Here is a 62,778-nt window from a genome sequence, read left to right on the forward strand (position 1 = left end):
AATCAACTAGTTTGTAAATAATTTCATAATATAAAGATATTCGCACTTAAAACATGGTATTCTTATACTTTGGGTGGTCGAACAGAGGTTAAACTGTATCGGGTCAACTGTGCGACTACGTGGATTTTCTCCAGGTACTCCCGGCTCCCACCAACAGTTAGACCTCTGCGAGCCAACAAGATTGATTAATATAAGTTGGTAAAACTTGTTTAAAATTCCAATTATGTTCATACATTTGAACTGAATTATAAGAGGTAAAATGTCAACATTTGTGTTATGACAAGTATACAAGTAATGGTGTTGTATACCTTGATCTTTGTTACACTGTAAAAATACCAGGAAAATTATGCAAAAAGAAAATAATTGCCTTTCTTAGTCAATATAACATACCGTATAAAAATCTCAGAGCCCCGAGGGCTGCAGGATCAGTCGGTCGACACATCAAACTAACAAATGATTTCCAGGACGTAAGTTCGCTGAAGAAACATCAAAACAATTACCTTTATCTTTGTTGTTTTTGTGCTGTCGTATAATGTTTCGTATCATAATTGCTGATCACTTGATTTGTCGATCGTTTCGTTGACGAATAGTATTTGGCATTGTAAGCTGTTTTCGTAATATGCATTACTTAGTTAACAATTAATTGAACGGATCGGAATAACATTAGCTTGTTTTGTTAGGAATATATACGTAGTATGAAGCTTTCCCTGTGGTTAATAAAACAGTTAATGCACTCGGTGTTCATGGCTTTTGCAATTAGTTCTCCTACTAATCACACCATGTCTGGATAGACAGGTACTTGTCCCAACACAGGTAACACATGTCACGATGAAGTGTTATTAATAGCTGTCAAACACACAGGGGTCTGAGAGTTCTTTTGACCTATCCTAGTTCGTGTAGCACTTTTTCAGTTTTTTTAGGTAGTAAATTTAACAGTCGGTATAATGATACCCATCAGTATTCAATCTGTATATAATGAAATATGAGGGCTGTCAGTTTTACCGAATGCTGATTAATTTATTACCTAAGACGTCAGAAAAGGTGTTATATAATCCACTTTATATACCAACAGTGTAACAATTGTTCATGTCCCTGTGCTATACACACTAGGATAGGTCCAAATGCACCTAGGTTGTAACATTCATTTGGTCCCTGTGCTAGGCACACTAGAATATTCAAAATACGCCTAGGTTGTAACAAATTGTCAGGTCCCTGTGCTATACAGACTAAGATGGTCCAGATACACCTAGGTTGTAACATGAATTTGGTCCCTGTGCTCGACACACTAGGATAGTCCAAATGCACCTAGGTTGTAACCTGCATTTTGTCCCTGTGCTAGGCACACTATTATAGTCCAAATACACCTAGCTTGTAACAGATTGTGAGGTCCCTGTGCTACACACACTATGCAAGTCAAAATACACCTAGTTTGTAACAGAATATCAGATCCATGTGCGATATACACTAGGATAGTCATATTACGACATAAAATGGTTACTGCATGCGGCACTAACCGACTGCCAGTACTGTAGTTATATTAAGCAACTACACAATGATATCTTCAAGATTGTGCTTTATGCTATACCTTTCGCCATACATTTTTCTTTTTTCATCAACAATTCGGGGTGCTGTCGACTTTTGATTACGGAACACCTAAACAAATGCAAAGAAAGTGTCTTAACTGACATAAAAAAAATATGATAATTGACTACATTAGTAAGTGGAAAAATCATTAAAACAGGCCTAATATGGAAGGTCCTACGTTTCACCATATATTCCTGGTATTGGCATAATTTCAATTTATAACGTTGGTACCAATAATACTTAATGATAATAACAATAAGGAGCGCATCCTGCAATTAATTTTATTTTATTTTGAGATTTTTTTTCAGAAGCACGGCATATTCTTCATACTATTCATATGTATATTGAGAATTATATATTTAGACAAATGTTTGTTTAATGTATCTTGTAACCATAGTATTAATAGATCAATTGAAGTTAAATGTAATTTGTAACCATAGTCACAATAGGCCAATTAAAGTTAAATGGATTTTGTAACCATAGTAACAAAAGGCCAATTAAAGCTAAATGTATCTTGTTATAATGGTAACAATAGGCCAATGACAAATAACAGTTGAATGTAGTTTGTTACCATGGTAACAATAGGCCGATTATAATTAAATGTATATTGTTACCATGGTAACCATCTACCAGCAGCGGCTATATGTTACAATGAAAACTTTAGACAAGTAGAAATTATATTTATCTTGTTACCATGGTTACATTGGATTCTGGTAGTTAAATTCATATTGTCATTATAGTTACATTAGACCAAGAGACGATTTTACATCAATATTCCTATAGTGATTTTATAGTAAAGATACAAAAACAATCTTCAGGAAATACAGAGATATGAATTATCTTAACAGAAATACACAATCTACACCGTTGGGGATCATTTACATGTTATGTTCATTTTATTGATATCGAAAAGGGTTAAAGAAATGGGTTCCTTTGGGAACTATAACTTTTCATTGCGTTACATGGAATCTTTATTGTCTGCGAGACATATGTATAAACTTGTCATTTCAAGGTGTGTTATCGATAATAAAACTTTAATATCAGGCCATCTATGTCCTAGACATAGGATTACAACGCATAACAGTTTTTACGACAGCCCTATATTTATAACAATCATTATTGTTATCCGGATAAAATTGCTTTTTTATCTATTATTTAAGAAATTCTTCTGAGATGAGGAAGCTATTATTATTTTTACCATAGGGTCAAAAAATCTCGTGTACAGGAGTTGCCCTTTGAATTTTCAATTATGCTAAAAAATTTCCGATCACTAAGGTTTGATGCCCTATAACGAAACGTAATATTGAGCAATGCCCATCTCTTTTATGTCCTTAATACATACTTAATAAGATATCCTATTTAATATTTTTGACAATATATATCACATCCTTAATGTCATATTCGTATTTTTCGAAGTTTTTCTTTTGAAATTTCATTAAATATCTATGTTAGAGAAAAAGAATATATTTATTTTGGGGGGTGTTAAAAACGAATAGTATGTACATTGAATATGTTAAATGCCAGAGCTGATCATATGCCGAAGAAAATCCTTGAACACCACCGGAAAATAGATTATTTTACTTACATCAGCACGGTGAGAAACTAACGTTGCCAGTCAAGTAATCATCGTTTCCGGTTTGTCAATGCTATGTCCGTCGAATAATGCATCGTGTTAGTGCTGCGATTAAATCGAACCGATACAAAACCAAGTTTCAAAGCATCAAGTTTGCATTTACATAATGAAGGTATTGCTTTATCAGTATATACATGTAGATAAAAGACACGCTTTCAACCTGGCCTAAGTTTATTTAATGATCGCCCTAGTGGGGAAGACTGGGTTATGTCCCCTGGTCGAGACAAAACACATTCTATAAACATAGTAGCTACTATTCCTTAATGCTCAGTATATTGGCAGTTGGTCGACTATGCGCTCTATGTCAGTATAATGTGACCGGATGAGGTGACATGCTGGTTTTCTTCTGCAGTATGATTCAGTGAGATAGCACTATAAAGGCGATAGCTATTGCAAAGAGGCAAGCAAGAACACCCCCATACACTCACCACACACACGCATTTCGCAGACAGGGGAGGCTGTTCTTAAATGACCTTTGCTGTTGATAGGACATTAAACATCACTCCTACCCAAGAATGAATGTTAGGTGATTCATGAACGTAGATTTTTAATGAGGTGTTAATAGATTTTTCTAAATTAGATAATGTAGAAAAAGCATAATCATGCCTTTAAAACAAATATGTTGTGCGCGTCTAATTCAAACAGAGATCCTAAACCTGGTCATTTTATTTTAAATGCATCTGGCAAATATCATTACCTGAAAAACAAATGATGTATCTGGTAAATGCTGTGTGATTTCCATATTTTACAGAAATAAATATCATCTCACAGTATATTGACCTATAACAATATATAGCAACAAAGATTGGGTATTTTATTTGGAATGCAGAACTGTGCCTCAAATGTACGAGAGGGAAGTGGGGCAATATTGAATAGAATTGCTCTACCTGCGACCAATGATATTGGAATATATATAAAGAACCGCCACTTACAAATATACAATGTAAACGAAATCATTCTAAAATATCTTTATTTTGTTCAATTGAAATTGCGTTGTCTGTGTGCTATGCTGCGTCCAAGATGATAAAAAGTGGGAAAATGTTTAATTACTTCTGATCATCTTTGACACAGCTTTGTACTTTGTATTGAAATGATACCTGATTATACCGTTATTAATGCAGAAAATGCATCGCCAGCATATCGCTGGATATTTCATGGGATAATGCCACAACAAAAAACAAAAAACACAGGTATCCTTCTTCTAAATGTCTTTATCTTTCTGTCAATCTACTTCGTTTCCCTATGATTCCAGACACAATTAACATCTTGGTCGTACCATTGTTCATGACGTATCCGGGTTAACGACATATGTCATACATGCATGTACATATACAAATACGAATATGTGGACAATTTTGCTTAGTTATACTGCTTTGAGTAACTGCCTTAAAGAACGCAGTTTATGTTGCAATGTTACATTCATAAGCCAGAATAATTGAAATTATTTAAAAGTGATATACACCTGCATGTCTTTTGTAAAATCCTTTGGGATTGCAGTGTGGTAAGCTTTGCTGTTGGATGTTTGGAAAAGTCAATATCTTTGCCGTTATCTCACATATCAGATTATGCGGTTACTGACCTCCTCCCCTCTATGGCCTCATTTACCCCTTTGGCATATATCGACCACAGAAGTACACGTGGTAAAACTCGTTCTAGAGAATATTCATTAACATACATCCCTTTAAGGCATTTTATATGGCGTATGCTCGTGTGCGATGTCTCATTATTTTTCATCAAAATAAAGATTTGAGGGGGAAGATCGTCCAGTATAAATCATAATAAGAACCATTGATACGGTTATTGGTAAACCAGTAAAAGTATTGCTGTGAAACACTGCACGGCACAGTCGTCAAGATTTTAAATTTGTACAAAGAAAAATGCATATGATTCATATATGAAGCCGGAGCAGAAATGTTAGAAGCATTTTAGATTAGACTCATACGAGTTTGTATACATTGAACAAGTTACATCATCTAATTATGTTAGAACAGTCACTTAATTTTGCGCAATTTGATTGCCTTTTGACTTAATTTTAATTTATTTTTTTCGTGCTTTCAATCCTAGTCCTTAAATTTGTAAGATGGACAAATGCCTAATATACGACACAGTCGATTTTATGAGAAAGACTATGAAAGAGAGAAGCAACTAAACAGTATACAATAAACGAGCATAATAGTATATATTGCTGTATTTCAAATCAAACACCCTACATGTAACGGATTCTGCTATCATCAAACGTTTGGAGCGATGATGTCCAAATAACCAACTGATATTAATAAACAAGGTGTGGAATTCTGCAAAAAAAAAAAAAAAAGCTTTTTAAAAATGGCTTTGTAAGTGTTTTCATTTTTTTTTCTAAGATCTTAACTTAATATGACATTTTATATGTAAACCGCACGAGCGAAAAAAATCACTTATTCTGACAGTCGTGTTGATTGCTATGTCAATTTCCTCTGTCATTTGTCATCCTCACCACACGTGACTTTACAAACTGAAAGAATTTAACCAATCAAAACATTTGCTGTTCGTTAACATAACAGCAAGTCCTCGAAAATGTATAAAAGTGTCTCCGTGAAAATGTCTAAAATGGTCTCCGTGTAATGTACTCAGTGAATGGCTCCCCACCGGCGATACTTCGAATTGCTGCCATCGATATGATCAGTCTGTAAAATAAAAAAAAAGTCAGTAATAAAAAGGTTACACACTTCATTCTTTTACCACTTTCCAATTTTTTGAGATTTTCCTTTAATCTTTTAAATATATCACAAATGAATATTAAGTATCACCGAACATTCTTTCGAATTCCGTCTTTATATTTGGTACGTCACGTTTGCTACGTTCACCAATGTCCTTTCTGTGTTTTTTGGTGCTAATAGAATATTTGTATACTTTGGGTGCATTTTTATACATTTTGAGACAAATATTTTCAAATATATGGGTATTTTTAATCACAAAGGAAGTAATTTAAAAAAAAATTAAAAATCATACCCGTGCTTCATAACGGTGTATTTCTGTCTAAAAAAGGTAAAGAACCCTTTGATACTCCACTTCGGACGAGATTTCCTCCCAGTTGAATCTTTCTTCTGTCTTTCTAACATATATTTGAAGCCATATATCTCCTTTTCGCTGAATTCTTTCAGTAATTTCCCCTCAGGATCTGTTCAATAAAATAAATCGATAAACAATGTGATGCTCTTGAAAAGATCAGAAATCAATTAAATTCAAATAAAACCTGTTTTAAGCACAATCAACAAGTAAAAATTGAGGCAGAGGTTTGAAATATTAAATACATGTTATCTATAAACTTAAAAATATAATCCTTTTTGAATTAATATCAGCTAATTGGATCCACTTTCCATGGGCAATATATTCAATTTAGTATTTTTTTTATATATATTTCTGACGCGTCTGGCATTTATACAACACAGATAGTTTCTTGGATTTCAATTTGATTTGAATATGGTTCAATGTAATGCAATCGCGACATACATTTTCAGGGAATGAGAAAGATTTAAATCACATGGGTTCATTTATCGATTTTGGCTGATGGAGAAAACAAATACTACAATAGAGTGATAAATGTCAATATTGAAAACAATTAAACTTAATGAAATAGAGGCAACTAACCTTTACCATTTCTCTTCTCCTCCAATGCTACTTTATATTTGTGGAACATGGTATCATTCGACATAAACTGTCTGGAGAGTACATAATAGGAGTGTGTCCTTGAAACCGTGTGTACCTTATACTCTTCCCCATGCATCAACTAGAACACAATATAACTGTTTATGGAATTGTAATAGTCTTGTTGTATATCAGGTATATACGGAATGAAGACATGCAAACACTTTAAATAATTCGTGACGACTGATATTATGTCAGGGACGAAACCTTCAAGATTCACAAATGTACACTCGTCAAACAAAACAGCCATACAAGTTGTACGTTTAACTTTTTGTAGCTAAAAATAAGTCACAGCAGTTATTAAGCTATCAGCAGCGATACGGAATATAAACGACGGTTGACGAGGTACAAGTAGTCTGTAGGGAAATGGCGATGCCACTTCTTCCATGAACATTTTCAGGTTGAGAGGTATGAATGTAAATAGATTCGGTTCAGTATAGACAGAAGTGGGTTTTAAGCAAAGCATAATTACATCTTCTGTTGTGATAAGTCAGAGGTAACAGTTACCTTCGCACTTTCCCCTGCAACCAGAGTGACATTTGTATCTCCAACGTTTTCCAGTACTACTGTACCCTTCAGCACTTCAAGTGTACTGTTAGCTTGTACATCATTTACGGTGAAAGATATATGATATCCTGAAAAAGCGAAATACCGTTCAGGTGCTTTAACATGTATTACATTAATATACAACTGTATTGAGCACGTAGGACAATAATAACCTAACACATGGAAGAGGTTGAATAACTCATTAACACTATCTCGTTGATTAGTTCCCTTCCTATGAATCCTTATCATAACGTGTTGTAACAGAAACGTTTTAAAACATGTTACAAAACTGTCTTCGTTTCCATTAGTTACCTCTGAAATCTTATTTATGTAGCATAGTATATAATATGTTATATCCTTAAAATCACAAAATTAAAATTAAAATTTGGGATTAAGAAGACGCTTCCATCTTGGAACACTTGGTCCTAGTTTTCTCTTACTTTATTGTCCCGACGTAAATTGCAGATACTGATAACCTGCCTTTCACACCTTTTTATTTGTTTACCTCTTCTGTGGTTCAAAACATTTTTAATCATGATAATTCTAATTTGTTAAACTTGGATACACGAATGACTTTGTCTCGTGACCTATCCAAGCATATAACCCACTAACGTCCTGTCTTTAAAACAAATATGATTTCATCCGGTTGGCGGTAGTTAATTTCTCTTTGATGTAAGATAGCCAATAGGTGGCATAACCGGTATTTGCACGTGGAAATTGGCTAAGGTATAACTTGTACTTATATCTCAGGTAATCGCTAGCGCACGTGAATTTCTTGTTTTTTTGTGGGGTTTTTTTTTTTTTTTTATTTGGTTTTGTTTTTTGCTTTTGTTTTTTTTGTTTTTTGTTTTTTTTTTATTTGGTTTTGTTTTTTGTTTTTGTTTTTTTTGTGTTTTTGTTGTTTTTTTTTAATGAGATGATTTGGTTGGCCTGGTGAGGAATTTGTATGATGTGTGTGTCTGTACCCTAAAGGATTATGTAGAAGAGAGGATTAGTTATTTAGTTCGTACGCCCACGAATGAAAATGCCTCATCATACGCTTCATGCTTTTATCCTGTCTTCGGAAACATTATAGTTAATTGCATGACGTAAACGTACCATTTCATATATATACATACATCCTGCGGTATCGAATGAGGTTCACATTCGTTTAGAGTTAATGTCAAACACTGCTTACCAGGAAAGTCGGCTCTGTAGGATTTTGCTGTGGTGTCATTTTTGTCTTTCTGAATACGATACTTCAATTCTCTCATTTCCCAAAATCCCTCGGTTGGTGGCATCCACCAATCTGTGTCTGCAAATATACTCCATTTTGCTGTCATAAGATCTTTGTTAGGGTCAACCAATCTGCAGAAGAAAAATAAACATGATACATCTTTATAACTGGGTTTCGCGACCACCTGAGATATTGTTTGTTTTGGTTAGCATATTCATTAAGACAATTAATCCAAAAAAATGGTTTGTATTTAGTGTTTGCCACCTCAGAGACGTCTATCGATAAGTAAACAGATTAAGTACCACATGGGCATGTGTTTTGGTGTATTTGTTATGTAAGGGTTCATTTTGTTATAAAATAACTACCAAGACAATGTATATTGGCAAATGATCTTCTATTATCATATATATTGCAAATAGAGTATATACATTTCCTCTATATAAAGTAGAACAGCAGACACTTAATAATGAATTTAACTGCATCATAGATGTATATCTTTAATCATAACATTCAAATTAAATTATCTTTAATTGTACATTATCTACCAAAAAACATGTTTATGTGTACCTCTGGGGAAACCTCCGATTTAACGACAGCCAGATATCGTAGTTAATTGCAAAATTCTCATGTCCTTGTGCCTCCAGCCTCCTTGCTACACATTGAGTAAACTGGGTAAGCATGACAGGTGTGTACGCCCATCTATTGCCGAAAGCCAGTCTGGACATCTGAAAATGATTTTATTTTTTTTAATTGCTGTGATACGTTTTATTTCCTTTAGTATATCAATCCTCTAAGTCACAACAAATGAATATCAATTATTTTGATAAGATTCAGAACTGCCATACGTCCATGCACTTTCTGAGGTGTAAACGATTCAACAATATCAAAGATAACGAGAAGTTTTATCTCGTTATCATTTGTTTCGTACATATGTATTTACATTTCCTTGAATACCTCATTTGGATACAATATAAAGTGGATTGCTATCGTGGTTATAGCTTAGCCATTATTCTGATCTGACTTTCATTTTTGTATTAGATTGTTCTTATGTTGCCATCAAGAAAAATACAAAATGATTCTTGAAATGGGAAAAAAATTAAAAGGATATGTTTTTTGCAAGACACATGTAAACATCACATTGTTAATTTTCAATTTTCACTGCAATGAGAAATAGTTAATACTAGTGAAAGAAAAACAATGAAATCACAATTAATATCATTGCAACACGCACTTAGATCATATTGGCATTGTTAGCTTTTAACAATTCAAAAGTTTAATGTGATCACTTTTAAACAAAACCAAATCTTCAAAATCTTATTATTTTTCAGATATGCACTTACTAGAGCATCCGAAATACATTAGCACTGAAGATTTCCACCTAACACTCTAATACGACAAATACTAAATTCTTCAACTTCAATTCTCAAAACATTAACCTCACATATGCACTTCTATCAATGTATCATGAGATTAAAATTTGCAAGCTAATGTTGTTTTACTATCATACAAGATACTTAAGGGGTTACGTTCATTTCTGCGCACGAAGGCAGATACGAAGCGATTCGACTGTCAGGAAAACCCACCAGGCTATTTGGTACACTTTTTAGTTTCTGTTGAAGAATTACAGAGAAAACAAAGCTTAAAACCAGACAATAAATCGAAATGGCCACCTGGAGACTCGCTTGACAGTGGCTTCCGTCTTGCCAAGACATATTCCAGATGAGCAGAGAGCATAATCTAACGAAACCTCTGAGGATAGGCATTTTCTAGAGATGCTTGGATTTTATTTATTTTGTTTGACGTCCTATTAACAGCCAGGGTCATTTGAGGACGATTTTGGTTTTGGCGGTGGAGGAAAGCCGGAGTACCCGGAGAAAAACCATCGACCCAAGGTCAGTTCCAGGCAACTGCCCCACCTGGGTTTCGAACTCGCAACCCAGAGGTGAAGTGCAAGTGATAAAATGTCAGGACACCTGAACCACTCGGCCACAGCGACCCCTTCTCTAGAAAAGCTAAAGGGAATGTTATCCTTTGAGTACCGAGAATGACGTCATTATGATAACGGTGCAATTTGCTTACCTCGTTCGTCATGTCGACCTTCTCCCCTGTCTCCAAATCTTTTACATAGATTCCCACGTCCGCTAAATGTTTTTCTATCATCATATTCCAGGTAAAACCGTAAAGCTCTCCACCCCATGTAACGAGCCCCTAGTGACATGAATATATAAATTAAAAGTTTTGTATGAGATGAAAGATTGTTTGCTTTTAAGGATTAACTGGAAGCGGTTATCACCACCTTGCTCTGGTTGTACATGCCTCTTGGCTTCATCTTTGTTTGAAAACTCTTCTAGATCTGACATTCGTTTGGAGATCTTTTTCTTAGAAGATATATTTTGTTTAATATTTCGTAACCTTGGTAACACCTTGCAAAAAAGTCATCTTAAGCAAAATCATCGCAGAGTAGAAAATACACATTAATAAAGGGATACAATACCGTTGAATGAACATCCAGGCTATACATACATCTTCTTTTCGAAAAACTATGACGTTACAGTTCTTGAAGCAAATGAAACAATATAATATCCAGTAAAACCAATACAAAACATGTCTTGGACATAATTATATAACAATATATATTACGTAACATTATGCCAATCAAGGATATGTCAATGTTCGATTGTAAGAACACTACTTGCCTTGAACATTACAGTGGAGAAAGGAAGGACAATTTGTTCTGTCGTATACAAGAGAACAAACAACGAGCACAGTATATGATAGGTCCTAGGGCCCGTCGTGGTATCCGTGTTCTTATTTCTGCTCACGTGCTTTAATTTCTCTCCGTTTTCCTATAAAAGTAAATACGTGTAAGTTTTTTCTGTATAGCAATAATCTTTATTTTACTACATTTGCGAAACAACTTGAATCCCTCGCGTTGGCCTGGATGGAAGCCCGCAAAATGTCTTACTGTGGGGGGAACTGGCGCACCCTGGAAAAACCAATGTCAACGTGTACTGTAAACGTGGAAATGTACGCGAGGGGGAAATTTACACGGGGTGCTTTTGATCGCGAAAATTTCCCCAACGAGTATTAAATTGATATCAATTTGCCTTATTTCGAACTGCTAAGGTGGATCAATCGGTAAAATCATCCCAACCCGTATAGTTTATATATCGAAATCGCGAATTTAACCTCCGCGAAAATAGCCACTTTTACAGTAAGTGATCCCATATACCTTTTTACGTCCTATCGGGAATCGTGCCCCAGCCGCCAGATGGAAGGCGAGCATTCTACTCTGAGTCATTTGACTACCTATAGATTCAATTCGACAAACAAACTGGCTTATTCTCTAAACAAATATCAGTTTTGGCTTAAATAATTAGATTACCAATTAAATATGAACAAATGAAACTCATTCTTGTAGTAATACTTGTTTCGCGTTAGAGGTAAAAGGTTTAGATAAGACAATATCCCTACCTTGTGTGTTGCCTCGTTTGTCTGGCTGAAATCGTCACTATAGAGACAATGAGGATTACGTTTTAGGATCAATGGTGTTGGGGTTTTCCAAAATAAGATCCGGCTCTCGATTTTCCGAGGCCAGTCCGGGTAGCAAAATATCGTAACGGTGGCTATTCCAATATACGGAAACATCCCTGAAAAATAATCCGACGTGCACGTCAGTTAAACATAACATCAGTATATTGAAAAAACATATCTTCCTGTAAGAGAATGGCTTATTTCTTAAAATTTGGAGGGAAACCAATTAATCTTTATATGCTTACTACATTCGGTATATTTTTGATAATTTCAATTTGTAATGATAAACCTTTAATTTATTTAAGCCTTTTAGAAACTTTTTCATATAAATAGCTGTTATTGATTGATGGAGTGTAAAAAGTTATGATGATGCAATGATCAATGTGTAGGGGAAGATCTGACATATCTTTATTATCACATAATCGACCTGTTATCCAGTGAATTCAACGGTACATTTACATAATTGTGGCACTCGTGCACGTGGGATATACCCTGAAGCGTTTACCATTGGCTGCGCCATTCAAAAATCGAGTGTGACGACTTAGAATGGACAATGACGTCACATCATGAATATTGAAATGATGATTAAAATGGCTGCCTGCTATTGATTTTTACTCTCCACAATTTGACATTAAAACCTATCAAAACGTAACTTTTCTTTGTTTTTATGTTAAAAAGTTTCTTACGTTCCATTTTATGTCAAATTAGATTTACAAAAACCCATCTCAAACTTTAATTTTTTACCCAAGGCTAGCAAAAGCAGAACAAAATAACACTTGTTTCATAAATTCGCATATGAAATGTTAAATCATATATGATAAATATGTATTTGGGTGTGATTTATTGATACAATTGTTTGTATGTCAGATAAACGAGATATCAAAATGAATTTGAAGGAAAAATTTAAGTGGCTGCCTACGCTAAAGGTATTTTTAAATCAAATGTAAACATACCTATGGAGAAGATTTGTGAATTCATGGCATGGAATGACAAAGCCATCAGTATACCAATTTTCCTCGATTTATCAAAAAACAGAATAAAACCCAGGGTAAGGTCGAGAAAGAATCCAAATCTGTGCACGATGTACAAGTCGATGACGTCATTACTCAAAAAAGGCCTGAAATCAATAAGATAAAATAAATGTAGAGAATAACGATATCTGCATTATGACTAAAAGTTAATAAAACTTCGGCAAAATATCTACATAATACAGATAACTTAACATCTTCAAAATCAGAAATAAACAACATCGTAATTACTTAAAACAGGCTTGAAACCTATAGAAAAAAAAACAGAAAATAGAAGTAGAGATTAAAGAAATGCTAACAAAGTTATTATTCGAGTTAAAATTTGATAAAATTATGGCACAATACCTACAAAATATAGAATACATAATTATTCAATATCATAAAATAAAGAGGAATAACATTATGATCATAGATACTTTTCTTTAAAAATGCACAGAAGAATAATGACCAGATGTGCCAGAGGGGGAGCGTCTTGTGCCTCAAAATCGATAAAATGATGAACAAAAAATATTTTTTTTGGAGATTTTTGAAAAGTTTTAGAGAATATTGAACATTGCAAGCATTCCAAAAGGTCTGCTGCTTCGTTAGCGACAGACATCTTAGGAAAGCTGCGCACTCTAGTTCAAATACCTAGCAATGATCAGGTTATTGTTACATGTATATTAACATACGTATTGTGTCTTATATTTTCCTTTATTGACGTAAGTGATAAATTGTTAAATTCCAATTCGGCGGAATATTTTATTGAAATATTACCTGAAGATATCAAATACCCAGTTTGTAGAGAGCTCCTTTTCGGAATGACCGTAAAGCCATTCTGCATCAAGCTTCTTTATACCAGCGAAAAAGTACAACAAGAATACCTATATAACAAGAAAAATATTTAATTCTTGTTCTGCGATGAAGTAAAATTGATTTCATTGTCTTGAGATTTGACATTATTACAGGTCGTAGGAAATAATCCTAGCTGTCTATGACTGATATTTCTACCAGATTTTTTGTTTTAATTCTAAGTTTACTAAAACCACGACGGATGTCTAGAATATGATCCGACAAACAAAATGACATATCGGGTTACTGGGTATCTTAAGTAGGTAGCGAGTACTGCTGATTTCCATTAGAATGTATTCTGACAACTTTTCCTTTCAATTCAGTAGTAAGGGGAGGTAATTTTGAAAACGAAAACAAAAATCCTATATACCAATATCAAATTTAGCCTTGTTATATGGCGTCATAGGTAACTAAACATCATCCGTTACTATAACTCTATTAATTGGTATCTATGACGTCAGAAATTTTCAATAGTATCATGATGAAGAACCAAATCCTATCCCAACCTAAACTTAGCAACACAAACACTATTCTAGCTTATAAATAGTGACATGACATCCAAGATTTATTTTTCGGTAAAATATAAGTTTTGATATATCATATTTTCCCTCTTTATATGTTGTACCACAGAATCAACATACACTGGACCCAATTATCGTCTATGTTCACTAATAATTCCATTAAATACAGAAATTTTCTTCTCGATACATTAATGTCAAGAAACCGACATTATCAAACTGGTTCTAAATAAGGACCCTGCGTGTATAGTCGAAATAGTTACTCAAAACTTACAATGACATTAAACAAGCACTCCAGGATAAACCTTTATCATTACAATCGAAAATAACTTGGAACCAACCTGAAACCTGAAGAGGGTATAATTCCACAATGGTATTTCCTGGTTTCGCAGCTTTGGCCAAAGTAAGCTGTCGATAGAACTGTCAAAAGAGGACAAAATCATTCCATTATGACAGTATAATACACACTTTCTGAAACAAAACCATTATTAGCGAGCATTTATATAACATACTGTATGATTGAATTATTTTCAAGATGATACTCTCATAGACAATTTGGGCGGCATACTGTAGATAACTTAGATTTCGCGAGTATTTTACTTCGTGATTTTATCTGCAGATTTCAGACATATTCGCGAATAAATCTTTTCGGGAACGCTGATCTAGAAAAGACTTTTAATTCGAGGTTGATGAGCTTATGGTGTCACGGACTCTGTAGGACTATTATATCAATAACCGATAGCTTTGCTACCATCCAAAGGTTTTATTTTCGTACAAATTACAAAGGGTTTAAATTCGCGGTTTACTCTTTTCGCGTACTAACGTGAAGATAAATCCCACGCGAATTTAGTGATTTACATTGATTTCGCGAAATAACGGAATACGTAGCACTTGTACATAAAAGGCATTATAGCGGAGATTTATTTTCATGGTTGTCATGACCAGCAGCATCGCGAGAATAAATTTCGCATCAAATACTTGACGTTTCACAGTATATCATAAAACGTGTATCCATTTAAGCTGATGATAGTGATGTAAATTCATGCATATTTACCGTATTCTGCCCTTTCAATTGCTTCAAAACAGTTTTGTTTTTAAATTTCTAAATGATATCAGAAAAATCTATTAGATTATATACAGGGACATATATACATGTATAAGTAACTATTATTTATGTTAGTACTTACAAGTATCTATTCCCGTCTGTGAAAAGTAGGAGAAAGGACAGAAGCCCGAAAAGGTAATTATGATTGTTCCATTTCTGCATATCTAACAGGTGGACATACCAAAATATAGCATTGAAGATCACAAGACACCATCGGTACATAAAACCAAAGGATATTCCGATAGTTGCTGTAAACAAATAAACAGATAATGTAACATAAAACCAAAAGATATCCCGATAGAAAAAAAAAATAAAAAAATAAATAAAACTTCACTTTAAATAATGATTTTCGCCTACAGATTGCTAATGTAATCGGAATTTTTGACGGAATTGGCCAATGATAAAGAAGACAGAAACTGTTAAATAGATAAATTATGTTGCATAAACCAAGATATGTTCCGAAAGAAACCAAAAAGAATAAAAGTAATACTAGAACATAAAACCAAGAAATGTTCCGATGAAGTAGCTGAATTAAAGGAACACAAAACGGTTCTTATTATTGATCTCATTGATAAATGCGACGTTTACTAGTGAAATCTTAATATCACGTCCATAACTCTCTTGCTATGATGTCAGCAATTGTTCAAACTGTTTTGCAAAGTATAACATTAAATATAATTAAATTGGAATCTGCGTTTGGAAACAAAAATAAATTGATTGTATGATATAACCATACCGTATCTTTAACATAATTACATCCTTTCGCAACATTTGGTACAAGCGCGTGCCTGAACAACATCAACATTGTTGATAAAGAATTAGTTCCTATGAGGCTTAGAACCTTGACAAGCTCTGTCCCTGTTCCTGTGAAGCTTAGAACATCGACAAGCTCTGTCCTTGTTCCTATGAGGCTTAGAACCTCGACAAGCTCTGTCCCTGTTCCTATGAGGCTTAGAACCTTGACAAGCTCTGTCCCTGTTCCTATGAGGCTTAGAACCTCGACAAGCTCTGTCCCTGTGCCTATGAGGCTTAGAACCTCGACAAGATCTGTCCCTGTTCCTATGAGGCTTAGAACCTTGACAAGCTCTGTCCCTGTTCCTATGAGGCTTAGAACCTTGACAAGCTCTGTCCCTGTTCCTATGAGGCTTAGAACCTCGACAAGCTCTGCCCCTGTTCCTATGAGGCTTAGAATCTTGACAAGCTCTGTCCCTGTTCCTATGAGGCTTAGAACCTTGACAAGCTCTGTCCCTGTTCCTATGAGGCTTAGAACCTTGACAAGCTCTGTCCCTGTTACTATGAGGCTTAAAACCTCGATAAGCTCTGTCCCTGTTACTATGAGGCTTAGAACCTCGACAAGCTCTGCCCCTGTTCCTATGAGGCTTAGAATCTTGACAAGCTCTGCCCCTGTTCATATGAGGCTTAGAACTTTGACAAGCTCTGCCCCTGTTCCTATGAGGCTTAAAACCTTGACAAGCTCTGCCCCTGTTCCTATGAGGCTTAGAACCTTGACAAGCTCTGTCCCTGTTCCTATGAGGCTTAGAACATCGACAAGCTCCGTCACTGTTCCTATGAGGCTTAGAACCTTGACAAGCTCTGTTCCTGTGAATCTTAGAACATCGACAAGCTCTGTCCTTGTTCCTATGAGGCTTAGAACCTCGACAAGCTCTGTCCCTGTTCCTATGAGGCTTAAAACCTCGACAAGCTCTGTCCCTGTGCCTATCAGGCTTAAAACCTCGACAAGATCTGTCCCTGTTCCTATGAGGCTTAGAACCTTGACAAGCTATGTCCCTGTTCCTATGAGGCTTAGAACCTCGACAAGCTCTGTCCCTGTGCCTATGAGGCTTAGAACCTCGACAAGATCTGTCCCTGTTCCTATGAGGCTTAGAACCTTGACAAGCTCTGTCCCTGTTCCTATGAGGCTTAGAACCTTGACAAGCTCTGTCCCTGTTCCTATGAGGCTTAGAACCTCGACAAGCTCTGCCCCTGTTCCTATGAGGCTTAGAATCTTGACAAGCTCTGTCCCTGTTCCTATGAGGCTTAGAACCTTGACAAGCTCTGTCCCTGTTCCTATGAGGCTTAGAACCTTGACAAGCTCTGTCCCTGTTACTATGAGGCTTAAAACCTCGATAAGCTCTGTCCCTGTTACTATGAGGCTTAGAACCTCGACAAGCTCTGCCCCTGTTCCTATGAGGCTTAGAATCTTGACAAGCTCTGCCCCTGTTCATATGAGGCTTAGAACTTTGACAAGCTCTGCCCCTGTTCCTATGAGGCTTAAAACCTTGACAAGCTCTGCCCCTGTTCCTATGAGGCTTAGAACCTTGACAAGCTCTGTCCCTGTTCCTATGAGGCTTAGAACATCGACAAGCTCCGTCACTGTTCCTATGAGGCTTAGAACCTTGACAAGCTCTGTTCCTGTGAATCTTAGAACATCGACAAGCTCTGTCCTTGTTCCTATGAGGCTTAGAACCTCGACAAGCTCTGTCCCTGTTCCTATGAGGCTTAAAACCTCGACAAGCTCTGTCCCTGTGCCTATGAGGCTTAAAACCTCGACAAGATCTGTCCCTGTTCCTATGAGGCTTAGAACCTTGACAAGCTCTGTCCCTGTTCCTATGAGGCTTAGAACCTTGACAAGCTCTGTCCCTGTTCCTATGAGGCTTAGAACCTTGACAAGCTCTGTCCCTGTTCCTATGAGGCTTAGAACCTTGACAAGCTCTGTCCCTGTTCCTATGAGGCTTAGAACCTCGACAAGCTCTGTCCCTGTTCCTATGAGGCTTAGAACCTCGACAAGCTCTGTCCCTGTTCCTATGAGGCTTAGAACCTCGACAAGCTCTGTCCCTGTGCCTATGAGGCTTAAAACCTCGACAAGATCTGTCCCTGTTCCTATGAGGCTTAGAACCTTGACAAGCTCTGTCCCTGTTCCTATGAGGCTTAGAACCTTGACAAGCTCTGTCCCTGTTCCTATGAGGCTTAGAACCTTGACAAGCTCTGTCCCTGTTCCTATGAGGCTTAGAACCTTGACAAGCTCTGTCCCTGTTCCTATGAGGCTTAGAACCTCGACAAGCTCTGTCCCTGTTCCTATGAGGCTTAGAACCTCGACAAGCTCTGTCCCTGTTCCTATGAGGCTTAGAACCTTGACAAGCTCTGTCCCTGTTCCTATGAGGCTTAGAACCTTGACAAGCTCTGTCCCTGTTCCTATGAGGCTTAGAACCTTGACAAGCTCTGTCCCTGTTAATATGAGGCTTAGAACCTTGACAAGCTCTGTCCCTGTCTTATGAGGCTTAGAACATCGACAAGCTCTGTCCCTGTTCCTATGAGGCTTAGAATCTTGACCTGCTCTGTCCCTGTTCCTATGAGGCTTAGAACCTCGACAAGCTCTGTCCCTGTTCCTATGAGGTTTAGAACCTTGACAAGCTCTGTCCCTGTTCCTATGAGGCTTAGAACCTTGACAAGCTCTGTCCCTGTTCCTATGAGGCTTAGAACCTCGACAAGCTCTGCCCCTGTTCCTTTGAGGCTTAGAACCTTGACAAGATCTGTCCCTGTTCCTATGAGGCTTAGAACCTCGACAAGCTCTGTCCCTGTTCCTATGAGGCTTAGAACATTGCCAAGATCTGTCCCTGTGCCTATGAGGCTTAGAACCTCGACAAGCTCTGTCCCTGTTCCTATGGTGCTTATAACCCATCAAGCTCTGTCACAGTATCTGTGAAGTCTAGAAAATCGACAAACTCTGTTCCGATATACCTAAGGAGCCTACAACCTTGACAAGATTTGCCCCATGTGCCTATAGGTCATGGAACCTCGACAAGCCTAGTCCCGGGGCCTGTGGCCAGTGGAATCTTCCAAAACTCTGTTTCAGCTCATGCGAAGGACAGCAGCACTTTAATAATCTCTGGCTCTCGGTTCAGACGTCTTTCTTTCATGTATACTCAAGTATACTTATCTGAGAAAAAGTTCTCAGATGTGATAAATGTGTCACCTGGAGTGGAAGGACATCTAAACCTTAAATCTGGATGTTTTGTTTTATTCCAAATACTACCAACACCTACTTACTTATCAGCATGATGAAGTAAATCAAATACATCCAATCCAGTGGTAACGGCTTCAGAAAATATAAAACGGGAAATGTACATCTTTCGTATCTCCGGAACGAGGATGTCCCAAGTCCTTTCTTCTCAAGGGTGTCAATCATCAATAGAATTCCTGTAGGAACAATGAATCGTCATTGTAGAGTTTTGCCAGTATCAACAGTAATCCTATCCATGGCAATGGGTATCTAACATGAGGATTCAGTCATGCAAAATACGATAGATAGCTCAAATACTTTGAAAAGTATATGTCATAAAACTCTTTAATGCTATTTAAGGGTTAACTGTAATTTTTTTTTTTTACGTTATTTAAGAAATAATTAACGATGATTCGTGTATTGTTGCAGGATATACAACGAGGACGAGGATATTTTGCATTTAAATTAATAACGAAGGCCGCAGGCCTGAGTTATTAATTAAAATTGCAAAATATCCGAGTCCGAGTTGTATATCCTGCAACAATACAAGAGTCAAAGTTGGTTATTTCTATTCTACCATGTACTGTTTAGTTCTGAGATCGACCTCTTTCTAATAGAAAAAAAGCAAAGAAACCCCGAGAAAACCTTGTGATTTATTTCTGGAGTATTGCATTATTTGTTGATGAAATATACAGGCAATACAGTACTACGATCAAGAACATCTATCATATGGCATTGATTTTGAAATAAAAAAAATTTAAAAAACTAAAAGGGGGGGGGGGGGCGGCCTCCGTAGGATTCGAACTCGCATCGTGATAAAAAATTATTGAAAGACTAACCCATTAGCCCACTCGGCTATAGTAACCTTTTATGAAACGGGTGAATTTTAGATATATAAAATTGTAACAGCCGTGACTCACTACCGTGTATTATTGGCACGAGCGTGTGTTATTGGAAAATAATACATGGTTTTAAACCAATCAAAACTGGCGTTACATAGCAAACATGGTAGAATGAGCAATAACACAAAAAACTGGGGTGAACTCTGAATAGAGTACACCCCAATAACGTAAAAAAAAATTACATACGCACTCGCCACACGCATGCATGTCGCACGCACGACAGGCCGTCCTTAAATGACCTTAGTTATTGATAGGGCGCTAAACAACATTAAGGTGCTTCAGGACACTTGTGCCGAGAAAGATTTGAGAAATAACCAAACGGTTTGTAATCAAAGATAAACCCCTCCACTAATGTTTTGAGTTGGCATATTTGATACGGGATTGTTACAGAAATATTTAAAACACATATTTCAATGTAAAATCATTTGAATTTGATTATATAATCAGAAACTATAGAATTCAGTTACAATAATATCAGTGTAATAGTGTTTATCCAGGCTCGTTTTTGTTCAAATGATCAAAATAGCGTTATATTGATAATTTTCATGATAAAAACGACTATTTATATTCATGTAAAACCATATTAACTGTCTGATTTGAGCTATTTCACAATATTTTTTTTTTTTTTTTTTTTACATTACACACAAAAAAGCGTGTAAGTTAACCAGACATAGGTAACCGTGTGGCTAATCGGTGTAGACTTAGTCCAGGTGTGTCTCGACCCAGACGACCCGGTTACCTGTGCACGTGCGTTGCCATTAAGACCAAACGTTCGTCGAATAGTCAACTTTTCTCAAATTTTAATTCTCAAAATTTCACTGTACTATGTAAGGAACAAAAAGGTGTTGTATAGCTTGAAGTCTGTAACAATGTAAAAATACTACGAAAAGCTTGAAAATTAAGTAAAACGAAAAGTGTATTTTTTCCAACCAATATGACCTACCGTATAAAAATCGCAGAACCCCGAGGGCAGCAGGGTCGGTCGGCCGAGACATCAAACTAACAAATGATTTCCAGGACGTAAGTTCGCTGAAGGAAAATCCAAACAAATCTCTCTGTCCATCTTGTTTCTCCGTTAAAGTGGAAGTTTTCGTATCTGCATTCTCGATAGTTGGATTTTTATGAGAATTCTTCGATTCTCGATCTTTTCGTTGACGAATAGTATTTTGCATTGTGAGCTGTTTTCGGAATGTTTAAACTATTACACTTCAAAATAAATGAAACATTTGGTTATGATAATAATTTAAATGTACCGAAATAACGTTAGCGAATCATGTTGAGAATGTACACGTACTGTTAAATTTTGCCCACGGTAGATACAACATCTCATGTACTCGGTATTCATGGCTTATGTGGTTACTGGACCTATCAATCACATCATGTCTGTATACGTAGGTACGTGTCCCAACACAGGTAACACACGTGGCGAATACCTGATAATATCTATCCAACACACAGGGGCCTGGAAATTTGTTACATGTGTCTTTTGACATATTCTAGTGTTTATAGCACAGGGGTCCGATAATCTATTACAGCCTAGGTGCATTTGGACCTATCCCAGTGTGTATAGCACAGGGGCGTAAGAATATGTTACAGTCTAAGTATGTTTGGATATAACCTAGCGTGTATAGCCACAGGGACATGATAATTTAATACAGTCTATGTGTATTTAAGCGGATATATCGAACTTTATATAGCACAGGGGCCTGATAATTTAATACAGTCTATGTGTATTAGCGGGCGTATCCTACTATATATAGCATAGGGACCTGATAATTTAATACAGGTACTATGTGTATTAGCGGATATATCCTACTATATATAGCACAGGGGTCTGATAATATATTACAGCCTATGTGTATTAGCGGATATATCCTACTATATATAGCACAGGGACCTGATAATTTAATACAGTCTATATGTATTTAGCGGGCGTATCCTATTGTATATATTACCTTTTCAGACATTTTAAGGGATGGTTAAATATTTGGTATAAACGACGCCAACAGCATTCATTCTATATAATGAAAACCGTGGGATGTTATTTTTATAGAATGTTTAATCTATCTACACCCTAAAATGTCTTAAAATGTGCTATACACACTGATTATCACGTCCCTGTGCTATACACACTAGGGTAGGTCCAAATACACCTAAACTACAACATATTCGCATGTCCCTGTGCAATACACATTAGGATTTGCCAACTAAATACACCTACACTGAATACAATTACCGTGTCCCTGTGCTATAAACACCTAGGGTAGGTCCAAACGCACCTAAACTGCAACAGATTATCGTGTCCCTGTGCTATACACACTAGGGTAGGTCCAAACGCACCTAAACTGCAACAGATTATCATGTCCCTGTGCTATTCACACTAGGATAGGTCCACTTACACTCATCTTCGCTAACCAAGGCTTCTGATTATGTTACACTCCACGAACATGGATTGTAACGTCATGTGAAACCCTGACTAGCGAATATAATTTACACCTAGACTGTAAGAAATATTATAAGGTCCCTGTGATCAAGTGTGTTTATGATATGGCCGATTTTTATATTCACGACTGGTCGAATAAAATTAGAGAGAAAAACTGACGGACGAATTAGTGACGAAAAACATTATTGACCATAAACTCTTATAAAATATGAAATCATATTTGAACAATATCATGTACGAATAAAGGCAAATATACGTTTTCATCTGGAAGTCTGGCATGGAATATTATTTGCTTGGTGTGGGTTTTTTTCTATTCACTTGGATATTTTCAAATCTTTCGAGCGCCAAGGGCGGACGTATAAGCCATAATATTAATCGGATTTGTCATCTATTAACGTTCATCTTCAGACTGCGGATAACAGAAATAATACAATTTAAAACGCTAGGAAAAATGTCAAGTCTATATTGATTAAAAGATCTGAATCAGCTTGGTTTTTGACAACTGACATTTTCCCTATTAACCCTTTCACTTTCATAGAAAAAGCCTGGATTTTACGATTAGCTATAATTTAAACCACACTTCCCAGAACCCTCAAGAGAGTACTAATTCGCCATCATTGAGGAGGTATTACTCCTTGTCTGTCTATAAGAAATAGGGATCTTGCCTTTTTTTTTTTATCCTAGACAACTTTGAGTAAAGCAAGGAAAAATCCATTATTCATTTAACATGTGTAGAAACGAGGCCTCTCATACATGCATTTATATATACAGTGCAACTTCCGAAAACCGAACCTTCTAAAAACCGAACACCTCTGAATACCGAACGAATTGACATTGTACGGAATTGGTCCTTCTTTGTTATAGCATTGAAAAACTTCCAAATACCGATCCCTCTGAATTCCGAACACCGGACTGATTTTGTGTCTGGTTCCTGTTAAAATATAGCAAAAATTACTTCTGAAAACCGGCCTTACCTGAGCGATTATGACACGAGGTCAGGCCAGTCAACCGTGAAACAACAACTGTAACGGGTATTGTGTGAAGCCTTATTGTCTCGGGACCTAATAAGTAGGTGATTTATCCAATATATATCCCAAGGGGGCATTATGACGGATGGCCTAGTGCATAATCAACACGATAATTATGAAACAATGCCACACTTCATTGAAGCGCGTCGGTTCGTTTATCTTCTCAATGCAAGTAGAGCTAGAAGCCCGAGTTTCGCATTTAATTTAAATGAGGCCCAAAGGGGGTTGTTTTCGTAAATGAAGCCTGTGATGTTTTTTTAGACAACAGCGATGTCGGAAATACGACCAGTATCATCTGATCAATTGTAATTGATATTGAAACAAAACATCTTCACACCCTTTAATATTAGTCGATATGTAAAATATTCCGTACTGGACTATCGGCCCCATCCACATGACGGAAGCTTCACCGGATGTAACAAAATGTAGGTCGATCGTAAAGTGTAGTTGTACATGTGAAAATACTGTTTAAAACTATAGTTATAGTCATTTGCCTTTCTTATATATTCTGCAATAGATACATTGATTAACTTTCATAATATGCATATTATTCAGACAAACCAAATATTGTCTACGTGATACCGGCTCGGTTTGTAATCGGGTGCATTCTAATAAAACATCGTCCGACCAATTATATCCGGAATTCGACCGGTCATTTTCGATCAACTTCTCCAAACCGAACCCTCTGTAAACCGAACAAATAGTCATGTCCCATGCATGTTCGGTTTATAGAGGTTCCACTGTATGTACAAAAATCATAAATATTTTCATCTTTTCTTCAAAAACAGTTGTACTTGTATCAACTTGATTTGGAAATATTTTAAATTAAATGAAAATGTCTTCAAAATGTCAAATCAGTTTTCTTATGCTGCATGAGATAGTTGAAATGTCTTTCAATATTTACATAGTTTGCTTTCTAGAGTTTTTCGAGTTTTATCACTAAAATTATACAAAAAAAAAATAATGTCTGCTTTAAGATATTTTCCTAACAATACTTATTATAATCCGTTGAATCATGGAATTATTTAAGCGTGCGGAATGTGAAAAATATTTTCTGATATACAACTCTCTCTCTCTTCTTCTCATTGAATTTCTATATTTAATTAGTTAATGATTGGACCAGGTGTTCGAGAAGGGTGAGCGTCTCCTGTTTCATCATGCATGGTTCATAATCACTTCATATTGATAGCTTTTATTAAAGGAATGCATACCGGAGATATGTCTTAACTGTCTAAATATGGCAAAGACGTACATATATGTATATACGGTATACATGTATGTCTTCCTGGGAACGAGTCCCGGAAGAAAAATTTCAGTGCAGTTTTTTTTTTTTTTTTTTTTTCTTAATGTTTCAAAATCAAAAATCAAAATATGGCAATATTAACAGATGACCAAGTATGCGTATTGAAATGAATTTTGAATATATATCACAAACACAGGCACTCGCCTCGTCTGTCCGTGCACCTAATATAATATTAGGTGAATTAACAGAAGAGGCGAGAGCCTGTGGTTACAAGCAAATAGTTGCATCGTCAATTGGGAAATGTTGTTCATCAATTCTTTTTTTCCCATACAGAACTTAAACGGTGTTGGTTTGGTTTATTTTTTTAATGTCCTTTTAACAGTCAATGTTATTTAAGGACGTGCCAGGTTTTGGAGGTGGAGGAAAGCCGGAGTACCCGCAGAAAAACCACCGGTATACGGTCAGTACCAGGCAACTGTCCCATGTGGGTTTCAATTCGAACTCCAAACCAGAAGTGGAGAGCTGTTGAGAAAGTGTCAGGATAGCTTAACCACCTCAGGGACTTGAGAATTAGTTACAGTCTACATGTATTCGGACCTCCCCTAGTGTGTATCACAGGGACTTGAGACTTAGTTACAGTCTACGTGTATTTGGACCTCCCCTAGTGTGTATAGCACATTATCAGACGTTATGGGGTAGGTGGGTTGGGGTTGGGGTTGGGGGGGGGGGGGGGGGGGGGGGGGGGGGCTTGATTAAAATTCGGTAAAAATGTCACCCCGGTGTTCATTATACACAGTATATAGACTAATTACTGAATTTAAATCTAGCCCCCCTCCCCCCCCCCCCCCCCCCCCCCCCCCCAAAAAAAAAAAAAAACGTCTGAAAATGTGCTATACACACTAGGGGAGGTACAAATACATGTAGACTGTAACTACTAATTCTCAGGTCCCTGTGTTAACCACGTGATATCGGCCGCTGCAGCTATCATACTTTCAAGTTAATATGAAATCACTATTTGATATAAGCACAGACACTCGCCTCGTCTGTCAATAAACACTAGATAGTCTATTGGAATTTAGATATATTAACAGATATGGTAAGTGCACATGTCCTCTAGCGGACACGTGATCGAAATGAGGGGGAATACAAGGGCCAGGGGCACACATCAAAGTAGTGTATTGGGTACTGAAACGACAGGGAATGTCTGACAATACACCTGTTGTTCCTAGATCACCATCTTGGACAAAAATGGGTCTTAACTCGCAAAAACGTGAAAAAATCCACGGTACCCTGCATGCCTTACTTCCAAATGAGAACGTCAGAGTTGAAATTCTGTAATAAAAACAAAGAGTTATCTCCCTTCCATCACAAAAGTTATAATACTCCCACTAACACTTCATGGTATTTCGGATGTAAAACACATATTTTTATATTTCATTTATAAATTATTGCAATATCGAACATCAGGCCCAAAATTACATAGCAACAATGAGGACAGGGACACTTTAATTCTCAAATTCCTGTTACAGGTAAATAGTATGACAGAAATGGAAAACTTATTTTAGATTTTACGAATCTAAAGTCACCATGCACTGACGTGTCCTTTTATATTGGTGGTGGTTATTTATGACATTGCTTTGCATATTCCGAAGATTTCTTTTTTTCTTTTTTTGAAAAGCTGATAGAATATCAGAAACATTCAGACTAAGTTTTGCAAGAATTAAGATCTAAAGCATATAATACTGTAATAAGTAATTTATATATTCTTTGTCTGGGAAAACTTGTTACAACTGTGGTGAACTTGGACATTTATCTTATGATTGAAAGAAGGGTGTGGAAAATAAGGATCAGGAAAACTAGGGCGGGTTGAGCTTGAGCCCGACAGTTCAGCCCAAGAGTCAGATAGCAAAGAAGGGCCTATTATCAGATTGAATGCAGTTCAACCAAGTTTGTACTTAGAATCCACTATAGAAGGGGTCTAGACTAACTTTTTGTTAGATTCTGGGTCGTCGGTTACTATTATACACATAGATATGTATAACCAGATGCCCAAGGGGACAAGACCTCAGTTGCGAAGTGGTAACATACAACTGACAACTGCTTCAGGTCAAAATTTACATGTAGTGGGGAAAGCAGATTTTATCTTCAGGATAGGGAGATTGTCTTTTGAGAATGAGGCTATAGTGGCCCAGTTGGAAGGTTTGACAGGGATTATAGGGGTAGATTTCCTGACCAAAAATAAGGGGGAAATAAATTTTGGAGATAATACCCTCAAACTAGGTGGCCAAATAGTGAAGGTTAGCCCAATTAAGAACTCTAAATGTGCAAACGTTAGGGTTACTGAGACAGTTGTTATACCTGAAAATACAGAATGTTACTTCCCTGGATATGTAGATGGGGACATTGATGGTGAGATAGGTATAGTTGAACCATTGCAGATAGTGGACAATAAAGGCTTACTTATGGCTAAGACTCTTGTTTCTAAGGCAGGTAGAAATGTTACCCTATCAGTCTTGAACTTGACTTCTCAGGCAGTTAAGATACATCAGAACACCCATGTAGGAAAGATAGAAACAGTAAATCAGGTATATAGTGTAGATGATTCTGAAACACCAGAGATATCAGATAACACATTACCTAAGCACTTACAACCATTGTTAGATGGGGTCTCTAGTGAATTGACACCTACTGAAAAGGGTAAGGTTAAGTCCCTGTTGACAGAATATAAGGATATATTTTCTGGTCCAGATGGCAAACTTGGTCACACAGATGTTGTAGAGCACAGAATAGATACTGGACAGACACCTCCTATAAAAATCCCAGCACGTCGGATAGCTCCAAAACAAAAGGGTGTAGTGGAGAAGGAGTTAACATCTATGTTAGATAATGGGGTTATAGAACCTAGTAATAGTCCATGGGCAGATCCAATAGTTTTGGTCAAGAAAAAAGATGGGACGATACGCTTCTGTATCGATTATCGGAAGCTAAATGCAGTAACACAAAAAGATGCTTTTCCCCTACCTCACATAGATGATGCTCTAGATACTCTAACAGGTGCTAAGTGGTTTTCCACATTGGACTTAGCTAGCGGTTACTGGCAATGTGGGATGGATAGTCGGGACAAACTAAAAACAGCATTTTCCACACACCAGGGTCTTTACCACTTCAATGTAATGCCGTTTGGGTTCTGTAACGCCCCAGCTACCTTTTGTAGGATGATGCACTTAGTACTTGGGGGTCTCCTATGGTCAAAATGTTTGTGCTATTTAGACGACGTCATAGTGTTCGGGGATTCTTTCACCAATGCATTAACAAACCTAGAGTCAGTGTTTCAGTGTTTAAGGGAAGCTGGCGTTAGTACTGACCCAGAAAAGATTAAGGCTGTCTTGGAATGGCCCCGTCCAACGGACATATCTGGTGTCAGAGGCTTCCTCGGTCTAGCTGGATACTATCGTAGGTTCATTCCGGATTTTGCTAGTGTTTCCAAACCTCTTACCAATTTGACAAGAAAAGACAAAAGGTTTCGGTGGAACGAACACTGCGAGCAGTCATTCATTAAGCTGAAAGAGCTGTTAACAACTGCGCCAGTTTTGTCTTACCCAGCCTCAGACGGAAAGTTTGTGTTAGACACTGATGCTAGTAATACAGGGATGGGGGCTGTGCTCTCACAAATACAAGATGGGGATGAACATGTTATCGCCTATGCTAGTAAGACACTGTGTAGATCCCAACAGAACTATTGCACAACACATAGGGAATTGTTAGCAGTAGTAACTTTTCTCACTCACTTTAAGCACTTTTTGTGGGGAAGGAATTTCCTGATTAGGACAGATCACTCATCTTTGGTGTGGCTGAAAAACTTCAAAAATCCAGAGGGTATGGTAGCTAGATGGTTATCAGTGATAGACATGTATGATTTCGAAATCAAACACAGGCCCGGCAAACACCACCAAAATGCTGATAGTTTATCGAGGGTGCCAACACGTAAGTGTAAATGGGAAGGGTGTGTAGATTGTCATTTACAATCAAAGGGAGATAATCCACCCCAGTTTAGTCCCGTTTACTGTCGTAGTGGTCAGAATGTGTCTGATTAGGTTCCAGTGGTGGCAGCTGTCACATATCATGAGTTGATCAATTGGTTGGATAGTTGGGGCCCTGAAACAATCCGTACCTGGCAAGAACAAGATAAATACATAGCTCAGTTTAAACATCTCAAAGCAACATTGCTTCATAAACCCAGACGCCAGGCATTATCAGCTTTTCCTTATGAAGTTTGGGTTTATTGTCAATCCTGGGAGGAGCTTGTGTTCCTGGAGGATGGTATCTTGTATTTGTCAGGGAGAGTTAATCCAGCAGGGGAGGTAACTCACAGGATAGTGGCTCCACAGAAACTGAGGGATCAAATTTTCAATCAGTTACATAAAGCCCGTACATCAGGTCACCTAGGTAGGGATAAAACTACTGATCTAGTTATAAGAAAAGATTTTTTTGGCCTGGTTTATCTGAGGATATCAGAAGGTGGTGTAGACAATGTGATCAATGTGCTAGGCGTAAGGCTGGTCCAGGGTTGGGAAAGTCACCTTTACAATCATCAATCACGCAGGTAGCAAGACTTCTGGATAGGGTAGCCATAGACATCTTGAGTGGAATTCCTGTAACAGAGTCTGGAAACAAACATATCATTGTGGTGTGTGATTATTTCACTAAGTGGACAGAGGCCTATGCGGTTTCTGATCACACTGCATTGACAGTAGCAGACAAGCTGTGTACAGAATTCAGAAGTAGATTCGGGGTACCTGCTCAAATTCATACAGATAGAGTGGCAGAATTTGAGGGTGAATTGTTCAGTGCTTTATGCGAAAAACTAGGAGTCTCAAAAACGAGAACTACCCCTTATAGGCCCCAGTCAGATGGGTAAGTCGAAAGATTTAACCGTACGTTAATACAAATGCTTTCGTCTTTTGTAAACGAGCACTATGATGATTGGGATGAACACTTACCATACATGCTAATGGCATATAGGGCAACTAAACAGAGTAGCACAGGCTGTAGTCCAAATTTGTTGATGTTAGGGAGAGAAACCAACTGTCCGTTAGATATAATGATGGGTGTCCCTTCATCATCTCCAGTAGAAACTTGTCCGCAGTTATATGTAGAATGGCTAAGGAAAACCATGGGGAGTGCATTTGGGTATGCATATGGATATCTTGGTGAAGCGGCTGCTCGCCAGATTAAACATTATGATTGTGGGCTAAAACCTAGGACTTACTCTGTAGGCAATTTTGTATGGAGGTGGTACCCTCCAGCCTTAGCATGTAAACTAGGTCAAGGTTGGACAGGACCTTACAAGGTCGTCAAGGTCATATCAGAAGTAACTTATGAGATACAAAAAGAACCTAAAGGTAGATCCGTAAGTGTTCATGTAGACCATTTAAAACCTTATTAGGGGGTAATTGTTCCGAAGGCCTGGATGGAAGAGAACGAGACTTGTTCATCTGATTCAGAGCCTGGAATTGATGTAGATGTAGGTGACATGGCATCAGAGATGGGGAATGTTGAAACTCCAGTGAAAACTCCAGTTAAAACTCGTGCTGGTCGGGTGGTAGTCCCCAAGAAAATATTTTCACCATAAGTACAGGGCCCGGTTCCACAGAATGTCTTCTACCCTCTCCTTTTCTTTCCTTTCCTTTCTTTTTCTTTCCTTCAATTCTCTTTTCCTTAAAAAGAAGTAATAAAGTAACATTGAATTATATGAACATGTTTGTTTAAGCTGAATAGTTTATATATACCATATCATTATTATATAATGGTTAATTTATATTATTATACAATAAAATTAACTGTGACTAAGGGAAGTTTATATGGATTATAAATATAAATATACACTTTACGACTAGTATTGTTTTATCAGTTCTAAATTTGTTGATAGCTAGCAGTATCAAATTTGAAATTGACATACCTGAAATTGAGTTGGATATGAGGTATTATCACTCGGTATATACTATAGCGCGCACATATATATGTATTATATACTAACTGATAATTATTCATTTTATAAATGCTTACCATTTTCTTGTAATTTGTGTGTCTGCAGATATGGATGTACTTGATTTGATGGTTGAAGTACGTGAGGTGCAGGCCCTGGACAGGGATTTAAGACCTGTCTGGAGGGAGTCTGACATGCCTTGTCCTGTGGCATCATGCGGTACAGACATGATCTACACCAAGTACAGGAATCTGGTGGCGCATTGGGTACAGATTCATCGTCCCTACATCAAGAAGTATCCTTGCTGTGTTGGCACCTGTGCCAAGATGGTTATCAACAAACAGCAGCTTCAGAGGCACATGACAAAATCTCATCATCTACCTGTTGATGTGGCAAGGACCAATGTTGGCAGGTGTCAAGGTTCTATGGAGTCCAATTATCGGTACATCTCACCAGGGGAGGCTCAACTTCCTGTGGCTGAGGTTTCGCATCGTACAGCCAGCTTCCGGGAAGCTGCAGCTCTCCGCCGTAGGGAGGCTGCAAATGTGGCAAGTGTGGAATCTGTGAATCTCTTCCCGGGAGTACACCAATCACGGGACGAGACCGTCGACGTGGACATCGAGGGAGATGAGGTCAAGGTCACAACCTATGTGAGGGGATGGGGGCAAGACCACACCCCCAGGGAAATTAACTTGCCAGAATTCCTGTGGAATAGTCAATAAAATATTAGAATATATACAGGGTGGACTTAAAGTTGCTTCATTTTTTTTTCTTGTAAATACTGACTGTTATATACCCTGTTGGACGTGGTGTCACTTGTTATTTTTTTGTGTACATGTGTTAAATACATTATTAATATGGATGCAGCTGTGCTAACGCGTCGCGTGTGGTGTGGACCCTGATGTCGCGATCAGTTGGACTTGGACAATAATTTTTGATTATGAAATAATTGCCATTTTTTTTTAATGGCTTGATTATGTTTGAATTAAGTAACACTTTGATACATTTTTTTATATATTATAATATATTGTTACCGTTATATATTTACTTGAATGTGTGTTAGTCGTTTACATATCCCTGATTACATACTGAGGCAGTACTTATAGTTATTTCTATTTGTTGAGATCAGACTCTGCATTTTTGCATGAGATAGGTCTAGAGCAAAATGTTGTTCAGTAGTGTAATAGGGATAGGTATGATATGTTTGTGTATATAGTTATCTTATATGTTGTATATATATATGTTATAGGCAAATGTTACCTAGTTTAATGTTTTAGGTTGACATTGGCCTATTTTTCAAAGAGGGGGGGAGTGTAGCAGGAATGAATAGTGTAGGTTATATATATTAGAACATACCTCGTGTTTCACTAAGCGTCGTTAGTTATATACCGGAAGTATATCTACTTCCGCTAATCTATTCTTCCGTAATCGTTATGTAATCTTAGCTCTCATTGGTTAGTTATTGTGTATTGTTGGCTAGAGTATAAATAGCGTCTGCACGTGTATTTCGATAGCCAGACGGATGCGTTTAGTCGCAGGTCAGCTCATTCTTTAGCTTCTTCTCTCTCTCTAACTCTAACTGTGATGTAGTAGTGTAGGGTACTTTATATTATTAACATTGTAGTCACATATTCTGTGGAACCGGGATGGGGTGGTTTATTACACACACATCTGTAGGCGAAGTTATAAGTAGCTACTGAGTAGGACAGGGTTATATACTAGGTGATAGGATAGTAAGGGTACGTATATTTCTAGGTATTATTGTTTGTATTTGCGTATGTATAAACTCGTCAAATGTCCACGGGGTATAATAAATGTGTTATTGAATGTTTATCTGCCTTTCTTGCTTATTCCACTTATAACCTATTATTACTTACACAACGGAACCTCGAGTACAGAACCTGGGTACTATACTTCACGACTAGACAGGTGTACCTCGCCTGTTACATATTATGTTAATGTCTTTGAAATGTGTTTTGGGGTATTGTTACTTTTTAAGAACACGGAATACTTCTTAAGTAAGTGTGAACAAATGTGAGAATTCGGAGAATATGTTGGTGTAGTCGGTACATACATACATACATACATACATACAATGTACGTGGTATACATATGTATGTACATGTATGTCCATACATATCCATGGATGGATGAATGGAAGTTTTATTAGATCTTTAATATTCTGAAGAGATGTTACTATTCTTAAAAATATAATACCTTGTCATTCAGGTAAACGGTAAACACCGGGTCCTTTAAGCCAAACAAAGTTTTAAAAGAAGTCCACATTTCCTTAAAAATAAATTGGGCAAAAGTGGGCGTGTCCAGCACATTTTCGTGGGCGGGGCTAGGTATTTATTTCTTGTCTGAAACGATGAAAAAATGAGTATACCGTTTGTTCGCCGGACGCAGTCTCCCGTAACATATACGTATACCCCGTGTGAAATACCAGAGTGTGTATCTCACCTGTTGGTTTAAGAGGATAAATATGTGTATTTACTGGGGCGATATGGGAATAAAGGTAAGTCTATAGCATTATATAAAAACTATGTATTGAATATTATGCGCCATGACTGCTAGGTCTCTTCTTAATCGTTAAATAAGGCTGTGTTTGTTGACACGTACTGTAATATAATTACAATTAATTTATCTTTATCATGATTAGAAGTAATTAACTAGCGATGTAATTAAGATGCAATAAAATCTCAACTGTTATTAATTTACTCGTTTCAAGGATACGTGTGGTCTGTAAGATATACCGAATTTTGACCCATTGTATTTTTGCATTGTTGTGCAGAAGGACCATTTTTATGCAAAGCTTGATAATAACTACTGTTTGTGCTTTCCAAATATCTTCCCTTATGGTCTCGACTTCGTTGTAACAGATAAGCGTTTTAATAACATCTCGGTAATGATACCTATGTTGAAGACGCTGAACCGGTCAAACTTATAAACAAAGTCAAACGTTCATCTGTATTTGACTAAAGTAAGCAACCCGTTATCGGCGTCTAATCGGTATAGATGCGTGCAGAATTAAATTTATTATTGTTTAATAAAAATGAGAAAATGTGATGACTTGTAAACAGTAATTGGCAGAAGTTAACAGCAACACTCGTGATTCGTAGAGGCAGTATGGAGCTCGAGGGTGACCGGCAAGCTTCCGACACGCCCACGACCGACGCACGTTCAGCGAACGTGCGACGCTTGTGCGTCAGGCTTATGTCCCTCTCACTGTCAACGCTCGTGTGGACGCAATGGCCGTACTGTCGCCTTAAGTGTTTTATATGTTTGGATTCAGATTCTCAAATATAAAAAGGGCTTCTTCTTCATCTCAAGCTTGCGTCCTCTCTTCTAAATGACCTTCACCCTATTGGTGCCTCTTCTTGATGACATTCACCCTTTGGTGCCTCTCCTTGATGACCTTCACCCTTTGGTGCCTCTCCTTGATGACCTTCACCCTTTGGTGCCTCTCCTTGATGACCTTCACCCTTTTGTGCCTCTCCTTTATTACCTTCACCCTTTGGTGCCTCTCCTTTATGACCATCACCCTTTGGTGCCTCTCGTTGATGACCTTCACCCTTTGGTGCCTCTCGTTGATGACCTTCACCCTCTGGTGCCTCTTTTTGATGAACCTTCTTCTTTCAAACTTTGCTTGTTTAATTCTTCTCCTCTTCTTCTGTCTGTCTGAATCTGCGATCTACAATGTATATTAAAACTGGGGAACTGCTGAACTCGTTTGTTTGGACAAATTAAATACGCAAGTCTTAATTTTTAGATTGAGGTATTTAGAAAATATAACAAATATTTTTGTCATTTCGCAAATATTTAATAATAAGAAAAACAAGTGCTAATAGATTTATTTTGATGGTGACAACAATGATTAAGCAAGTAATTATCTTTACGATCAGTTCAAAATACTATGTATATAATTTATACATTGTTATTTCGGCACCTTCTCATTCCAAGGGAAGTCATAGCATTTTCGTATCTGATGGCACATATAGATTTTTTATATATTAAAATATACGTATCACTAATGAGTCATAATTGAAACCTGGCGATAGATGAATGTGTAAATTATATACTTCGGCAGTGCTATGTTTGATTTGCCCAGGGGCCGCGGTGGCCGAGTGGTTAAGGTGTCCCGACACTTTATCACTAGCCCTCCACCTCTGGGTTGCCTACGTGGGGCAGTTGCCAGGTACTGACCGTAGGCCGGTGGTTTTTCTCCGGGTACTCCGGCTTTCCTCCACCTCTAAACCTGGCACGTCCTTAAATGACACTAGCTGTTAATAGGACGTTAAAAAAATAAACCAAACCAAAATAAACCAAGTTTGACTTTGCCAAAATATTTCTGATTCCTAAAATTATTCATACTCTTCTGGTGAAAATATTGCACCTTCAATAAATATATATCAACACACCATGCCTTCAAAGGCAAAGCAAAACCGGAGAGACTCGGGAGAAGTTAAGTAGTTTAAATAATGCTTATTCTCTCATTTTATTTTTCATTGAAATTAAACACGATTAAATAATTATATTTAGCGGCAGTTAAATACAGAATTTACATCTTTAGCAAGAATATTGCTGAACAAAACGCAATGACTTCAATAACTCTTCATACTTACACATATCGAAAAGTAGGGAAATTGAACTTATTTTGAAAAGTCTAAAAAAACCATTTAAATCTAAAGCCGTTATATATATCAAAACAAGTTTAAAGGAGGAGCTTTACGCACATAATATAAATGATTGAAATGTTTAACTCTTAGACCAATGTGACTAGCCAAATAGTTATTATAGTATCCACAATAGGATAAGTTATCTTTTCAAAATCCAGTATTAAAGAAATAAATATTTCAAAATACGCTTTTCACAAAAACAAACATTGATATTGAATCAGCCAATTTCGAATTAATAGAAGTTCGAGATGAAAATTCTTTGCTTTTTGTTTTGTTTTTGTTTTTTGTTTGTTTGTTTGATTGTTTGTTTTTTTTGCTTGTGCAGCAGCTGTGATTTGGAACTAATGTATATTTGGAAAGAGATGTGCATGTTATTGTCTATACATTATTTATTTATTTATTTGATATGATTTGTTTATATGAATAGCAATAATGAATGATGAAAACAGTCATACATGGTTTTCAAAGTTATCGAGCCGTGGCTTGTACATCTTAACCCGTAAATCAAAATCATAACAGTCAAAAGTCATTTCGATAAAATATCTCAAGATGTCGAGTAATTGGATATTTCTGTATATCATTTTAAAAGATAGTGATGAAGATAAAAAAAATATTCAAATATCGAAATATTGACCTCTACAACCTGACTTAAAAGACTTGAATTCAAATTTTTAAATTTCAACTTACAATATAATCGAAGATTAATCAAATGCAAACTGTATAGGTCGAATTTCTGTATCAGAACCTTGCTTAAGAATTGGATTTATATAAAACCAATTAGGAGGAGAATTATAAGCACTTTAATCATACGTATACATGCTATATGTTTCCTGTTTCTGATCATATATTTATTTTGAGATGCAAGCTCCAGTTCGGGTTTATTTCAAAAGTCGTTATTGATTTCAAAATATAGACATGTCTACAACTCGTTAAAAAATTTGTTGTTCATTATTCATCTACAAGTTGTAAGTCTGACCTCATAAAGTCGATAACATTCAGGTATCAATCTAAATGAGAAACAACATTGTAAATAGTCATAGTAATCCGGATCAACTTGTTTAATCTCATTACCGTAACTCCAGTTTGGAGTAATTTATGACATATTTTGCATATCAAATCGTTAATGATATATATATTTATTACATTTTTACCAGTGAAATATCAAAAATTATTCATTCTATAAAAGTGATATTTTTCACTAGTGAAGAATATCATATCACTTTTGCTGATTTGACCAATCAAACTAATGATTAGAAAATACCAAAATAATTGACCAATCAGAAAGCCCGACATATATGTCAGCACCTGGACAGGGGAAACTACTTTTTTTGTTTACAAATTATCGCTGTAGTCCTAGTTAGCATACGGGGTAGGGTTTTCGTTGATAAAAAATGTAATAAACAGAATATCTAACAGTGTCTTCAGAAAAACCAAATATATTTCACTCGTGTGGCTAATATTTTGATATTACTGAAGACACTGTTAGATATCCTCTATATATATATACAAAAAAAATCATATGATTACTTCATGCGGAAAATCTTAATAGAAATGTCAAAAATAAAAAAAACATTATTATTTAACCACAATGCAATAATTTGCAATTCTCATACCGATCCTCTCGAATTACACGACCTCTCTATCAAAATATAATTTATTTGTCAATCTTACAACGGTGATTGATAGCTATTTTTCTGTGTCAATTTAGTTCCACAGAAGCCCTACAAATGCATTTAATCCGCTGAAGCATTTTAGTTAAAATTCGAGTTATTCGAGCTTTCAATTAACCATTTAGTATAAACATAATTTCATTCAATATACATCCTTTACATTCAATACAGCGAACACACTTAGGGATGAATTGGATTCGGAAACAAGTGTTAAACACTGATGTAAAATCCGTCTCTAAATTAATCATTTAGGAAACACTATTATGATATTATCAACAAAATCCTGAAACCTCAGTAATTTTATTCAAATAATGCTATTGCTGAAAATTGATTAGTATTTATGTAATATAATATATTCTTTATCTTTGGAAACAAATTTACCAGCTTTGAAGAATACAGGAGGTTTTTATCTTGTGATCGCTTTTACTGGCTTGCATTCGGAGCTTTAAGGGTTTCTTAATAAATTTAATCTGAGCTATTTTATCGAATTGTAGAAAATTAACTTTCAAACATCTTGGTACTGAAATATATATATAACAAGAAATATCTTTTAAAAAGATAAACGGCATAGTTTTAATGCTGGTGGTTAAAATGTAAAACTGCTGGTGAAATAAATAAGCGAATACGTTTCAGCACGGATAACAAAATTAGATCAGTTTGAATCATTTTGGTGATAATAAAACTGCATTTGAATCAGGAATATAGTTTTATTAATGGGTCATTTGAAATGATACACCCACTTATTCAGCTTGCATTCAATCATAACTTTGTTTCATTTTTAATTGTATATCTGCATCTTGCATTTACCGCTTCATTGACCAATCACATACTTTATCTTGACCAGTAACGCCACCTGTAGCGTCATATTCCGGGGCCAAAAGAATATTAACATAATATTACACGGCTATGCCGCGAAAGGGGAGGGGGGGGGGGGGGGGGGGGCGGGTAAAGTTTGGCTGAATACCGCCGACTTTTCTTATATGAGTGAGTTTCAAAAATTTCAAATGATATTTATTTGTTTACTTACTTTGAGCGTTTTGCTTCCAAACCTTTTTATAACAAGAAAATGCCTCAACGGTTGATTTTTCCGGCTACTCTTATTCTCTACACAGCTGTATAAAGTTCCATATACCGTGAAGCAATTCGCGATTTTCGCAGTATTCAATATGACGAACTAAAAGTTATAGCTTTTCTTAAATAGGCCGTAATACCAAGATACTCATCACACTAAATGGAATGAGAATTTCAGGATATTCGTGGATTTCGTGGAAAAAAAACATTAGGAAAAAGATACGAAAAGAACATGTTGTTTTCTTTTTTAAGATTGAAAAATATAAAAAGAATAAAATAATGAAAACGACCTAATCTCTCGTTTTTATTCTCAATGTTGAAATGATTAACTAAATCATCGATCAGACTATTTACATAACAATGGAAACTAACAAAAGGCATTCAATTTCACTTTTTTTTTATCTTTTCTTTTTTCTTTTTTTTGTAATTACTCTTTTAATTCTAGTTAAAGTTTGTAAGGCCAGAGAGTTTGGTAGGTAGGAGATTCCCAATTACCTTCTCTCTGTGCTATTGATTCTACAATCTTAATTTATAACTAGAAATTAACTGTTTTAAAGCTTTCATGATAACCTCTAATACCTTTTATTTGGAAAATTAATATTATTTTATTTTAATGCTCTTACTTATACTTTATAAACCCTAGTCTGAAATGGTACTTGTGATATATTTAAATGTTTATTCTAAATCATGTAATTTATCAGTAACTTTATCATTCTGTCTATTTACCAGTGAAATCTCTTAATGTAACATTTTTTGTGTCTAATTCTAATCATTTTTATGTTTGTCGCAATAACAGCTCGCGCGAGCTAATGTTCTTTGTTTATATGTATGCGACGTTAAATAAAGTTTCTTGTATCCAGTAAATATAGATAAAATGACGATTTGTTGCCTCTCTTTAAATAGCACAACTTTATTGACCATCTCAATTAAACAAATTCTGTGAAGCTTAAATTCAATGGCACTACGAAAACTGCCATCACCAGCCACCTTTCTCGATGTTTATTTTCAACCTTATCAAAAATGATGGCATGCAACCAAAGTATATGTTTTTAGTTTCTCTATAACTTATTTTCAAATTTTTGAAAGCAGCATCCCTGTTTCACCAAACTTTGGTGATTCCATGTCTGAGATGAGTCGTTATTCAATTACGTACTCCAATATCATAAATTCTTATACAAAACGTTCAAACCTAGGAATTTATCTTCAATCTCTCGTTTTTCAAATGATGATACTAATGTTTTGAAACTTTAAACATGATATTTTGTATGAAACCAAATTTTAACACAAAGTAAGCGGCATAAAAAGCCTGCACTTGCTATTTGAATGCAGGACTTTATTCAAACATGAAAAGTAAATGTATGGCCATTAATCTTGCAATTTATGAATACCAGTTGAGTGATATCATACATTTTGGTTTGTATGAACCAAATTTCTTTTAACATTATTTGGGACATAACATTTGCTGACAGAAATAACAAATTTGATCAACTTTGTGACTAATAAAATTGCCAATGAAAAGCATTTTTAAGTGAAGCTAAATCTCTTGATTTGCGTTGAATGGATATAACGATTTCATTAAGGGAAAAGTCATATTTTTTGTCATAACTATAACAATATATATATACATGTTTATTTGATTAAATGCACTCCCTATAACAATATACACGCAAGATTTTGACAAAAATAAATAATTAATCAACGCTTATATTTTTTATTGTTATATATCTAGAAGTCTAAATCTTGCCAACTAAGCTACTGCGAGGAAACACTATTCCAAGAAACCAATATTTAAATGCAGAGGCAGTAGTATATAAGAATCGTTTAAAAGGATCTCCCTGGAGAAGCACCTCTGGATATATTAAACACGTCCAAAAATATATGATAATTTCTTTTCATAGGCGCACATCCTGATAAATCTTGATACTTGCATTCAACAGTTATATCACTGCATTGTACATTGATTGTGTGGAAAGCATGGGTTTTCAAACCTAAGGAGATGTCCAGAAGGATATAAAAACAACGCAAATAGTTTTCATCTGTGTTTACTTAGTGCTTTGCTGACTTGATACAGACCCTCTGAACCTTTTACTTTGTGTTCAGAGATGGTTTCATAGATTCTATCATATTAAAAGTTTCATCAAAATATCTAAATCATCATTTTAAAAACAAGAAACTGAATATAAATTCCAAAAAGAGCAATATCAATAACATTGTATTTGATAATGACGATTTCGAGATACTGACTCCTTGCATATATTGTTTCAAATGACAAATCTACCGGTCATGACATTTTTGGTGCACAAGAACCGGAAGTGGGTTTATCACTTCTTTAGAAATCTGAAATAGCTAAACATGACTCTTTTTTTTTATTTTTTATTTTTTTTTTTTTTTTTTTTTTACATTTTTTGGCTTTGAATTTGTTTTACGCATCCATTGCGTAGTTTTTATCTCTTTATTTGGTGTCATAAATTGCAGAAAAATAATAATCTTTAGAAAATGATTTCATTTGACCATATTAAATGCCTTCTTTGACTTCATAGTAATAATATCCTATTGTTACTTGACGTTACTAAAAATATAGGCCATCGGGCAATTTGACCTTTAAATGAAAAATACTGGTCCCACATTTTCCCGAAATTTTTACCGTAATAAGTTGACATAATGAGACAACTAATCTCAAAATATGTTTGGTGCACAAGAACCGGAAGTTGGTATATCGTTTCCGTAGAATCTAACACGGCTAAAAATATGACTGAAAATTCGACAATATTTTGACTTTAAATTGATATTTCATATTCATTGCGTATATTTTCTCTATATATTTTGGTTCATAAATTGCAGTAAATCATACTCCTTAGAGAATAAATTCATTAGCCCACATAAGATACTCTTTTGATACAGCTTTTGATGAAAAACTTACCCCTGCTGTACACCTCTAGTGGGTAACTTTATTTTGCCATGGCACATGCCCCTGGGACCTTTTGAATTTTTGAAACCTATTTCAAGTGTTCATTCTAAGGGTGCTACAAATAACATCTGGTTTTGGTCAAATTGGTTCGTGTGCAAAGTTATATTGTACGTGGAAGAAGTCCTTTGGTTTCGTTCACATTTGCGGCCGCGGTTGCCGAGTGGTTAACGTGTCCCGACACTTTATCACTAACCCTCTACCTCTGGGTTGCGAGTTGAAAAACCCACGTGGGGCAGTTGCCAGGTACTGACCGTAGACCGGTGGATTTCTCTGGGTACTCTGGCTTTCCTCCACCTCCATAACCTGGCACGTCCTTAAATGACCCTGGCTGTTAATAGGACGTTAAACAAAATAAACCAAAGGAAATGCCTCGGGATAAAAGCTTTGTTGTTCGAGGTAATTAATCATGTCTGTTAATTTGGTAAAGGCGAATCAAATATTTTCATTGATATTTCTTAATATTGCTATTTTAAAGTGTATCGGTGAATGGAATTATACAAAATGTGTTCATCCAAGGCAAAGTTATCTTGGATGACAGTTTCATTTTCAGGAAAACTAAATGGAATGATTAAATAGGCATGAACTACCAAGATTTATCGCAACTATACACAAAAATGTTCTTGATTTGGATAAGGATTGAGTAAATCACGGACGGGTTATAAAATACACATGTGCATTACTACCGTGTACAGCCTCCCGATTGGGGATGCAGTATTGTGAATTTACGCCATAACATCATATAATGCCATATGGCGTTATGTCGTAATACGACAAATGGAGTAAGGCCGAATGGCGACAAATGGTGTTAGGTCGTGTGACGACAAATGGTGTTAGGTAGTATGACGACAAATGGTGCTAGGTTATGACGACAAATGGTGTTAGGTCGTATGGCGACAAATGGTGGTAGGTCGTATGACGACAAATGGTGTTAGGTCGTATGGCGACAAATGGTGTTAGGTCGCATAGCAACAAATGGTGTAAGGTCGTATGACGACAAATGGTGTTAGGTCGTATGGCGGCAATTGATGTTAGGTCGTATGGCGACAAACGGTGTTAGGTCGTATGGCAACAAATAGTGTTAAGTCGTATGGCGACAAATGGTGTTAGGTCGTATGACGACAAATGGTGTTAGGTCATATGACGACAATTGGTGCTAGGACATATGACGACAAACGGTGTTGGGTCGTATGACGACAAATGGTGTTAGGTCGTATGGCGACAAATGGTGTTAGGTCGTATGACGACAAATGGTGTTAGGTCGTATGGCGACACAAGGTGTTAGGTCGTATGACGACAAATGGTGTTAGGTCGTATGGCGACAAATGGTGTTAGGTCGCATAGCAACAAATGGTGTTAGGTCGTATGACCACAAATGGTGTTAAGTCGTATGACGACAAATGGTGTTAGGTCGTATGGCGACAAATATTGTTAGGTCGTATGACGACAAAAGGTGTTAGGTCATATGACGACAAATGATGTTAGATCGTATGACGACAAATGGTGTTAGGTCGTATGACGACAAATGGTGTTAGGTCGTATGGCGACAAATGGTGTTAGGTCGCATAGCAACAAATGGTGTTAGGTCGTATGACGACAAATGGTGTTGGGTCGTATGACGACAAATGATGTTAGGTCGTATGGCCACAGACGGTGTTAGGTCGTATGGCAACAAATAGTGTTAAGTCGTATGGCGACAAATGGTGTTAGGTCGTATGACGACAAATGGTGTTAGGTCATATGACGACAATTGGTGCTAGGACATATGACGACAAACGGTGTTGGGTCGTATGACGACAAATGGTGTTAGGTCGTATGGCGACAAATGGTGGTAAGTCGTATGACGACAAATGGTGTTAGGTCGTATGGCGACACATGGTGTTAGGTCGTATGGCGACAAATGGTGGTAGGTCGTATGACGACAAATGGTGTTGGGTCGTATGACGACATATGGTGTTGGGTCATATGACGACAAATGGTGTTAGGTCGTATGGCGACAAATGGTGTTAGGTCGTATGGCGACAAATGGTGGTAGGTCGTATGGCGACAAATAGTGTTAGGTCGTAGACGACAAATGGTGTTAGGTCATATGGTGGCAAATGGTGTTTTGTCGTATGGCGACATGTGATGTAAAATTGTATGGTGTTAGGTCAGCGACAAATGTTTGCATGATCGAAAGACGACAAAAAATGTGTAATGTAGTATTACGATAAATCATGTAATGCCGTGTGACGCCAAATGGTGCTATGCCCTATGGCGACAAATGATGTTTAAATAGCGGCTAAACTGTTAAGAACTGAATTTAAATGATGGGAATATCGTACAAATTCATATAATTTGTGAATCTGTCAAACTTGTTGTAATTCAGTAATGTATGAGAGACTTGTGCGGTAGTAATTTGACTCGCCGCTCGGATAGGTGTCATGTTTAATACCCCGGCCAGGCCGTAACCACCCTCTATAAAATCCTAGCGTAAAGGCAAAATAAATCTCACAAAGTCATAAAGTGACATGACATAAAGTAATTTTACAATGCTAAGTTGTGGACACGTGACCAGTTCTTGAAATAATCAAATATACGAATACATAAATTACCCTTACAATGCACCATTAAATGGTTTTATAGGAGAATCGCGGGTCTTATTGTCCCCTAGTTTATCCTGGGTAAACGGAAGGAATACATCTAAAATAACGACTGCACGGTATACATAGGTATATCACATGTTTCATACAGTTTTTGGAGTAAACTTCAGATGTAAACCAACTGTGGTGATATAATTGTATCATGGAGTTAACTCCTTAAGTCTTTTGAAACAATTGACGCCTAATTAATTTAGCATCTTTTTACAACCTAGCAACAGTTTCCATGTCATTGAATATTGTCCACATTATTGAATCTTGAATTGATATCGGGTTCGATTATACCATCTTAAAGTCTGAAATCACTTAATTATAAATCTTTTAAGCCGTTATCTGTCTGTAAAGGAATCGTCGGTCCAGTAAAACAATTAAATTTTAATTCGTCATAAAAAATCAGAGTTCTTCATAAACGAACTTGATTTATTTATTTATTTATTTATTTATTTATTTATTATTTATTTATTATTTATTTATTTATTTATTTATTATTTATTTATTATTTATTTATTTATTTATTTGTTTATTTATTTATTTGTTTGTTTGTTTGTTTGTTTGTTTATTTATTTATTTATTTATTTATTATTTATTTATTATTTATTTATTTATTTATTTATTTGTTTATTTATTTATTTATTTATTTATTTATTTATTTATTTATTTATTTGTTAATTTATCTACTTATTTATTTATCTATTTGTTTGTTTGTTTATTTATTTATTGATTTATTTGTTTATTTATTTATTTGTTTATTTATTTATTTTCAGTCCTGGCATTGTCTTTACCTCTTGGTCCTACTGACTACGGTAAGTGTACTACTCACGCGCGTTTCAATAGCATTAATTTCTTATCGTTGTCTATATTCATAGGTGAAGTGATTCATTACATATCTTAAACATGGTAAAAGATTTTAATGCCGGACTAATGTGATAATATTAAAAATATTATGACTGTGTATTATAAATCATTATTTTAACATCACTATCTTATTTAGGTTTCATTTCATATTTAAGATACACGTCATAATTTCAAAATATCGGGGCTCAATATTGAGGATGTGATTCCCTGGATTTGCTTGTCATAGTTTAAGATTCTTGTTGAAAAAATGATATGCATACATGTAGCTTTTTGATAAAATGATATGCACATTAACTATAGATCTTTCTTAATATGTGTATTTTACAGAAAATACCACCTGTTGATTCACAAGGAGCTACCCAGACAGGTAACAATAAGTAAAGATATATAAAATTAAGACTCAGCATTATCAGCTAAAAAACAAAATGAACCTATCAAAATTAATTTCTTCAAACTAGTATTTCACTTTGATTCAAATAGCAATCTGAAATTAACTTTTGATTGTCATTTTTTAATTCCAGAATAGATCAGGTATCGATTCATAAAACTTGCAGAATAATTCATTTTAGTATCGATTTTGAATTATATATATATATATAAATCCAATGTTGCCAGATATTTCATTTCAATATCGATAACACGTGTTATATTGCATAGGTGTTATTGAATAATACATTTAAATATTGATACTGCGTGTTATATTTCATAGGTGTTACCAAATATTTCATTTCAAAATCAATGTCACGTGATATATATGTTAGGTGTTATCAAATAATTGGTTTCAATGTCGATGCAATTTCCTACATTTAAATGTGTTAACAAATATTTCGTTTCAATTTCGATAATACGTGTTTTATTTTTTACGTGCTACCAAATATTTCATTTCAAAATCGACAACACGTGTAATATTTTATACATTTAGGATTACCAAATATTTTACTTCAATACCGATATCACGTGTAATATTTCATAGGAGTTACCCAATAATTCAATACCAATACCACTTCTTATATTTTATAGGTGTTACCAGATATTTAGTTTCAATATCGATAAAACGTGTTATATTCTACACTTGTTACTCTTTAATACTGATGAATGATGATATATATTTATACATATTAACAAATATTTATACATATATATGGTGACTATATAATTTTAATTCTCTATTCATTTTACCTTATGTTTCACTTTAATATTGATAATAAATCTGATATGTTTATAAATATCTTCTGTTATAAACATTTAACATAAGAACTTAGAGATACTACTTAAACATATATAACAGCATACTAAACGATCCCCTCTTAGCGTAACACTTAGTAGAATATTCTACCCCAAAGAAACTGTAACTACCATAATTAGGATACTCGTACGGGAAACCATTTTCGTTTGTTTGTTTTTGTTAAACGTCCTATTAACAGCCAGGGACATTTAAGGGACGTGCCAGGTTTTTGAGGTGGAGGAAAGCCAGAGTACCCGGAGAAAAAACACCGGCCTACAGTCAGTACATGGCCACTGCCCCACGTAGGTTTCGAACTCGCAACCCAGAGTTGGAGGGTTAGTGATAAAGTGTCGGGACACCTTAACCACTCGGTCACCGCGACCCTGGGGCCGAACAGACGACAGAAATAATTTTCGACTACCTTCTTATCATACGACTTTTTGCAATAAATCATGTCTGCCATAAGCCAACAATATCTTGAAATCTTTGCCAGACTGTGTTAAAATGATCCTTCAATTTATAAACTGAAATCATATATTCGAAAGTTTACTCACAAAAAAATCCCAATGCACTACTTCACTGGTACCAGAATGGGTCAGATTGTCCATGCTAGATTGAGAATGGAGTGTAGTTCCCTTCAGTTTTATCTTCACCGAAGAAATCTTATTGATAGTGTCGTGTTTCCTGGTATAGAATCAAATGAAATCAACGAGAAATATCCATAACATTGTCGTTTTTTTCACAAATTCGCCTGCGTATATTTAATGACATAAACTATTCATTAACAAACCAATTTACTTTTGTTCGGGAATGATGAGCTTTCGTGTGATGAAAATGTTACAGTTTTTTTCATGTATACAATATTTCATTATTACCTCCAACCGATTCAAATGAGGTCTTTCTTTCAGCCATCTTTATTCTAAACCAGTTATTTTCTTTTTTCATTGGAACGGGCAATCCTTCGTCTTTCACATTCATCCCAACACCGTATCTCAAATCTCTTCCCTGTTATTCTTTCACACCCAAAATTCATCCTAATTTCACATCCCTTTCACCCTTCACACAACCTTCTATTCATTTCAATCTCACATCCCTTTCACCCTAGACACAACCTCTAAAACTATGTTTGAAAATATTTCGAAACGTTCCATAGCCTATGCCATCATGTCTAATGCCAAGTATTTACTATTGGAAACGGATTAATATAAGTTTTTTACGGCATAGCCGTATAATTTTCTTTTGACCCCGGATATGACGCGAAAGGTGGCGTTACTGGTCAAGCTGAAGTATGTGATTGGTCAATGTAGCGGTAAATGCAAAATGCAGATATGCAGTTAAAGACGAAACAAAATTAAGATTGAATGCAAGCTGAATAAGTGGATGTACCTATTCAAATGACACATTAATAAAATCATATTCCTGATTCAAATGCAGTCTTATTATCACCAAAATTATTCAAACTGATCTATTTTTGTTATCCGTGCTGAAACGCATTAGTTCGTTGATTTATTTCACCAGCAGTATTACATTATAACCACCAGCATTAAAACTATCCCGTTTATCTTTGTTAAAAGATATTTCTTGTTTAAAAACTTCTTTCCGAATCCTATTCCCGTATATTTTGTCGGAACTGTTGAAATCATTTGTAATATACATCTTGGAATGAAATAAAATTTATTTTAAGAGTTGCAATAGATGTTCAGAATGTGGTGTATATTTCACAGAGCTTAATGGTAGTTTACATTAGAGATTTACCTGTTAAATTGGCGTAGGTAGGAATGATACGTTAGTCATTGTATATAATAGAGAACATGTACGCCATCGAAAATATTTCTGTGCAATACATAAAATAAGATTCATTGTTGACAAACTTTTAACAAGAGCTTAACCAATAAAATCTTTTAATAGTGACACGATTCTATCCTAGCAGTTTCTGAATCATTTTCGTACTGCGATATATTAAACTGATTTCAATAATATAAAACAATGAAGTAGGATAAATCTGCTTACCAAAATACTTTACGCTTCTCTATTTATTACATTTTTACCAGTGAAATATCAAAAATCATTCATTCTATAAAAGTGATATTGAAAAATATCATATTTTTCACTAGTGAAAAATATCGCTTTTGCTGATTTGACCAAAAATATCATATTTGTGAAAAATATCACTTTTGCTGATTTGACCAATCAAATTAATGATTAGAAAATACCAAAATAATTGGCCAATCAGAAAGCCCGACATATATCATCAGCACCTGGACAGGGGAAACTACTTTTTTTGTTTACAAATTATCGCTGTAGGCCTAGTTAGCATACGGGGTAGGGTTTTCGTTGATAAAAAATGTAATAAACAGAATATCTAACAGAGTCTCTTCAGTAATACCAAATATATTTCACTCGTGTGGCTAATATATTTGGTATTACTGAAGACACTGTTAGATATCCTTTATATATGTTCACGACCTATACAATTTGATAATGTCGACATTATTGTACATTTAAGTTAAACACAAGTGGCTTTCCAGAGTCTTGTATGAGTCTAATATTATAAACTAAGATTTATTTTAACCTCTTATGTTAGCCAGAGAATGCGATTTCGCAACTTATATAATTACATGTTTGTTAGTTTAAACAATATTTATTTGAGAATAAGTAATACAATACAATAAATCAAAAGTATACAAGAGGATTACATATTTCTCTCGGTATAACTACAGGACAGGAAATTTAAATATATATCTTCGGATCACCAACACATAGTGTATATGATACATTGTGCTAATAAATAGATATATAACTTAGAAACACAAATGACGAAGGAAGACAACTTTTTGACTCGTGCCCTGACCGGGCCTCGAACTCATGATCTAGAGGATTATATATAGATATACATGTATATGTTTATCAAGTTACGGCCGTCAGAAAATGCAATGATATCTTCAGTATTGGGCGGTGCTACAAATACAGCTTCACACGTACATGTAGAAGACACATCAAATAAAAATATCGTCCATTACGATCTGATTCAAAAACTATATTAGAATGTATCAGTATACGCCGATGGTTATCATGGATCTGTAATCATGATTGGGTATGATTATAAACCATTCTATTTTTAGTAAAGCAAACCGCTTTACATTTATCTAACTTATTTCAACTTCACTTCATTTTTTATATCAAAATACAGGAGTGTTTGCAGAAACACTCTGTATATACTAGGATTTTTTTTTCTTTTACGAAATGACTCTTGAATCTGTCTATAATTCTAGCGATTTATCAGTGTCAAAAGGTGAAAGAAGGTTTGAAATATAACTCCACTACATATATCGTAATACTACAAAAGAAATGGTTCCTCTGGTGCACGTTACTTAATAGTAATGAAAACTAATACTTGTGTGAAGTAAGCGTAATTTCTCAGAGGAACGCCCGGAGTGTCTAAAACATACCTACTACGCCTACTACATAGCTTTATAGGAATGCAGTTTGTCTGTTCACGAAAATACATTTGAAACTTAATATATTATTTTCTCATTATCATTGTAAGGTTACCTGCATGTCATTATTTTATTTGAATACCATTGTGCTATAATGGGTTTTTAATTCTGCCATTTGAATTTGTAAGATTTTTTTTATTCCCAAATGTGTTTTTAAGCCTTAATCTTGGTCGAGCGCCTTGTACATTATTAAGGTTGATTAATAGTTATTTATTTGGGTATTTAGCATAGGTAGTAGAATGAGATATCTTATCAAATATGTATTGTGCCCTAATAAAGCAATTTATAAACAAAAACATTAAAGTTTACCTAACTGGGTTAATGGACCATTATCAAGCAGAAGGGAGGTGGTTTGTTTATTAGTGAACCGATATAATGGTATCCTTGATATTGATATTTAAATCAAGAATTAAAATGATCTAAGAACTAAAAAGTATCAAAAGTTCAATTTATATTGCTGATGAATAAATAAAGTAATAATAAATTAATTAATAAAATAAATAAATTGATCAATACATTGTTGTTTCATATGCCCCAAGGGTAGATTGTTGGTTTATAAGTGAAGTGATATAATGATCTTTGATATTATTATTTGTATCAAAAATTAAAATGATCTTAGAACTAAAAATATAAAAAGTTCGATAATTATTGCTGATAAATAAATAAAGAAATTGATAAATACATTGTTGTTTCATATACCCAAAGGGAGATTGTTTGTTTATTAGTGAAATGATATACTGATATTTGATATTGATGTTTAAATCTAGGAGTATAATACTTCAATTTATATTGCTGATAAATAAATAAACAAATAAATAAATAAATTGATAAATACATTGTTCTTTTTCATATATCAAAAGGGTAGATTGTTTGTTTATTAGTGAAATGATATAATGATATTTGATATTAATGTTTAAATCAAGGGGTATAATGATCCAAGAACTAAAAAGTATAAAAGTTCAATTTATATTACTGATAAATAAATAAATAAATAAATTGATCAATAAATTGTTGTTTCATATACCCAAAGGGTTATGCGTACAGTAAAAGTACACAACACACGATGATTCAACTAGTTGCTTGATATAACTTGTCAGTCATGTTTTCCTAAGCTATTTAAATCTATCATGAGTGACTTTTGCTGTGGTGTTTTCCAATGAATATTTTACATCAAAAATTGTCAATCGTGACTTTGATTGACATATGTAAACACGGCCATTATAGAAGATATGTAATATTAATTATAACCATACAAAATTCACATCAGAATTTTTCGATGAAATACAATTTTGACATAAAAGGCATCTCAGAGTGAGGACGGATGTGTCACGTGTACTTTTGGGTTTTATCAGGCGTTAGTATCTGCATTTGGGTGTTAGAATTTCGTATTCACATGTTTTAAAGGTATATAAACATTGCTTTTGAAATATTAAAACATGGACGTGATGCTGGCTATATATATACAATGCACCGTACCCAGAATGTCACGTAAAATCATTTTAATAGTGACACAGCTTAGAATATACACATGTACTTGACGTTATTTCAAATCCAATAATGATAATTATTATTCATAGAATTGTTAGTATAATGCCCTTCCCTCTCCAATTTTTTTTTTTTTTTTTTTCGATTTATTTCGAGTTTCCGTCGTCTACTGGTTTGGCTAAGAATCGTTTATGCCATTAGCATCACTAACCGGGTCCCTGATGTAGGAAACAGCTGTATGATGTCCCTAACATCACCGACGGGTCACAGACGTAAAAACAACTGTATGATGTCCCTAACATCACTGACGGGTCCCATACGTAGGAAACAGCTGTATGATGTCCCTAACATCACTGACGGGTCCCAGACGTAGGAAACAGCTGTATGATGTCCCTAACATCACTAACGGGTCACAGACGTAGAAAACAACTGTATGATGTCCCTAACATCACTGACGGGTCCCATACGTAGGAAACAGCTGTATGATGTCCCTAACATCACTGATGGGTCCCATACGTAGGAAACAGCTGTATGATGTCCCTAACATCACTGACGGGTCCCAGACGTAGGAAACAGCTGTATGATGTCCCTAACATCACTGACGGGTCCCATACGTAGGAAACAGCTGTATGATGTCCCTAACATCACTGATGGGTCCCATACGTAGGAAACAGCTGTATGATGTCCCTAACATCACTGACGGGTCACAGACGAAGGAAACAGCTATATGATGTCCCTAACATCACTGATGGGTCCCATACGTAGGAAACAGCTGTATGATGTCCCTAACATCACTGACGGGTCCCAGACGTAGGAAACAGCTGTATGATGTCCCTAACATCACTGACGGGTCCCAGACGTAGGAAACAACTGTATGATGTCCCTAACATCACTGATGGGTCCCAGACGAAGGAAACAGCTGTATAATGTCCATAACATCACTGACGAGTCCTAGAAGGACAAGACAGCTGTATGATGTCCCTGACATCACTGACGAGCCCTGAAAGGACGAAACAGCTGTATGATATCCCTAACATCACTGACGGGTCAAAGACGTAGGAAACAACTGTATGATGTCCCAAACATCACTGACGGGTCACAGACGTAGGAAACAACTGTATGATATCCCTAACATCACTGACGAGTCCTGGCAAATTTCCACTCTCTTCCTACATTTTAACACCTTAACAGGGTCCTTCCCTCCTATACTTTAACCTCTTGTAAGGGTCTATTTGGTTATTCCTGACTTTACTTATATTTTCTCTTTTTGTTTTTCTATTACAGCCAGTTACCTGTGTTTGGAAGATGAACAAAGCAGTAGTCGTATGCATATAGATTTCATACTGGACAGGGGAAATGATGTTGTCACATCAGTGTATGCAAATGGTTTCCAAAATTGCGTTGGATCCACCCAAGATGGCGGACAGACATATAGAATTCGGATGACGTTCTTAATCACCAATGGAACCCAAACAGCACCATCCTCACCATGTGGAATGACGATCGTAAGTGTCACACTTATAAGGGAATGTAAAGAACACCATTTTTCTTAAATATTTATTTAAATGTCATAATATGTTTGTAAATTCAATTCATATTCTTTGGAGACTCATTTAAAGTGATCGGACAAAGATATTAAAAAAAATCACAATGGTTTATTTATTGTGTTATTGTTTTCTGTTTCAGACTTCAGATGGATCTTACGAATTAAGTATGCGGTCTGAGGCAAGCAGTGGTCTCGTTTCCTACACTGATAGATTGTTTAACTTTAAATGTGATCCAGCAAGAGTTATCAGCCCCTGGGTAACAACTTCCGGTATAAGTGTTGGGTATGTCAGAAGACTTCCGGTGTTGTTGTTTTGTTAATTATGCATTTGCCTTCTGTAGTATTGGGTATGTTATTCAACTTCCGGTGTTATTGTAGAGTATATCATACCACATCTGGTAGTAGTGTCGGGAATGTCATACACCTACCAGTGGTATTATTGGGTATGCTATTCAACTTCCGGTTGTATTGTTGGACAAATCATATAATGTCAGATTGTAGAGCTTGGGAGATTATACTACTTCTCGTGGTGGCGTTGGATATGTCAGACAACTTCCGGTGTTAGTTTTGTATAGATAATACAACGCCCGTCGGTCGAGTTGGAAAGATTATACTACTTTTTCCTGGTAGTGTTCGGTGTGTCAAGCAACTTCCGGTGGTAGTTTTTTTTTTTTTTTTTTTTTTTTATAGATGATACAACGTCCGGTGGTAGTTTTGTATAGATAATCTAACTTCCGACGGACTACTTTTTCCAGGTAGTGTTGGGTATGTCAAATAAGTTCCAGTAGTCGTTTTGTATTGGAAATACAACTTCCGGTGGAAGACTTGAGTACATTAAACTACTTCTTAATAGTGTTTTGTAGACCATATCGCACATGAAATAGAAAATTCAAACTTGAACAGAAAAGTAGATCGATAAATTTCGTTTCCATATATGGTCACGTCAATGTGTTCCAATGCTATTGATACTGACAACTAGTCTTTTTGGTCACTTTTTAATTTATATGCATGACATTTTTTTTAGAAGTGTGGATCTTCTGAATCTGACCAGCTCCAGAACAACAGAATTGCAGGTTGTGTCCTCTAGTGATATAAATAGCCCTATATTTTTAGCCAACCTTGGGGACCTTGTGCGATTTAAATTCACAATGACTTTTACCAGTGCAGTGGGTAAGTGCTCACGTCATTTAAGTAAGCACCCGTACACATGTAGTCAAACATAACATTCTCGCACACTTTCACGACACAGTGTATATTGCTACCCACCAAAAGCTGCAATACAGTACTGAGGGCAAGAACTCGTGGAAATGAATTAATTATATACTTACTGAGATCGAGGTTAGGATGACCTAGCCCGAATACTCTTGTTTATCAAAAGTGAAAAAAAAAAAAAAAAAAAACAAGAATAATAAAAAAAAAAATTAAAAAAATTTGACAAATTAAAAAAAAAAAAAATTAATAATATTTCTTAAAGCTATTGTTCTAATGGTCACGGCTTCCAGCATGAGCTCTGGCAACAGGATGTCCATATTATGGGTTAAAGAAAATATACAACAAAACCAAAAATCCATGATATAGGTAGCTGTTCAATTAGTCACATATCACTAATCAATAAACGCCATAGCATGTGGGTTTTTTTTGCAAGCTCAGATTTTTTGATAACTCAATTTTCTTCCCCAATTAAACAAAGAAGTCAGATTAATCCTGAACCAAGAGGCCAAGCTTTCAAAGTTGTTTATCGCTTTCATGGCGTTATTACTCACACTTAAATCCATCTCATATGCACATGAAAAATATTTGATATAAGCATGCTTCCGTTTGATTGATATCACCATACCCTTCCTTCCAGAAAACATAGATGTCCTCGGTGTGCGACTTACAAACCTCGTCTGTTCGCCTTCGGATACATTCAAACCGATAAGGAGGACTCTGATCGATGACACCGGGTAATATTAGAAGAAATATCCATTGTAAACCCCTAAGTAATTAATCTTATAAATGGATAAATGAATGAAGAAAGATTCATGCTCTGGATTATCTGATCGCAAATAAAATTATCATAATTTTTAAATCATCAACGGGCTTAACACATAAAACATGACTAATAAAAACCCGTCATAATTAATCCTATGTTTGATACGGTGAAGCTGTCATGATAATACATGTATATGTGTAAGGATAAACAATTATAAAACATTTACGAAAATGAATTTTAGATTATCAATTATAAATAATATAAAAGTAATTATAATATAGAAAATAAGATTTATACACATATCTTATAAGGGCTATTTATATGCCTCAGCTGGCAATAAGCTTCATTGTTTTACACATGTCAATGCTTCTATTGTTAAATTGATTTTTTTTTTTAAATGTAAAAGGTGTCACATCATTGATAAAGATACATTTTTCTCAATTGGAACCAACAATAAACGGTTATATATTTTATGGTATATTCAACATTAAATACTTAACGCTATTGCAATCCTCCAAAAGTTTGAGCTTGTGTTTTTATCTTCTGAATTTAAACTGAATATACTAGTTAAACGAAGAAATGCAGTTTTGCTCCGCCGCGGTCTTAAAAGCGACCAGTATTATTCATTTAGCATTGTTATTTAGATATATTTTCATATCTTTCATACCATGCTAAGCATTTTTGTGAAAAGGAGTCGGCGATGTAGTATCTGTAATTGTCGCAGGATAAGTTATTGATGTTCGTTTACTATAAAGCTACATCGACCTATATATTCCCTGAGATATATTTATAAGATATGTTTATTCACTACAAAATGTCATCCCATTTTCAGTTGTGCTGTGAACTATACAGAAAAGGCTTTATCCCTATCAGGACCTTTTACCACAGAGTCAAATGGATCTTCACCTTTTATAGCCATGTCACCAATATTGGAAATAGGCAGATTTGCCGACTCTTTTGAATTGAATTTCATTGTTACGATTGAATACTGCACGACTTCATCAGATTCGTGCTTTACGGTAAGTTCCATAAAATTTAAAAAAAAAAAAATAAAAAAAAAAAAAAATAAAAAAAATTCAATTAATGCATAATGGAAAAAAGTTTCATGTGATAATATAAACTGAATTCTTATATAGGAATGAATTATATTTCTATTTTACTTATTGTGGTTCTTAACAATTATTACGTCATCATTTATCAGTATATTGTATAATTCCTTAAAGCGTAATTAGTATACAAAATGATTATACTGAGTATAGGGAGCAAAATCTCCTCACCCGAGATACCGAAAAAAAGGTAATTTAACCTTAGGGAACCGTCCTACGTACTATCTCACTCTTTCTGGGGAATTAATGGGTATCTATTGTAGGTAGAGATGTATTTTGGCTTCATTTTTCTAGAATATGTGTACATCTCGTACGAAGCGATCTGCTGACGGGGTGGTAGAGGTCAGCGCCACGACTAAAATCAATGTTTATCCACAGACAAATGTCAACACACAAACAAACAACACAGGTAGGGTGTCACATTACTCTATATCCTTAAAATATAATATTCATATATATATATTAAGTTTAGTGTTTAAGATTTTGAATTGATTAAACGGCTTTTAAGTGCGGGACCGTATTTCTTAATATGATTTTAAATTGATCGTCATTATTTATGTTTTCTTTCAGTGACAATTAAGCATCTTTTATTGTTTCATTGCCCTAATCACCATCCCAGTCACAGCTTGTAACAAAATCTGTAACAGTAGAATGTATTGATTTCTTTGTTCTTAAGTGACATATAAATGCTTTATTTATTTAGAGTGTTAAGTATATATATCAAAGTATCATTTATTTAATCATAAACATGTTACAATGTATGATATATATCTTTTTGAAGATATATTTTTTTTTGTTATTTCTGAAGCATTTTAATATAAACAAATACAAATTGAAACGTCACAGACATCCATTCATCAATCCTTTCTTCCGCAATGTTGCACATCCTCATCATCATCATCATCATCATCCCTTCACTAAAAACCACCACCACCACCACCACCAAGATCATCATCATCATCATCATCATCATTACCATCAGCATCATCGTCATCATCATCAATCTATGAACTATTTTTACTAAATTCTCCTTTTTTAGATCCTGCGTGGTCACAGAATTGCTTTTTGACGTGGATGTTTGCTGCGGTGGCTGGAACCGTTTTCTTTATACTCCTCCTCGATGGTTTCGTCATAGCCTATCTTGTGAGACAACTGAAAAGCTTAATGCATAAAAGGGAGACTACTGCACCGATGGTTATCTATCCTAGAATAAATACCGGCATGCCATCATCATATTTCTAAACATGCCAAAATGACACGGAATATTAAATCATTGTTTTGTAATTATTTTCTCTACACATTGTTTTGTTTGTTTACACTGTTAAATAAAAAATATTTTGCAGCAACACAATTCTGTTATAGTTTTCAATTTAACTGAGACATAATAAACGCAAAATATACATTGTTGCTATCATAGTTTATTTATACATGTATATCACATAATATATTGATCAAAACAATTAGATTGTTTTGATTAAGGTTCAATGAGAATGGAGTGTATATAAACATATATTAAAAAAAAACATTTGAAGTACTACCTCGCAGTCTTGCAAACACGTTCACACATGATTATCTTTAAGATAAAATAGGGAAATATATCAGCAAAAAAATCTTATAGCATCACATGTGCAGCAACCTGTTCAGTATTAAGTGTAGTACATGTTATCAAAATTGCAGGAGATTTAAATGTGTATATCGATAAGAAAAGTAAATTCAAAAAAGATCAAATATCTTAAAACTCGCTAATGTAGCACTACGCGAAAAATAAATTGATATTTGAGACTGATAAACAGTAATACAATTTACCAGCTGTAAAATAAGATTAAAACTTTTCTTCCTGTATAACATTGTTTTTCAAAAAAAAAAAAAAATATTAGGCTTTCCATCTTTAACATTTAAAATTCAATCTTATACTTAGGCGAGAAAAAACAAAGAGAACGCACAGTAAACATATACATGTACGAGAATAAAAAGTAAAATATATATTTGTATATACCAACATGGATCGTAATCATGTAAATACTTTGTATAAACATATATCACTTATCAAGAACACATTTAAAACACACTTGTATAACATATTTACCCTTTATTATTTAATAAGCGCATCACAATACTTACAAGGATACATTCAACCATTTAGTTATTTCGAATTATAACAAAAACGTATTGCTTTTACATAATGCTCACCCTTAGAAAATAACTGTGCATGAGTGCGTCAAAGTTGTCACATTGCTTAATACGACTGGCAGATCAACCAAAATCAGTATGAACATACGTACTTCTGTTAGTTCTATCTTGAAAAAAAGGATTCATAACATAAACATATTATTAAGGTATTTTGTGGAAATACATTAACACACATGACACAAACTGTTTGTATAATCAGTGTTTATGTAATGGTATTATACAACCTTAATATATTTCCTGTTTGTATGTCCTTCGGACCCTACAATAGAGGTATGACGTCACCCCAATTGCGGTTAACGTGAGAAAGCTAAGGACACCAATCACCCCTAAAAATCCATGGTCTTGCAAACAGTACTCCTCCGCGGCAAGTGACTTGTCTGCAGTAAATAACAAAATAATATAATTGTTTTATAAATTGTATATTAAACTAGTTTATAGCTTTATTTAGTTTTGCATCAATATATTTTAATTTATAGAGTTTATTTTATAATAATGAAACAAGAAGGAGATGGGATCATAACTCCCACACAAGTTTAAACTGTATGTATAGTCCGGTCAGAATGACCTGTCGTGTTGAACTTTAATTAGCATATTGATCACAGACGAGCCTATAGTCAGTTAGAGAAAATAGGTGCTTTGTATGTATAATGGAACAAACCTTATCATCAGTTGCATCATTTGTATTTGTACTGGTCTAGATTTAGCGACAAAACTGTTAGCATGTAAACAATTGATCACATAGTTACTTGAATATGTGTAAACCACACATCAAAAATAAATGATACAATCCCTGTGTTGTCAATATAAAATTGTAACAAAAACGAATGATCCAAAACAGCACCCTGCTGGACACAGTAGTTTGCTAATCAATATGTTTTGTTAACACAACTGTGCGCAAATGGAACTACCCATTAAATATTCCACGAAAAGGTCAACGCGACAGGTCATTCTGGTTTGACCATATATACCACCAAACTATATATGTACTATGTCCATTACCTGGTGAACTATGATATTGTCCCGATTTCTTCGCTGTAACAGTTACGTGTACTCCTAATACCGTTGAGTCAGAATCGCTCTCTGCATCGCGACGTTTTCTATTCTGACATGTATCCTGTAAAGAAATATATATCAAGATCAATCTTCACAAAACAATTATGTTTATCATGCCAGTTGCTTAAAATGCATCAGTTATTATCAGACATTAATACTAATTTGTCATGTGGATAGTGCAAAACCATTGAAAATGTTGGAATATTTGCATGAACAGTTTGCAAAATTATGTTGCTAAAATATTTGCATTATATTTTGCACATAAAGAAAATAACAAGCATATTTCAACTGCGTACTTGTATAAGTTTAATTAAGATAGAATACCAGTTTTTGTATATTCTGATTTGCTTAAGTAATTAAACGTGATTTGCGATAAAAAAAAAAATGGTTGACAGTAAAGAATATAACAAAATGCATCCCGAGACTATTGTTAAAAATGTCAAACCATATTCACGCAACTACAATATAGACAAATTCATATACATGTAATACATATTTTACATGAATACCGTAGTACAGGATGCGTCATCAAACCGAAAGCAGAAATCCAGTTTACATCTTAGGTATACATCCGCTTGATTTTCAAATCGTGGCATATAAAAACTTCCGGTGTTATAGACGGCTGGAAATGTGGTATTGTCGCTGGTCATATTGAATGTTGAAGAAGGAGTGAAAGGCGATACGTCACTTCCGGTTGGTAGACATCTAGGCAACACGAACAAAATAACTTTCTACAATATACATGTTCATACAAATACATATTAATATCTACTTACAGTTATGTCATCCTTTAAACCAATAGCAAAACACGTTATTATCAATTACTCAATCATTCCTGTCGGATCGGATGGATATCACTGAGGTATCTTAATGTGGGAGAAAAACGGAATATAAATTACTCGGCGAAAACCTTCGTGGTCGGGCAGATGATCCCCATTACATTTTCCTTTCACGTTCGATCAGGAATATTTCTTTATCATTAGAAATTATTCTTAAAAATACACACATTGAATATTTAGGGATGTAGTAAACTCTCTTTGACTGCAGCATGTACGTACCCGGATGTATGGATTATCATCTTTGATATGCCTCCCATGTACGTACCCGGATGTACGGATTATCATGTTTGATATGTACGTACCCGGATGTATGGATTATCATCTTTGATATATACGTACCCGGATGTATGGATTATCATCTTTGATATGTACGTACCCGGATGTATGGATTATCATCTTTGATATGCCTCCCATGTACGTACCCGGATGTACGGATTATCATGTTTGATATGTACGTACCCGGATGTATGGATTATCATCTTTGATATATACGTACCCGGATGTATGGATTATCATCTTTGATATGTACGTACCCGGATGTATGGATTATCATCTTTGATATGTACGTACCCGGATGTATGGATTATCATCTTTGATATGTACGTACCCGGATGTATGGATTATCATCTTTGATATGTACGTACCCGGATGTATGGATTATCATCTTTGATATGCCTCCGTCTTCCCACACATTGTTAGGTTTAGCAACACAGTCGCTTGGCCTCACTCGCACTGGATGTAGGTTGTCTGAAACAGAACAGATATAGCTTTGACTGGACACGTATTTTGAAATAACCAAAACCTCTGATAAAGAGGTTTTATCAACCATAATGGTTTTCCAAATGGTACTAAACAAGTAGACTGCTAACAGATACAAGAACTTAAAGATTTAACAGAGCTGGATGAATACAAATCATGTATTTAACCATGATTGATTAAGATTGTAAAATAAGACGGATTCGTTTCATGTCAGCATTTATATAAATACTTGAAGTTTCGAGAAATAGCCCTGGCGTCTTTATTTTTTCTCAATTCCATGAAACATAAATATATTTCGTAGATATGTATCGATATTTAATAAAAAAAAAAATGTTTGTGCTAAATTACCTATTATACTTCCCGGAAGATCAGGGTAGGCATTATCTGGAAGGGAAAGTGAGTAATTCAATATTCTTTAATATATTTTTTAATATATACGTGCAAACGTTATTTAATAAACAGCCAAACACATTGTATGTATATATTTGTGTGTATATACCCTTGACCTGCAGCCTGGTGCAATAGAACATTGGTCGATTACCAGTACCTCGTGTCAAATATCCTGGACTATTGCAGAGACACCTATGATACACTTAGTAGAATAAATATGCGCATGCAATTTATTTTCATGCTTTATTTGATGACCGCGAGTAAAGCACAATTAACTCCCACGTAAATACTATCACTTATACAGTATCTGTATGATAAGTAAGCTAAATTTTTATAACATTTATATATTAGTAGACAATCATTACCATTACAATTACTAGACAACAGACGTTCAAAGGAAAGATTAAAGGCTTTTTGTCAGCATTTATCTTTTATAAACATCTAAAGGAAATTTGTCACGAATATATTATTTGAACCAATATTATTTAATGTATTTACCAGTGTCCAAATCCGTATCTTCATCTACCCAGCCATCACAGTCATTATCTACTAAATCACCTCTGTAGCCAGGTGTCTTAGTACATGACGGCTGCAAAACAAAAAATATATATCAACATTGGACAAAAGATATGAACTAGTCTAAATACAGTGAGTAAGAAATGGACTTGATAGAATATATTAAACTTGTAAAATAATAGAAAGCTGTCAAAGTGATTATCATTTCTCATAATTTTATGTGTGACGTAACGTTTAACTGTTGACTTTTGGCAGGTTGGTTAAACTATGATATGTGTTGATTGTTTGTAAGTCCAATGGGTGAGGTAAACATCTTGTAAACCGTTTTATATATTGCTGAGAAATAGCAGTGATAAGAAAAGTGTGCAATATGACGTCACTTATGTTTTTATCATACATCAGTAAAAACATATATAAGGCAATGATTTCAGTCAGTATTACGTTGTAAGATATATCATTTTGGCTACAACGAGGTTGGCATTATGCAATTTACATACTTTCTTATATCAGTCGTTTCGCATTTCGTTTCCATTTAAAACCTTATTTATATTAGCCAGTTTGATATTATATAGCTTAAATCATTTCATATTGAATAACCCTGATTTTTCGTGTGTCTGTCATTTTGACAATGTATAACTAACATCGCCGTTGATGAACAGATCTGCATTGTGGATCCCCGGAAGTACAGTGGCGGCCATTACGTCAGAGCCGTTGTTGATCACGAGTAATGCCAGGAAGGGTTGGGACGGATGCGTCACTGTCACAGGCAGATATACATCTGGTGGAAGACTGACAACCATCGCTATTACACCATTACCGTCAGAGCCTGGATAAACAAGCGTCATATACTTTATTGTAATTTAACATGTTATATTTTCTGGATTTAGTCTTGCTATTTAAGAATTGTGTCAATTAATCATAAGGAATAGCACATATGGTTGTGCTGGATAATGAATATTAAACATCGCCATACAGCTGTTTTGTACTTCTCAACATTTGGACCAAGTTGTTTAAAAGGTGATTAGCTTAATCACTTG

General features: G+C 35.3%; 2 protein-coding genes across 2 annotated transcripts; one reads left to right on the forward strand and one right to left on the reverse strand.

Moving 5' to 3' along the window:
• Positions 1-33,686: 33,686 nt before the first annotated feature.
• On the forward strand, positions 33,687-57,342 carry LOC117326271. The gene is made up of 10 exons (XM_033882946.1): positions 33,687-33,799; positions 45,070-45,108; positions 45,488-45,527; positions 52,652-52,872; positions 53,054-53,196; positions 53,938-54,083; positions 54,763-54,859; positions 55,721-55,907; positions 56,289-56,403; positions 57,034-57,342. Exons 1-10 carry the CDS (start codon positions 33,767-33,769, stop codon positions 57,234-57,236), a joined length of 1,224 nt encoding a protein of 407 aa, XP_033738837.1. The 5' UTR covers positions 33,687-33,766; the 3' UTR covers positions 57,237-57,342.
• Positions 57,343-57,876: 534 nt separating this feature from the next.
• LOC117326273 lies at positions 57,877-60,324 on the reverse strand. Its single transcript, XM_033882949.1, has 4 exons — positions 60,296-60,324; positions 59,747-59,942; positions 59,184-59,298; positions 57,877-58,561 (listed from the first exon to the last, which is right to left on the reverse strand). The coding sequence occupies exons 1-4, from the start codon at positions 60,313-60,315 to the stop codon at positions 58,410-58,412; spliced, it is 483 nt and encodes a 160-aa protein (XP_033738840.1). The 5' UTR covers positions 60,316-60,324; the 3' UTR covers positions 57,877-58,409.
• Positions 60,325-62,778: the final 2,454 nt, after the last annotated feature.

This window comes from Pecten maximus, chromosome 4 (genome assembly GCF_902652985.1).
Source record: "Pecten maximus chromosome 4, xPecMax1.1, whole genome shotgun sequence".
Classification (NCBI taxonomy): domain Eukaryota; kingdom Metazoa; phylum Mollusca; class Bivalvia; order Pectinida; family Pectinidae; genus Pecten; species Pecten maximus.

Bases quoted from the DNA above. Each gene is read 5' to 3' on its own strand.
- LOC117326271 (XM_033882946.1), top strand. From the start codon at position 33,767: ATGTGTATTTACTGGGGCGATATGGGAATAAAG. The intron at 53,197-53,937 runs GTATGTCAGAAG...CATTTTTTTTAG, and splicing joins ACTTCCGGTATAAGTGTTGG to AAGTGTGGATCTTCTGAATC. The intron at 56,404-57,033 runs GTAGGGTGTCAC...CTCCTTTTTTAG, and splicing joins CACACAAACAAACAACACAG to ATCCTGCGTGGTCACAGAAT.
- LOC117326273 (XM_033882949.1), bottom strand. From the start codon at position 60,315: ATGATAATCCATACATCCGG. The intron at 59,943-60,295 runs GTACGTACATGC...CGTGTTGCCTAG, and splicing joins ATGATAATCCATACATCCGG to ATGTCTACCAACCGGAAGTG. The intron at 58,562-59,183 runs GTAATGGACATA...TATTTACTGCAG, and splicing joins ACAATATCATAGTTCACCAG to ACAAGTCACTTGCCGCGGAG.